We start from the raw sequence: 58316 nt of genomic DNA, 5'->3' as shown, positions 1-58316 counted from the left end.
CTGGCCCAAGGTCAGTCTTGTATTTCTGAGTGGAGTTTGGAACCCACACCTCCCCCTGTTCTAGTTTTAGTGTCGTTCGTTTCCAACAGCCCTCTTTTCACTCAGTGGTGGAAAAAGCACCTTTCTCACAGATGGTGCTGGAAACCCACTTGGAAATTCCCCAGAAACTTCAGCTGAGTTATACAGGTACCTTTTGGACAGATTTGGAGATCTGCTGTGGATTCTTTCAGCGGGCCCTTTCTTCCTGCCACCAGGAGTAGAAACAAACTGTCCAGTGAGGCCCTGGGCTTATTCATCTCCATTAAAGCATGGCCTAACCCTCCTTCCCACACCCCCTGTGCAGCACCCAGCTCTTCCGGTTACCATGGAGAAGTGTTGTGTGAGCTTCACAAAAGCTCTGTCTCCTCGGCTGGCCAAGGGCGGCGGGTGGGGGGTCAGGCTGCTTCCTGAGGTGCAGCTGTGACGGAGGGGGGCATCGGGTCTCAGCGGACTGGATGGAGCCCAGTCATCCTGCATTTCTCCACAGACACAGCTGGGCACAGCCAAGGGCAGAGGAGGCAATGGGAAACCATTGAGCTGGGGATCAGAAGCCAGTGGCAAAGCCCGCATGGCTGCTGGCTGCAGTTTGAAGAATCGAAGCTCCTTCTTGTCCTGGAGCTGGTAATCCCTTCCGTGAAGGCTCGTCTTCTGAGATGTTTTGAAAGAGCAGCCAAGTCCCAGGTTGCTCCCATGTAGATTCTCACATTTGAAGAAGAAGAGTTTGGATTTATATCCCCCCTTTCTCTCCTGCAGGAGACTCAAAGGGGCTTACAATCTCCTTTCCCTTCCCCCCCCCCCCACAACAAACACCCTGTGAGGTGGATGGGACTGAGAGAGCTCCGAGAAGCTGTGACTAGCCCAAGGTCACCCAGCTGGCGTGTGTGGGAGTGCACAGGCTAATCTGAATTCCCCAGATAAGCCTCCACAGCTCAGGCGGCAGAGCTGGGAATCAAACCCAGTTCCTCCAGATTAGATACACGAACTCTTAACCTCCTACGCCACTGCTGCTCCTTTGGCTTTAAAATAAGGTTGCCGGCCTCCGGATAGGGCCTGGAGATCCCCTGGAATTAAGAACATAAGAAAATAAGCAAGAGCCTGCTGGATCAGACCAGAGTCCATCCAGTCCAGCACTCTGTTACTTGCAATGGCCCACCAGATGCCTTTGGGAGCTCACATTTAGGATGTGAAAGCAATGGCCTTCTGCTGCTGCTCCCGCTCCCGAGCACCTGGTCTGCTAAGGCATTTGCAACCTCAGTTCGAGAATCCAGATTGGTAGCCATAGATCAACTTCTCCTCCATATATCTGTCCAAGCCCCTTTCCAAGCGATCCAGGTTAGTGGCCATCACCACCTCCTGTGGCAGCATATTCCAAACACCGATTATGGTCAAAAGGGGTACAAGGTAAATGTTTATTAGGGCCCTTTCCCCACTTACCTTAAGCCCTGCGCTACTCTCCTCAAGTACAGGGGCAGCGACAACACAGCCGCCCTGACGCTGCCGCTCTCGCGCGCCCTCAGCGTGCGGCATCCCTGGCGCTCCTCGAAACGGCGCCTTCTGATGACACTGCGCAGAGCGTGGGGTCGTGGGGACGCCTGGGGGCGCGCCAGAGATGCCGCATGCTGAGAGTAGCGCGCAGCAAAGGGCAGCAAAGGTAAGTGGGGAAATGCCCTCTGAAGTACGTTTAGGACAGGAAAGAGGGAAAGAGAGCCTGCTGCTAGCTAGGAAGAGTCTCTGCAGCTGAGTTCCAAGAAGAAGCGGAATCGTGGGGCCTGAGAGTACTTGGTGCAGGGTCAGGGCCGGGAGGTGTCACACAATGGCTGCTTCCCGGCACCATGAATCATGGCAGTCTCCCGCTACAGTGCTGATTTGCTGGCTTTGAACCGTCCTTGGAGCTGCTCAATCCATCGGCAGGGTAGGCTGTCCCTCTTTCAACTCTTGGTTTTTCTCTCCTGAAACTCAAGAGGTGCACCCCGTCTGGCAGCAAACTGGAAAATAAATAGCAAACCCTGGAGCCGTCAGGGGAAGTCGGCGCTGTAGGCCACCCTCTCCAGAAACAGACCATGTCCTAGGATTGCTTCCACGAAACCAGAAATATCATTTGGGACTGGCAGGGAACAGTGGCAGCACAGTATTCTCTGGTGGCCTGGGGTGAGAGTTTGGCTCGCTTCCATTCAAAATTAATGTTTCTGGGAGGCTCTCCAGCACTAACTGCTTATTATCCCAGCAACCCCATCCTTCTGCATAGTGTAATCAGCCTGAGGTGATAAAACTCAGGGCGTGGAAGGTAGGAGGGTTTGCTTTGGTGAGCAGAGGCAAATTTGGATTAGGATGACAGCCAAATAAAAGCTATTTGACTTTATGGCTGGCTGTGAAGGGACCTTTCCCCCCCACTGAATTGGGCTCTTAGGCTGCCTTGGCTGGCAAACAGACATGGATATCAGTGCATACCTGAAGAAAATGGTGCCTGGGGCAAGCACTGAAATTGTGCCCCTGCCCCCACCCCCCAACAGTGTTCCATCCCCCCTCCAAAGTGCATCCCACCCGCTACCTTTCCAAGAAGCAGCAGGGTGGGGCTTTCCATGCTTTGATTCCAGGATTTTCAAGCGCGCCGCTCATTTTCTGTCTCCAACACAGCTGTGTGTTGTCCCCTCCACTGCATGCCTGCTGCCAAAGCAATTATCCTTCGCAGCTTTATTGCTGTTGATTGGCTCATCGCCTTCACCAGGTGCAGTATCGCCTCTAAGCCCCACGTCCCCATCACCACTGGCACTGCTGTGTAGTTGCGCTTTGGCTGGCAGGCAGCCGGACTCCCCTCAGCTCTATGATTGTGTGACTTCCATCACTGCACAATGTGATGCCGCTGTTGCTGTGTGCGATTTTTGACCACACCTCCTCTAGCGTCCAATTCATGGTGTAGAACCGGATCGACAACAATCCCTTCCGTTACGAAGAACGATGACCAATTGGAAAAGTTTATGGAAGCATCCAGTGCGTTTGTGAGACCCTGAGGTTCAAGGGTGGAGCTTGGAGTAAAATTGGAGCCTCTGGGGGCAGAGGTAAAACTTGGCATTTTTTGTATTGTCAAAGGCTTTCACAGCCGGATTCAACTGGTTCTGGTGGGTTTTCCAGGCTGTGTGGCCGTGGTCTGGTGGATCTTGTTCCTAATAATGTGATACACCTCTGAAGATGCCAGCCACAGATGCCGGCAAAACGTTGACACTTGTTGGTTTTTTAAAAGAGAACTCAAGCCTCTTTTACTAGCCCACCTCCATTTTGGGCCCAAAAAAGAATTTCTAAGAGACACTCTATTTGGTAGTACCAATCCCAGGCTCTTTAGCCTGCACGGCTTCTAAAGAAATTGCGATGATCCATGATTCCAACCGGACATTGAATACCCTGGTGCCAGATACCAGTTTCTTGGACTACCGGACTTACGAAGCGGTATGCGCTGTCGGTTTTGACAAAGGTTCGGATTGTCCCAATCACATCTAATCACGGATAGTGCGTTTCCCAGTTGTTTGGTTGATTCTTTAAAAGAATTGTTTGTCTTCATAAGGTTGCAAATGCATCTGTCACTCTGTAGTGAGAACCCTGCGTCTGGCAGAAGCTCGGCGAGACAGACCCGCAAGCCTTGAGCACAGAATAAGAGGCTATTATTCTTTTCACTGGGGCAAATGGAACCCTGTCGGTTTGTAACAGACCAAACATCACATGAATTACTTCTGGAGTTAAGATGAGGATGGCATTTGAACAGCAGAGGGCAGAGCTGAGGTGGATCCCAAAAGCCAGGAGCTGAGGGACCGGGTGGCGGAGTGGCAGCATTTCTCTGTGGTCTTGCATTGCCCAGCTGACTGGAAACTGGTGTTGCAGTTGGGAAGCTTGCAATCACCTTCCCTTTGCCTCCCTGCCACAGATGAGGTGAGTGGAGCTGAGAGAGTTTGGAGAGCAAGGCTTCATCTGGAAGAGCAGGGAAAACAAACCTGGTTCTGCAGATCAGAGTCCTCCGCTCTTCACCACCACACCATGCTGGCTCTTCAAAATTCAAATTAACTGAACTAAAATGGCACCCAAGTCCCCCTGGAGCAAATGGCTGCTTTGGAGGGTGGCTGCTATGGCATTATACTCCACCAGAGGCGGAGGGGCAGGGTGCGCGACGCACTGGGCCCATGCCCCTGTGGGGGCGTGGTGAGGGTGTTCCGGGGGGACGGTGGGGGTGTTCTGGGGGCGTTCCAGGGGCTGGACAGAGGCAGAGGATGCACCAGTGCACTGGGCGCTTTCCCCCCTTGCTACACCTCTGTACTCCACTGAGGCCCCTCCCCAAACCCTGCCTTCCTCAGGCTCTGCCCCCCAATTTCCAGGAATTTTCAACCCAGAGTTGGCAACTTTTACTGCCTCCCTGCTGCTGCTTCAGTGGAATTGCATCCTAAAGAACCCAGTGTCAAGTCCCCCTCTCCTGCAACAAGAGCCAGAGAGATCGTGGCATCACCACCCCCTGGTTCTTGCCACAGTCCGTCTCATGACTAACGCTTGCCAATTCATAACACGCTTCGCCGTGTTTTTTTCAGTCACAGTGGATTCTGAATGAAATTGCACCCTTTCAAGGAGGAGATAATGTTGCCCCCCTCCCACAGCAAGTTGGCGTTTCTTATAATAACCATCTCCGTCAGAGATGTGCCATCTCGTCGTTGCTCGATTTGAAGCTTTAAAAACGTTCCAGAAAAAAACAAATCTTGCAAGCAACCGAAGGGCCCACAGACACAGTTCTAACCACGGAAATTTTACCTATCCATGTCTGCCTTAGCATCCACCAACCCATGGGTTTGCAGCTCTGCTTGAAAAATATGATTTCTCTTTTCCCTTCTGCAAATTGAACTGACGAGCCTTCATTTTCATCTTTTTCAATTCCTTGGGTCAATTTCCCTCCCATTAGAATGAATACAGCTTTCACCATTCTCTGTCTAGCACATGATACATTCCCCTCATTCAGAAGAGGCTCCCAATGACTCTAGCGAGACAGTGGCGGACCCTGAGTCAAGGTCATCCAGTAAGCTCGATAGGAGATTGGTGTTTTGAACTCTTGGTCTCCCAAGCTCTGTTGTGACCCTGTGCCAGCACACGGCTCCGGCTCTTTGTATCTGTTATGCTTAGTGGCGCAGAGATGCTATGAAGGGAGGCATCAGCTTGGGAATTCCAGAGAAGGTGGACAGGATGCAAGAGCATACAATGAGTGTGTGCATTAAATGCTGTCGGTGGCTTTTGGCCTAGGGAGCCACTGTGAATTAATGACCTCCAGGACATACTGCCATTAGCAGCATGGCTCAGATTTTGCCAAATGAGGGCCATGGCATCAAATGAGGGGAGCAGCAGTGGCATAGTGGCTAAGAGCAGGTGTACTCTAATCTGGAGGAACCGGGTTTGATTCCCCGCTCTGCCGCTTGAGCTGTGGAGGCTTATCTGGGCAACCCAGATTAGCCTGTGCACTCCAACACACGCCAGCTGGGTGACCTTGAGCTAGTCACAGTTCTTCAGAGCTCTCTCAGCCCCACCTACCTAACAGGGTGTTTGTTGTGAGGGGGGAAGGGCAAGGAGATTGTAAGCCCCTTTGAGTCTCCTACAGGAGAGAAAGGGGGGATATAAATCCCAACTCTTCTTCTTGATTGAGGCCGAATCCCCACTGGGAAATTCAATCTAGATCAAACCAAGTTTGAAAAGAAACTGCACCTTTTCGTCGAGGTTTCAACCTCCCCACCACAGCATGTTTCCTGTGAAGGCACGTAGGCCTATCTCAGATTTGAGAAATGTAACAATCCCCACTACCACGCGATCGCCTTGGTGGGTGCCTCCTGATTGGCTGTCGTGCCGTGTTGGGGCGGGACCTTTTTTCTCCTGCCGCAAAAACGTGATCACATCATGTAGTCAGATCGTCATCAGGTCATCACGTCTACCCCCCACCTAAGTATCTGGTTGGTTATCGTTTTCTCGTGTTCTCGTGCTCTCGCAAGACCCACACCACGCGTTCTCGTTAGCGTTACCTAGTTTAAAAAATGATTTTTTAAAAATTTCCTGTTAGGATTGGGACAGAGTGCTTATCTCTGCCTAGGCAGTGTAAAGTTTGTAAATAGCTGAGCTGAGTCTCATTGGGGCTTTGCCTTTTTGCACCGTTTCGTTTTCATGGCATGTGGTAGTAGCGGTCCCAAAAAGGAGGGTGCCCTCCTGTGGCTGCCTTTCTGCATTTGAACGGGAGAGTCTTTAATAGAGCCAGGGTCAAGGGAGTGATCCTGGAAGGATGTCTGAGTGAGATGTTACATGGAGATCATCTTATGTTGTGGGAACAGTCTTGGTGCTAAACAAGGAATGTTTTGGGGTTGGAGCGGTGGCGCACTGCCCACAGGGACAGGTGGGGTCAAATGACCCTGGGCGCAATGGTGGGAGGCACAAAACCACCCCCTTCCTCCCCCGCGCTGACCTGGTTCAGAAGAGCTGGGTTGGCGCAGGGGAGGCGCCCAAAGGCAGAGCTGGCCTGCTGCCAGGAGCTGGCCTGCCACCCCAGCGCCGGTCCAAGCTGCCTCCTTCCCTCCCCAAGACCTTGGGACACTGCCGGCCTTCTGCCGCTGCAGTGACCATCCAAGCCGCCCCGAGCCCCGCCCCCCAAGCCCCACCCCCATGCCAAGTAAATGAATAAAGTTATGCCTGAACAAAGTGTTCAAATTTGGGGGGAAGATCCAAATGAAGGCTCCTGCTCTCCTGGCTTTCTACAAACTATGTAGGACTGAATTATTAAAGAGGGTTTTTCTATGCAGGGAATAGGGCAGTCTTGTACTAAATAATTCACGAGGTGACTTCGATAAATCATTGGCAACTGTGATCTATAGTATTGTGTTTCGCTTGCTGGATCTTAGGCCTTACTATGAAAAATTTCCAGCATTCGGTGTGCCGTGTTAAAGCTTATGCTTTGCTTCCGTTCTGTTTTTCAGTTCCTCAGTATGACCCTAGTGAATGTCCCACCCTGTTGATGGTATTGACTCATTCTGTGTAATCCTCCTCGAGTTCAAGTGAGAAAGATGGACTGTAAATGACACCATGTAAAGAAGTACAAAAGCTGCTTCCCCGCACCACTGACTGGGAGGAGGGAATCAGTAGCAGTCTAGGGGCCCCAAGCAAGCACCCCTTTCCAGAAGGTGCCAACTCTGTGCCCTCTTCAAGCATGCTGCAAACATCCCACTCATCCAGTGAATGTCGTAGCCCGGGAGGGCTTGAGGCAAAGCGCTCTCTAGGAGTCCTGATCCCCCTCCCCAAATTGTCACTTAAGCATACCAGACCGCCCCCAAACCAAAACTGTCATCCTAGCCAGCATCCTCCCCAACAGCAGAGGAAGCGATCGTATTGATTTGCAGCGGTGCTAAAAATAACTTTAAACGCGCTATCCAGAGCGGTGCAAAAAAAAAAAAAAAGCCCTATTGCTAGGAGACCATGGTTACTGGGAGGCAGACATTGCTAGGTGACACCGGTTGCCGTGGTGACAGCTGGGAGCCTGAGTCATCAGCAGGGCAGGCTATCTTGGACAGGTGCCGGCCAAACAGTGATTGGGCTCCTGCTGTGATGGCACCCTTGCTTCTGTCAGTGTTTGTTTCTGGCCAGATGGGAGCGCAGTGGAGGTTTTTGGCTCCCGAGGAATCCAGGTTTTTACTAAAAGAGGGCACGGTACTTGTTTTGTAAGCTGTGAAGAGCTCCAGTGCCTTGTGCATTTCGCCGCAGGGGGCATCACAAAGCCCAAGGAGAAACCAGGGCATCTGCGGTCTTGTTTTCACCCAAGTTCCATGGACCAGATCCCACCTTTTCAGACGCATGTGGCAGATCCTCTCTCAGCATGCTTCACATTTCACAACTTTGTGTGCACACATCTGCTAAGTGAGGAGGATAAAAGTAAGCTAGGATAAAATTGATGGCGCCCCATGGCTCTTAATTTAGATTCTTACCGGGGTGTGTGTGTGTGTGTGTGTGTGTGTGTGTGTTCCTGAACAACAGGGGTGATTGCGTGCTTCCTAGTGCAGAAACCTGATTGAAGCGTGAGCGGGATTTCAGCAGTCCAGCATTAAAAACCGCAGCATTCAAAACCCAGGTATCTGGCTCACCCCTCCAATGCAACCTAAGCTCTTTTTCAAGGAGAAATTGAGTCTTCAAAGACCGTGTCATCAGCTCCGGGAGATGTTAGAGTGCTTCCTGCGCTTGCATGACTTCATCCTGTCCACGTGCGGATGACTCCTCAGAGCAGCATTTAGGATATGAAGAGGCACAAACCTGGTGCATCTCGTAATACCCCAGTTTCCTATCTTCACTTTCCTGAACAAAGCAAGAGGGAACAGATCCCAGGACTGGCATAGCAAAGAAATGGACAGCTTCTCCTCCATTCCAACTTTCTCCTGATGGCTTATAGATAGCGCCGAGGTTCAATTTTGGTTGAATTGGGCGTAGCTAATGTGAAGACCTGATGGCTCCAAGTTGCAGCAAATGACCTAAGTCAGGAATACACTTCAAGGGAGGGCTCCAACCCATCATTCATTCACTGGATGTCTGGTGACTGAATCCTATTTCTTTGGACCAGCTGGAACTTGGATTGAGAGAAGTCCTTTCTAAATGTTGGTTCAACAGTGGAACCAATTACCAAAGAATGTGGTGGACTCTCTCCATACCAGAGATCTTCAGGCAGAGGTCGGCTAATCATCCCACGGGCATTCTCTATTTTGGACTTCTCGTGCTGAAGAACTTCCTGACAGTAAGGAAGTCAACAATGCATTGACCAAGAAGTTGGACTAGTTAACCTAGCTCTAGGGACAGCACAGAATCATGGCTTGTTTCAAGTGTGGTTGTTAAATCCTGACCCTAACTTGGAATCTAAGCAGGGTCAGCTCTGGTCAGTACTTGGGTGGGAGACCACCAGGGAACACCAAGCAACAGCAGACCACTTCTGAACATCTCTGGTCTTGAAGATCCTGCGGGGTTGCTAGACGCAGGCAGCAACTTAAGGGTCCTTTCCACCACCCTTCAATCCTGGCTTGTTTTGTCAGATGCTGGCTTCATTGTCATCACAGAATCGTAGCTGTTATACCAGAATGTGTTGCCTTGAGGGAGGCATCAGGAAACACGCATGAAGCTGCCTGATACAGAATCAGACCATGGGTTCCATCAAGGTCAGCAATGTCTACTCAGACTGGCAGCAGCTCTCCGGGATCTCAGGTGGAGGTCTTTCAACATCACTTACCACCTGGTCCTTCAACTGGAGGTGCCAGGGATTGAACCCGGAACCTTCTGCATGCGAAGCAGAGACTCTTCCATTGGGCCACAGACCCTCCCCAAAGCCAGGAAGAAGCCAGGAAGTTCACATTCACATCAAACCTTAGCTTGGCTTTCCTTCAAAGCCTAACCTGACTATCCAGATTCAGTGGTGGGATCTGCATTTAGACCATCATACGAAACCACGGTTCGCTTGCTTCATTCGTGGTCTTGGTGCTTAGAACCTGTGATACTAATTCTGAGTTCCTGAAGCTTGCTGTTAATCTCCTGGATTTTCTGTAGCCTTGAGCGAAAGTTTTGGATCAGACTTAACAACTACTGAATCTCCCCTCCCCTTGGCCAAAGGGATATCTCTTGCACATCTCAGTAAGCCGAGGCCAAACGTTGTGTAACTCTCCACTCTCTCGTTTATTTGCAAAGTGATTTCTGCCAAATGCCCCGGTCACTTGGACAAGCAAGCCATACAGCCGGCTTTTTAGCTGTTCTCCAATACTTGACAGTTAATCATTTTACAATCAGGCCGGGTTTCCTGAAAGAGACACGTGCAAGGCGGTGGGGGCTGGGGGGGAGAGAGAGTAGGGTACTCATGTAGCTCATTAACATTTCATGGCTCTGCCTCTTAGTGGTGATGCATCTTGTATGTACTAAAACATCCCCCTGGCAGATTCCATTGCCTGTGTGATGGGGCACTTGACTAGAGCCAGCGTGGTGTAGTGGTTAAGAGCAGGTGCACTCTAATCTGGAGAACCGGATTTAATTCCCCGCTCTGCCACTTGAGCTGTGGAGGCTTATTTGGTCAACCAGATTAGCTTGTGCACTTCAACACAGGCCATCTGGGTCACCTTGGGCTAGTCACAGTTCTTTTGAGCTCTCTCAGCCCACCTACCTCACAGGGTGTTTGTTGTGAGGGGGGAGGGCAAGGAGATTGTAAGCCCCTTTGAATCTCCTTACTGGAGAGAAAGGGGGGATATAAATCCAAACTCTTCTTCTACTCTTCTTCCTAGATATCCCAGTTCTAGGTGGAACACTGAGTGATGTTTATATGTGTCCCAAGTATGTTTCAACCAGGCCTGTTCCAAAACCCTGGGGCAAAAGATAAGAACTGAATTTTTTCTCAGGGTTTGCCCATATCTTGGCGTCCTGACCTGGACAGCCCCGGCTAGCCCTAACAAATCAGATCTCAGAAACTTAGCAGGGATGTCCCTGCTTAGTGCTTGGGTATCATGTTGGAGGAGAGTTTACAGAAACTGTGGGCCATCAAAAAGACAAATCGCTGGGTTCTAGATCAAATCAAGCCTGAACTCCCTCTAGAAGCTAAAATGACTGGAGCTATCGTACTTTGGTCGCGTCATGAGAGCAAGGATCATTGGAAAAGACAGTAGCATGAAAAGCTGAAGGCAGCAAGAAAACAGACAGACCCAATGTGAGATACATTGACTCAGTCAAGAAAGCCAAGGCCCCTCGCGTGTAAGGCGTGAGCAAGGCTGTTAAGGATTGGACATTTTGGACCACGTTAATTCATATCATAGCCATGAGTCACAGGTGATTTGATGGCACTTAACACACAGTGTGTGGATGGAGGACCACCAAGGAACTCTAGGTGGTTTGCCACTCTACCCAGAGGCAGGCAGTGGCAAACCACCTTTGAACACCTTGTGCCTTGAAAAACCCACAGGGTCGTAAGTCGGCACCACAAGATGGCATTTCCCACCACCACCGAGCCCACCCCTGGTGGTTTTGCACGATGTATCCGTGAACATTTTGAAATCAAAATCTCCAGACTGTCTTCAAGATGTTGGCCTTTCTGGGTATTTTAAGAGCTGCCCCCTGAAACTGCCCTGGCCTAAGAATGTCAACTAGTGTTACCGTGAATGAATATGAGACCAATCCATTCAGCTATTATGCCAATTATTTGAAGGCAGTCTTAATGCGCCGTTGCTTGGCAAGTGGCGTGTAGAGAGCTTTTTTTAGCTCAAAGAGCGACAAATGCATTTATAAAACCATACCTACATGTATAAATAGCTGGTGAATCAACACTTCAACTTCACTCCTGTCCTTCTGTAAGTTGCCTGCTTCCTGGATCACCTGCAAGTTGCCTGCTTCCTGGCTTCAAAGTTAAGTGGTAAGAGTAGGTGCCACAGACTAATTGATCGGAAGACTGATTATCTGAATGTGGACATGGGCGGGAGCTACAGGTTTGGAAGGAGTCATCATAACCTCATGCTAGCACAAACAAGAAAAGCACCCTTTCGCTGTGTAAAGAGACCAGACTTCAGACGGGGATCCAAGTAACCATAAACTGGCTTGATTCTTCATGGTCACACGTAACCAACTTGGTCCATGAATGTCGCACATGAAGCTGCCGTGTGTCAGGTCAAACCATTTGTGTGTTGGTCTTTGAAGGTCAGGATTGTCTACTCTGATAGGCAGCATCTTCTCTAGAGCCACAGGACGAAATATTTTGTGTCATGTGGTGTCGTGGTTAAGAGCAGGTGGCTTCTAATCTGGAGAACCGGGTTCAATTCCCTACTCCTCCAGCTGAGTGGCAGAGGCTTATCTGGTGAACCAGGTGTGTTTCCACGCTCCTACATTCCTGCTGGGGGATCTTGAACCAGTCACAGTTCTTTGGAGCTCTCTCAGCCCCACCTACCTCATGAGGTATCTGTTGTGGGGAGGGGAAGGGAAAGGAGCTTGTAAGCCACCTTGAGTCTCCTTACAGGAGAAAAAGGTGGGGTATAGGGGTATAAATCCAAACACCTCCTCCTTCTTACTTCTTCATGTGCAACCTGGTTCTTTAACTGGAAGGGCTGGGGATTGAACTGGGCACCTTCTGTACGCCCAGCCGATGCTCCTCTGCTGAGCCTCAGCCCTTCTGCTCATGAATGGGACATGATCTTCATCTTTGCTCTCAAGAAGGTTTGCCAATTCCCACTTGGGAAATACCTGGAGATTTGGAGGGGGGGAAAGAGCCTAAAAAGGGTGGGGTTTGGGAAGAGAGCAGTATCCCTAGTGAAATGGCTGCTTCGGAGGGTGGGCTGTGGTGTTGTACTCTGTTGAGGTCTCCCCCCGAAACCCCTCCTTCCCCAAGTTCCAACCCTAAATATCCAGGAATTCCTCAACCCAGAGTTTGCAACCCTGAGATAAAATAAAATGCCGTTTCTGGGCCATACCCATTCAGACTACAGATGCAAGCGACAGAACGCTCTTCTATGCAGAGACAAACATCTCTTCCATGTTGCCAGCTAGAAAGCTGAGCCCAGCCTTCTGGGTGGCCTGCTTGGTTTCTACATGCAGGGAATTGTCTTTTTTTCACGGAGGCGCAATTATCCCCTGGAGAGGACTGCACAGCGCGAGCTGAGCACTTCATTTCAGGGAGGCAGGAGCCCTGCTTTTGCATGTTTTTAGGAATCCGGCAGGGATCCACCTCCCCTCTCTGCACCGCCGTTGCTATGACACCCGCTCGCTTGAGCTGAAATACCCCTGCAGGGAGGGTGTGCAGCTCGTGAATTAAGGACAGGGGGAGGGAGATGCTGTGGCTTCCCATGTCAGGGGACACTGTCCTTAGAATGCGAGGCAGCCGGAATTGAAGGAAAAGCTTCTCCATCTGCCTCTGGGACCGGCCTGTTCTCCCGGGTGAGGCTGGGGATGGAGAAAAGCTGATGTAACCCAACATTGGACCTGAATGGATGCCTGTCTGCATCTCCTCCTCCTCCTCCTTGATTATTTAAAAGGCCGGTCAGGTTTCTCAAGCTGGCAGGCGTGCAAAATGCTGGGTGGGGGTGTGTGCCGAAGAGAAGAGAGAGCGCGAGAGACAGACTGCAGCTCTTAAAATAGCAACATCCCTCTCCGCCTGCTTTTCTTTGCCTCGCATATATACACACAGAGACACCTCCCTCGTTTCCTGCCTCTGTGACCATCCTTTCTCTTCTCTCGATGCTTTGCCCAGGTTCAAGATGGCTTCTGCTGCCCATTTTGTCACTCAAGGGCCAGGCCATGCATTCAGCATCAGGGTTCACGCTGTGATCTAGTTATGCGGAATCTCTCTCAAGCTCTCTCTTCCCCAGTGCCAATAAAATGCGACTTTCACCCGCTCTGAGATGATGGCTTTTTTGCTTTGGCAAAAGAGGGAGAGGAGGAGATAAAAGATGGTTTAGAGTTTATGGGGATTAGGGACATGTGACTACAGTAGAATACTGGCACCGTTGTGATGCTGTACAGTGGTTCTTTATTAATTTGTTTAAACAATTTCTTCGCTGACTTTTTGCACTGCAGCACTCAAGGTGACTGGTGCTTGTGTGAAGGGCTGTCAGATCACAGCCAACTTGTTTTGCCCCCAGCAAGGGTCTTTCAAGGCAAGTGAGAAGCAGAGGTGGTTTGCCATTGCCTTCGTCTACAGAGTCTTCCTTGGTGGTCTCCCATCCAAGTAGTGACCCTGCTTAGCTTCCACCTTATAGTGACCCTAGCAAGGGGCGTTCAAGGCAAGTAAGAAGCAGAGGTGGTTTGCCATTGCCTTCGTCTATAAAGTCTTCCTTGGTGGTCTCCCATCCAAGTAGTGACCCTGATTAGCTTCCACCTTATGGTGACCCTAGCAAGGGGCGTTCAAGGTAAGTGAGAAGCAGAGGTGGTTTGCCATTGCCTTCGCCTACAGAGTCTTCCTTGGTGGTCTCCCATCCAAGTAGTGACCCTGCTTAGCTTCCACCTTATGGTGACCCTAGCAAGGGGCGTTCAAGGCAAGTGAGAAGCAGAGGTGGTTTGCCATTGCCTTCGTCTACAGAGTCTTCCTTGGTGGTCTCCCATCCAAGTAGTGACCCTGCTTAGCTTCCACCTTATGGTGACCCTAGCAAGGGGCGTTCAAGGCAAGTGAGAAGCAGAGGTGGTTTGCCGTGGCCTTCCTCTGCAGAATCTTCCTTGGTGGTCTCCCTTCCAAGTACCGACCTGCTTAGCTTCTGAGATCTGTCGAGATCAGGCTGTATCATGCCAGCTTCCTCCCTAAGGCAGTTAACCATACAGACAAAATGTTATTAGAATACATTAAACACAATAAAGCAACAATGATAAAGTCCCACTGAAAAGTCAACAGTTTAAAAACTCCAATTACGAGTGCCAATAAAGAAAACCCTAAATCAATCCCATGGAGTCCGAAATTGTCTTCAGTTGCCTCCTGAAGAGGGACAATAAGGGGGCCTGCCACATCTCTCTGGGGATGTTCTTCCGTAACTGGGGGGCTGCGGCTGAAAAGTTAGAGTGTTGGTTAAGGATCTGGGATACTTGACTTCACATCCTGTCTTAGCCAAAAGAATGACACAGAATCATAGAATCAGGGAGTTGGAGGAGACCCCAAGGGCCATCCAGTCCAACCCTCTGCAATGCAGGAACACACCATCAAAGCACTCCTGACATATGTTCATCCAGCCTCTGTTTAAAAACCTCCAAAGAAGGAGACTCCACCACTCTGCACATAGGGCCAGACAGGTCTGTTCTGGAAGGCATTTAGATCCATTTGGCAAAGTGGGCATTATGTCCCACGGAAGTCCCTCCCTGACACTGCCCTCCCCAGACTTCATTCTTAAAATCTCCAGGAATTTTCCCAACCTGAAGCTGGCAACCCTACCTCTACCCTTTTTCTGCCAGCTGCCGTGCCCATTGATTGCACCCATCTTCCTGCCTATTGCCCTTTCTTCTTCCCCCTTCTGGGTTCCTACATGGCAGGGGGTTGGACTTGTTGACCCTTGTGGTCTATTCCAACTCTATGATTCCTCCACTCAAGCATCCTTCTTCCAACCACTGGCTTTCTTGCCAGCTTCCTCCCTCCACTGCTTGGGTGCTCTTTCCTGAGGGAAGGAGATAAGGAGCCATTCCAAAAAGGGATCCTCGACCTCATCCCTGCTGTTGGAAGCGCTGTGCTCTGTCACTGCAGGGCTCTGCCTTCCTGTTTCACTGCCATATGTAAATTGGATCCCAGGCACCGCTTGTCTCCCATTCTGCTACCAGATATCCACCGTCTGAAGCAGTTGCCATATAAAAATAGGAACAAACAATGTTTACAAATTGCAATTTGACAACCCAACAAGGGGGCAACATTTGACTTTTGTGGATGCTGTTGTGTGGGGACCACAGTCTCAGTTGTCTTGCTGAAGGCTTCCAGGACCAAATGCCAGTCGGATGGCTGACAGGTTCAAGATCTTTTCTGACGCCAGGAAGGGAAGCCACGTGGACCGAGATGTGGACTGAGCCCCGGCAAATACCTTGGAGGAAGACAAGTCCCAAAGGTGCACCCAAATCTCATGTAATAAGATTTCGGCTGGTCTGCTTTCTTCTTTTGTACCCTAACCTGATAGCTGTTCAGGAAAAAAAAACACCACAACTATATCCAGGATATTTATCTGCTGAAGTCAATGTGCATTTTTTTCCCTCCTGGGGCAAATCGCACTGTATTTAGAATACTTACCTTCTGGAACTGTATGCATTTTTTTTCACATAGGAGAACTCTGCTATATTCAGGATATTAATATATAACTATATTCAGCATGTGTGGTGAAGTGGTATATTTAATTTAATTGATTTGATTTATACCTACCACGCTCTCCTCAGCAGAAAACTCAGGGCAATTCACAGCATACGCAAATACAGCATTAGAACTTGAATTGATCATAAAACCTACGGATGCAAATGAATACAATAAAAAAACAGATATCTAATTAAAATGCAGCCAGTCATCAGCTTGGGACCAGGTCTGGACAGCAACCAGCTCCTCTTTTGGGGAAGAGGGACTAGTATCTGGGAGAACTGAGTTCGAATCTCTGCGCGTGCCATGAAAGCGCTCTAGGTGACCGTGAGCCAGTCGCACAATTCTCAGCTTAACCTACCTCCCAGGCGTGTTGTGGGGACAAAAACGTAGGAGAGGAGACTGATCAAGCCACTTTGAGTCCCCGCTGGGGGGAAAGGTGAGCTGCCAATAAAGTCAATAAACAAACGCATATTCATTTCAGCCCAAACTAGCGTTATCCCACCCTGGGGCTGCCGGGTGGGCAGAAGAGTCAGATGTGAGTCTTGGAACCTGTCCTAGAAGATGCTTGGCATGGCCCAATAGCCAGTGGTGGCGCTCTGGCACGGAGCACCTTAGGATCAGAATGTAAATTGGGCTGCGTCCAAGCTCAACGGGGTTGTTGATTGGGCTATAAAAAGCTTCCTGACAGCCCCTGTTATAAACTATACCCGCTAATCCTCAATCCATCATGCCTGGAGCTTCAGCGTTAACAGGCTTGCCCATTTGCCTGACGCTCCCATCCTGTTTGGTATCTATATTTTTAAAATACGTGCCACCTAGTCCATTTCAAGCCACCTCAGATTTTTTTTAAAAGGACCCCCTAGATCTAAAATAAAAATAAAAAGAGGCAGGCTGCCCAAGAAGAGACTGGCGAGTTCTCATGTTTATCCGCAAACGAATGATCGTAATCTCTTTTTAGGATCCTAGCCAGGTGGTTGGGGAGGTGGAGGGAGAGGCAGAGAGACTCAGCAGCCTGCAGTCATGCATTATTGATAATAATGGCCATGTCTCTTTAACGGGCTTTGCTCTATGACACTGGAGGGTGTGTGCATTTACATGCCAGCAAGCGTGTGTGTCTGTGTGTGTCTGTGTGAGTGTGTGTGTGTGTGTTGAGAGAGGCAGGCAGGCAGCTCTGCATCTTTCATTCCCAGCTCTCTCTGGATACCATCTCTGGCTTTTGCTGGGAGGGTGGGGTGGGGGGAAGAAGGGACTCTCTTCCCCCTTTGCTGCAAGTGTATCAGTTCCATTCCGGTGGATTTGTGCTGTGTTTGCGTGCGTGTGGAGGGGAAGAGCACAGTGGATTCTCTAGGAGCACGACAATCTGGGGGTAACCCCAGGGAAGAAGGTGTGCACTGGGCAAAGGAGGGGTGGGATTTTTCTGGATCCAGCGGCGATTTGACTTTTTCCTCAGGGAGGGGGGGTTGCCCTTCATCTGGAGGGCTCATTTTTTCCTCCCTCCCCCCGGGCATTCCGCCCTCTCCTGATGCCGTTTCTCACACGAAAGGGCCGGCTCCCTGTGGAAGGCATGGCATGAACTGAGGCGGCCGCGGCTGGAGGTAAGCACTCCGCATCCATGCGTAAATCCCCCCCCCCCCGTACCGCACAAAAGCCCTCGCCTTCCCCACCCACACCCTTCCCCTACCTCGCCGCCTGGCATTGATGTCTGCGGGACGCTTTCCCATCCAGAGGGTTTCCTTGCATCCGCACCAAGGGAGGGACCCGGCTCTGTAATTACATGCCTCCTTGGGGGAGATCAGAGCATCTCGGAGCTCCTGTTACATAAGGACAGCCGTCCTGTTCCTGACTAACAAGGCAGGGTGAATCCTGTCTCCATCTCTGTGCACAGCTGCTCTGTGGGGCTTTCCTTTCTCTTCCAGGATTGGGCTGGATTCAGCCTCTCTTCCCCCTGTTCTCCCCCCCCCCCCATCTCTCTCTCTGTCTTTCTTTGCTGCGTTGGATGGAAATTTGGGTGGCTGGCCACCAAGGCTCTCTGGCCAAGCGCTGGGCTTGTGATTCATTCTGTTTGGACCCAGGGCCCTGCAATGAGTGGATCTGGGGGGGATCTGTTGACAGACGGTTGATGACTGTTCTGTATCTCAGCTGGCCGAGAGACCCTTGAGATGTGCTAGCCCATTGGGCCTACGTGGACTAGTAGCCCAGAGATGAGGTAGGCTAGGATCAAGGTAAGTCCGGCCTTTGCTCCTGGGGGAAACGCTTTTCCATCTGTTTTGGGCCCTGTTTGTTGTTGTTGTTTGTTTCAGTTTCTGTCCTGCTGTACTGGGCAAATCTCTGGGTGATGTAGCGGCCATTTGTATGTGAATAGTGGGCCCACGCTTGCCTGGGAGTAAGCCCCTTTGAACGGGAAGAACCTTGCTAACGTGCACAGGGAATGGAATGCATCAATTGGATTTTGTGGGCCTGTCACTCTGGCATAAGGTTGCCACCATTTTAGTTCTCTTCCGAAACAAACCTGTCTTTCTACCTTTAATATAGCAATGAATTTGGGGTGCTGCTTGCTACATATCTGCATGTGAGGCAGATACTGTTAAAACCCAGGATCAGGACGTGGGAAGGGGAGGTGGACGACTCCCTGCAGGATAAAAGACTCCTGGGGATTTCTGCTTGGGACACCAAAATTGGACGGTATAGAGAGATGACAAAGCCACCGGATTTCAACAGGGTGCTATTTGGCTTGCATGTTTTTTGTGGGAGTAGAACGGATTGTTGTGTGTGAGGAGCAGAGAAGCGTTGTTTGGTATCTGGTTTGGTATTTGGAAGTGGGCTCTTGGGCCAGCCCTGAGTCAATTCACCTGTGACTACCTTACCTGAAGATCTTCCATTGACCACATAGTCCGCTGTTTGGTGCTGGGCTTCTGTCTGGCATGCTTGGATCTGAATTCCTTGGCCTCTCGTCCTGCAAGCATGGAAGCTAATGTAGTTTTTCAGCAGTCAACAGGGTTGCCAGCTTTCCCCCCAGCCTCTGCTCCTGTGCATTGGATAAGCAGGCTTGATTATCTCCATGAAAAGCTGCAATTGCACACTAGAACTTGTGTAAAATGTCTCAGCCCGTCACTCAAATTACTTTTATTGGCATTTCAGACATAAAAGAGATACACAAAATGTGTTGGCTATGGCTCCTTCCATCTAAAGGTTGGAATCAAAAAGAGGTTAAGTTTGTTTTAACAAGATGAGTTTGCAGAGAGGATCGAACTAATTCTTTGCATTTGGAGTTAATTTGAATCGTAGCTTCCGCTAAAAATCTTGCCAGTGTTTTCATTGTTTCTGAGTCGGTATCGCGCAAGAAGAATGTTTTAAGTATTTACAACCTGTGTGAAAGGTGTACGAGCAGGCCCGTTCAGGTTGCTTTCTGGCCAGTTGGCAACTTGGGTTGGTGAGAGGCTATCAGCATGTTGCCAGAGGCATGGTCTACTCTGTGGTATTTTATACCTCTTGAATCTGAGTGCTTGTGTTTATAATAGAAGATTGGAAGAGGTGAGATCAGCCACAAGAAGGTTCACACACAGCTGTGAATTTAACACTGCAGGTGAGACTGGCCTTGCCCATTTTGTCCTGTTGATCACTGAGGTCAAGAAATGCAACAGATTATGGAGGGATATATTATCCATTTCATCTGTTCTTGGAAAGAAGGTTCCAAAGATCACATGCCCTTGTAAACTAATCCCACTGCTCAGGGATCCTGTACCTCTTGATCCAGAGTTGAGGAAATTCCATGTGACAGGAAGATTCTGTGCATGCTCAGAGACTCTCTTACCTGTATTATTTGTTCCATGTTACGTCTGGTGTTAAAAATATGCACCAGGAATAGCTGCAGCCCCAGGTGCATGGATGCAAGCTTTTTGCAAAACTCTTCATCTGCCTTTTAGACTGTTGGGTGGATGTTAGGTCAATATAATATAGCATCTACCTACTAGGTAGGTGTCAGGTCAATATGATACAGCCTTTTAGAATCACTGGGGAGATATCTGGGGCTTAGTTCACACCAGCAACAGGTCTGGCGATATGGACAGTTCCATATCAGAGATTGCAGGAAGGGAGCATTTACAAGTTCCCTACCACCACCACCACCACCACCTCCAGTGTCTTAAAAAATGTGTTTATTCAAAAATGTTGGGATGAAGCTAGAATACGACCCCTTGATCTTCTAGTTCTGTATATGCAGGGAGTTATAATTATGGGAGGGAGAAGTGTTCATATATAGCCCAAGGAGTTTTGCCACCATCTGCATCACAATTTCTTGAGAGATTCTTACTGAAAAGTTTGGAAATAGAATCCTCTGCTGAAGGGCACTTGTCTGTGTGCTCCTTGCCGCTATGCTGTGGTTAGAGGGTTCGATTCAGATCCCAAAGACCTGAATTCAAATGCTGACCTAACAATTCAGCAGATAACATTGGAGCCAGGCAATCTCTGACGTCCCCAAATGAAAAATAGGCCCCTTTGCTGTTCTTTTTTGTTGTGAGACTTTTTCATTTGCCTCTTTTTATAGCTTGGTCCTCCCCGCCCCCGCCCCGGTTCATTTTTTAATTCTCCAACACAACATTAATTGCATCAATTTAATGGAGAAATACAGATACAAAGAACCAAATAGGGAAAGAAAGGCATGGGTCTTTGATTCAGACAAGCAGATCAAAATGCGGGTTGTCATTTTGAAATGTGGAAGGCATGATAGAGTCTCTAGACTTTGGTGTGCATGTACATACATGCAAACTCATGACCACTAGAGCCCGGTGCAACTGCGCAACAGGACATTTTCAGGCAGCTGCCACTGGCGTTGGTTTTAAAACACATCAGTAACCCAACAGAGCGCAATTTGGGTGCCTGTGTTTTGGTTTCAAAAGTCACCTGACAAAATTTTATGTCCACTTGGCTTTTAAATCGATGGAGCGTAAGCCAAGGGGGTCCCCAAAATACAGCCTGCAGGCCACATTCGGCCTGTGGCCATTTGCCCTCTCCTTGCCTCTCTCCCCATCTCTCCTATCTGCAATCGGTGGCAGAGAGAAGCCTGTTCACCGCTGGGTTGGACCTCTGAGGCGGAGCATGCAGTTTAAAGCTGGACTCAACCTGGCCAAGCTGAGCCAGTGTTGGACTGTCGGCTCTGCCTGACTGGGCCCAGTTTCAATCTGCTGACTCCACCTCCGAGGTCCACCTGACTTTAGGGGCGGAGCTTCAGAGGCAGAGGCAGCGGTATAAAGCGGGACCTGGCCAGGCCCAGTCTGCAGTTCAGCCCTCGACCCTTGGATATTTGTAAAATATGCCATGTGGCTCTTGCACTGAAAAGTTTGGAGTCTCCCAGTATAAGCTCTGGTAGAGTGAACGGATAGGGAATTTTGCAGATGGATTGTGGGCGTGAGGCTTCAGGCCGTGGCCCTGAATTCAGGGACCTTAATTTTAGCTGTGAAAAGTTGAGCGTGGCTGCCAGTCACCTCTTACAGAAACAAACCCTGTTCTTAGCAAGAACATAGCAGTGGCCTCCACGGAGCTTGCAAGATGTGGCAACGTACATCTTCATCCTGTCCTGCTACTCTCTCTTGCACAAAAAAGATCACGTCCATTAGAATTCTTCCCATTTCCCATAAGACGAGAATACGAGACCTTAATGGACGGTAGATTCAGGCCGGAGAAAAGGAAGTCCTCTTCACATGGTGCGTAATTAAGTTATGGGATTCACAGCTAGAAGATGGCCATTAGCTTTAGATCCCTTTAAAAGGGGATTAGGTTCATTGGCCGAGGGAAGGTTGCCATCTTCTTTCTGGCAGTGGGGGAATAAGGAGGAGGAGAAAGCAGATAATTTGCCTTCATTCCAACATATTTTCATCCAACCCAAGAAGCTTGGGGGGGTGGGGAGAAGGTGGCATAGTGTAGCCCAATCTTGTCAGATCTTGGAGGCTAAGCAGGGTTGGTACTTGATGAGGGACCACCAAGGAAGGCTTCACAAAGGAATGTAATGGCAAACCACCTCTGTTTCTCACTTGTCTTGAAAGCCTCTTGCTGGGATCGCCATATATTGATTGTGACTGGAAGTCGTTTACCAACATAACCGCACAGTCTCTCCTGCCTTGTAAAACCTTAAGCACCCAGGTAATAGTGGAATCCATGTTGAAGTAAGGTGGATTTTAGTTGACAAAAGAATGTGGGTTTGTGAAAGGTCTTCCAGAGAAACAAGGTGCTGACACCGTGAATTGGCAGGGTCAGCAAGACCTTTGGAGTGTTTCGCCTTGGTAAACCAGTCCTACCAGAAACACCACGTTCTGTAAATAAAATGAAGAAAAAAAACTGCCCTCCTTTCCAGAAGACAAGAGAATGCCTTTAACATATAAATCTCGCCTGTAAGCGGAATCTCTATACATGGATACAGGCCTATAGGGCCTGACACCTCACCTCATTTTTCTGCATTTCAAGGGGCTGTAAAAGGCATATAGTCCATATTTTCCTCTTCTGGCCAATTGACCATCTGACCATTCCCACTCAGTGGCAAGTAACTGGACAATTTGGATACCTTGGAGAGAATAATTTAGTATTTTTGGGTCTTGAGACACTATGACTTTTTAAAAAGTGTTAATTGATGGTGTTTGGGGGCATGAAGGCATGTTCTTTTCCTGGCCTGAAGTGAAACACATTTTGCAGCTGTTACTGCAAAAGATTTTGAGCAGTGTTTCATAGGATCCCAGCGGAAGTCGTATGTGACTGGCTTGCTACCTTCTGCTGCACGCAAAGCCCCTCCTGTTCGTATTGCCTAGTTGTCTGATAACTGAAACATTTCTTTTCCCTCCCCTGAATGCCTCTCAACTGAATAAGTGTTTAAGTCTGTGGACAGATATACCTGTGAACAGGGTGCAGGCGTGGAGCTTTTTATCTGCAGAGCGAGCCTTTCTTTCCCCACAATGCACCACATTCATTTCTCTACATTGTCGAAGGCTTTCACAGCCAGATTCAACTGGTTGTTGTGGGTTTTCCAGGCCATATGGCCGTGGCCCCAGTGCCACACAGACCATGACCACACAGCCCAGAAAACTCTCTACATACAGTTTGCATCCTCCCAAAGAGACTTGCCAAGTCCTGTTCTCATATGGAAGGGCTGTGACTCAGGGGTAAAACACCACCTTTGCATCCAGAAAGAGCTTGGTTTAATCCCTGCCTTCTCTAGTTTAGAGGTATCAGGCTATTGGTGATGAGAAGTGATGAGAAGAGACCCAAAAGACTGTTGCCTGCCAGAATAGATAGTGTGGGCCTCAATAGACTCTTGGCCTTATCAGTATCAGCTTCATATGTTCACGTTCAACATTTAAGATGTAGGTCGGGGTGGTGCAGTGGTTGGAACGTCAAGCTAAGATCTCAACTATCTGGGTTCGGATCCCCATGCTTGTTATGAGCCTTGCTGAGTGGCCTTGGGCTAGTCTAGCCTACTTTGCAGGGTTGTTGTACTTGGGAGAATGGGAGACTGCGAATCGAGGGCCATGGCTTCCTTGATTGAGTCATTCCAGCTCATGTTAGGTCTTCCTCTTTTCCTGCAGCCTTCGATTTTTCCTAGCATTATTGTCTTTTCCAGTGACTCTTGCCTTCTCATACCATAATTTAAAAAATATAATAGCAGTTTAATAATGTTGGTTTCTAGGGACAGTTTAGGCTTGATTTGATCTAGAGCCTGGCCATCTGTCTTTCGGGTCCACGGAATCCGTAAAACTCTCCTGCAACACCACATTTCAAACGAATCTACTTTCTTCCTGCCAACTTCCTTCACTGCCCAATTTTCACACCCATTCATAGCAATATACTCTGTAACGCACCCTGGGATGTATTTGACGGGCAGCATAGAAATGTATTAAAATAAAACGAATAATAGGGAATTCTGTGGTGTGAATTAACTTGATTTTGGTCGCCTGTGAAGCATCCTGGCACTGCAGAAACATTTCTAGCTCCTTCACGGCTGCCTTTCCCAAGTATGATCACTTCAGCTTGGTCATTTTTTGCTTCGAGGGAGAGTTCAGGCTTGACGAATGGCGGGAATCGATTCCTTTGAAAAGTATAATGCTTCAGTCGGCATCGGGGTGATGTGATATAACCAATCACAAGCGTTCAGATGCAGCAATAATTAAGTGATGTTGGAGTTTGTAACCAACTTTTTGTCTTGGGCTGTGTCCACATGACAAGGATTCCGCATTGTTCAGGAGCATTTGCTGTGAAAATAGAGTATCTACACACAGAGGTATCCTCCATACTTTCCTCAGTCACCTGCACACCATGCCGCTGGTTTGTCACTCTAGCATCCTTCAAATGAACAGTGTTTCTTTGGATTAGATTATCTCTGTATTTTCAACCTCAGTGCTCCTGACATCCAGTTTGCTATATTACTCAGTGTTGGATGAGGTCTGGGGAGACCTGCTTTCAATACCCCACTCTGTAGGGCCAGTTGCATTATCTCCACCTAACCTACCTTATAGGGTTGTTGTGGGGCTAAACTGAGGGAGAGGAGAGACCCACGTTGCCCATCCCCAAGCAACGAAGGAAGGGTGGGATAAAAACATACTCCATAAATAGCTGTAAACAGCTTGGGCTGAAAAGCTGAATTTTAAAAACTCAATAAACAGTTGTAATGGAGATCATTGAATGGCTTATAACAGCAGTCACAGGATGGAGTGGGGGGTGAAGTAGGCCTTCCTGCCCTCCAGCAGTCTCTGCCTGGGGCTTTGGAGAGCAGCTGCTAATTTAGACAAGACAGGCTGATGGGTTGATCCAAAATGGCAGCTTCGCTTCCCCACATGTGGTTTGCTCTTGGCCAAAAGCAGGCTGTGGTTAACCATGACTTTTCAAATGTGCCAAGGGGCCCCCGGGGGGAATCTTTGTGTTGAGAGCCAGGTATTCTTATGTCTTATATGGGCACTCTCACCCTCTCTGTCTCTCTCTTTCTCAGGGTGCAGGTTGTGTGTGCACGCCCTTTCTCAGAACAGGATAGAAACTAGACTTGCCTTTTGTGCTGCCCCCCAAAATCCAGCTCCGTGTCCCAGACAGATACTTACAGACCAATCAAGTCGCCTATTGTGTGAGGCTGATGAGCCGAATGGCGTCATACGCTTTGTGGGTGACACTTCCAATTACATCCTCATTCACATTTGAAAAGACAAATGATTCCTGACTTCCAGTGATCTTCTTCCTGCAAGAGGGAGGCAACTGTATAGTCGGGAGTCTGCCCCCTGGTCTCACACATACCAGGCCACTTATCCCAGCTCTTTAGGCCCCCCAGCTTTGTTTTCACTGTGGAAAGGAGATAAGCAACACTACTCTGCAATCTGTGGATCATTTGCCAATTATTATGTGTTCTGCTGGTGCCAGGATGAGGCCCATTGAAGTGGGGAACTCGTATAAGGCCCCCCACAATCAAATTCTGGCAAGTTGATAAAGACAAGAAAGTGCGGTGTAGTGGCTAGAGCAGGGGTCCCCAAGGTGGTACCAGTAGGGAAGATGTTGGGGGTGGGGTTTTGTAATCCCTTCCCCCATTATAGTTCCTTGAGGAACCCTCTCTCGTGCTTTCATATTGACAGTGGCCCAAATGGAATCACATACCTCAGTTGGCCTGGCAACATTCTTTGAATGAGTGGGAAAATATATTCACCTGTTTATTATCTTTAATATCTGTTTATTATCTTTTTCTGTTTATTAATATCTGTTTGTTATCTTTAGCTTTAAAAGGGACAGATTTATGGAGGAGAAGTCGATCTATGGCTACCAATCTTGATCCTCCTTGATCTGAGATTGCAAATGCCTTAGCAGACCAGGTGCTTGGGAGCAGCAGCAGCAGCAGCAGGCCATTGCTTTCACATTCTGCCTGTGAGCTCCCAAAGGCACCTGGTAGGCCACTGCAAGTAGCAGAGTGCTGGACTAGATGGACTCTGGTCTGATCCAGCAAACTCTTTCTTATGTTCTTCTGTTCTTATCCTGATGGGGTGCATGGCAGGGAAGGGATCACGGTTCACACAATGGGATCTTGAGTGTATAAGTCTGGCTACGCTTGAGGCAGGTTGAAGGACTTTTTGCGTTGTCTTGTGGGAAGCTCTGCAAGGACTCTACCACCCTTGGCTGCCCCGAAGAACTTATTTCAATTCAAGCCTTTTTCATACCGACTGTGACGCTCAAGGATCTCGAGACAGAATAGAAGGAAAAGCGAACTAAAAATACACCACCGTCAGCAAAATTCAGCCAATCAACGTTGATCAATGCAACAAACCCAGAAAACAATGTGAGCCGCAGCCGGCAGTCAACTGTCTAAAAATACAACACAACAGATGCAAATCAATACGAAAACCAAAATATTATAGAAACTTTGGCACAAGATGAAAGCAGAGCAGTCAGAGCAGAGTTGAGGAACAGAATAAAACAATAACAGCCAACTTAAGAAGAGGGGTCCTTCCATTGAAATTTAGATCATTTATTTTGCTTTATTTATACCCAGCCTTTCTCCCCAACGGAGAACCAAAGCAGCTCACATCTTCGTCTTCTCCACCATTATATCCTCACAACTTCCCTGTAAGAGATGGGTGAGGCTAGGAGTGGCCAACCTATGGTGCTCCAGATGTTCACAGACAGCAATTCCCATCAGCCGCTAGCAGCATGGCCAATTGGCCATTCTGGCAGAGGCTGACGGGAATTGCAGTCCGTGAATATCTGGAGCACCATAGGTTGGCCACCTCTGGGTTAGGCTAACAGAATGTGACTGGCTCAAGTTCACCCAAGCGAGCTTTCGTGACAGAGCCGGGATTGGAACCTGGGCCTCCCAGATCCTACTCTGACAATCTAACCACCACACTGGCTCTCAACACCTGCCTAAATACAACTGTGCCGAGCTAGCGTGTAAAATGTAATAGGGAGGATGGTCGAAGGCTTTCACTGCCGGGTTCAACCAGTTGTGGTGGGTTTTCTGGGCTGTGTGGTCTGGTAGATCTTGTTTCTAACGTTTTGCCTGCGTCTGTGAGGACACTGCATGACAAACTTTTCTCTGTGATACACCTCTGAAGATGCCAGCCTCAGATGCAGGCTAAACATTAGGTACAACGTCCACCAGACCACGGCCACACAGCCCGGAAAACCCACCACAACCAGGGAGGATGGTGTTCATTCAGTTCCCTTATAAGAGAGTAGGGTTGCCAATCTGATCCAGCACCCCTGCTTTTACATTATTACATCCCAAATCAGTTCAGGCTTTAAAGGTAAGCACTGGCACTTTGAATTGTACTTGGCAGTGAACTGGTGGCCAAAAATGGTCTTTTGTAACTAGTGGGAATCCTGTTGTGTTGACATTATACATTATGCGTCCAAACCATGTTCAGATTCACCCCTGCATGTTACACCATCCATTCCGGATGAAGTTAAAGCATGGGGCCATTCTGCACAGCCCAAATAAAACCTTTTCAGGAAGGGGGGAAAGTGTTTTGAGGTGGAGTTCTGCACAGTTCCCCCCCCCCCCCAAAAAATGTTTGGAAAACATTTCATTTGTGCTCAAATGAAATACCAGTGTGGTATAGTGGTTAAGAGCAGATGCACTCTAATCTGGAGAACCAGGTTTGATTCCCCGCTCTGCCACTTGAGCTGTGGAGGCTTATCTGGTGAACCAGATTAGCTTGTGCACTCCAATACATGCCCGCTGGGTGATCTTGGGCTAGTCACAGTTCTTTGGAGCTCTCTCAGCCCCAAGTACCTCACAGGGTGTTTGTTGTGGGTGGGGGGAGGGAAAGGAGATTGTAAGCCCCTTTGAGTCTCCTATAGGAGAGAAAGGGGGTTATAAATCCATACTACTACTACTACTCTTCCTCTTCTTCCTCTTCTTCCTCTTCTTCCTCTTCTTCTTCTTCTTCTTCTTCTTTCTTCTTCTTCTTCTTCTTCTTCTTCAAAACAGGTTATTCTGAAAACACTATACTGGGACTTTTTGTCCTGAAGCTGTTTTAAAAACATTTCCAACTTGCTGTGTGGAGATCAGGAAACAGTTTATTTTTCCCATCTGAATGTAAAGCTCTCACTTTTGTTTCCTCAGACGCTCCCATCCACCATTCTCTCCCACTTCAGTTTGATTCTTGTGCCACCCCTCCCCCATTTTTTTATCTTTCCCCCAGACATTTCCCCTGCTTGGCATCATGGCTGGGGCACCATTTCAGTAAGGCCCCAGAGAGCCACTGCCAATCTGCATAGACCAGGGGTCTGCATGGACTACAAATCCCATCAGCCCCTGACAGCACGGCCAATTGGCTATGCTGGCAGGGGCTGATGGGATTTGTAGTCCATGAACATCTGGAGAGCCGCAAGTTGCAGACTCCTGGCGTAGATAATACTGCCTATGGGTCTGATTCAGTGTAAGGCTTGCGTGAGAGAGGATGCTGGACTAGACAGGCCACTGCTCTGATCCAGTAGTGCTCTTCTTATGTCTGTCTTTGAAAACCAACTGGAAACTTCAGCTGGTCTGAAATGCAGCAGCTAGGTTGTTGTCATGGGCACAGGGATTGCATTGCCCCAGTGTTGGAAGATCTGCTTGCTATCTGGGCGCAGATCAGAGTGCTGGTTCTTAACATTCAAGGTCGATGGATAGTAGCTGGGGTACTTGACACGGTCTGAATCCAGTTACCAGCAGAGAGAGCAGCATGCATTCATCAGCATTCAGGAAGAATAAGCGGAGAGTTAATGGGCCTACCACTATTGTGTTGCTACAGATTTGGAGGGCCTCTGAGCTCAAGTTGCGAGTAGAAACCCTTCCAAATTACATAGAATGATCAATGAACCCTTTTTGTGTAGCGCATGTATTCTTTTTTTTCGAGAGAGAGATACATGCACTAGAGGAAAAACTGTGAACCATCTAACATTCTCTCCACACCACATCTCTTCCACTTTCCCTGAGGTCTACCTTCGTGACCCACGCTGAGATCCATTATCTGATTTCTATAGCCAGCTCGCTCAGATGGGGGCGAAAGCTATTCCAGGAAGGGGAGGGAATAACGGACAGGGCATGGAAACTTGTTTCCCCCTTTCTTCCCCTTGACAATCGTGGTATTTTCTTTGTTTAATTCAAAGCAAGATGGGCTCCCTGACGGTTTGGTTCTGCAGCAAAGGAAAGGAAGCTGGGATGTATTGATTTTGGCCTTTTGGACACCGAGTTCAGATTCTGGGAGCTAAAATGGAATGGCAGGATGAAATCCAATCTGATACTTTTCAAAATCTGCCCCCTCCCCCAATTCTTTGTATGCTTTTCAAGCATAATGCCAGCAGTAGAGACTGTACAGCTGAGATAACCCCAGTAATTGCTCTTGATGCTTTATTATTTATTTTAATCTCGTCCTGCTTTCATATTTTAATCTTGCCCTTTTCAATTTATCTTCACAACAAGTTTGTGAGGTAGGTTAGGCTCAGTAATAATGACTCGCCTCAGATCACCAGCTGAACAGTCTCAAGCAGAGTTATACTCTACTATAGGGGTGACCATCCTATGGTCCTCCAGATGTTCTTGGACTACAATTCCCGTCAGTCCCAATTGGCCATGCTGGCAGGGGCTGGTGGGGATTGTAGTCCAAGAACATCTGGAGCACCATAGGTTGGCCACCCCTGCTCTACTAAGACCATAGAAAGCAAGGAAGAAAAATAGTTTGGATTTATACCCCACTTTTCTCAGTTTTTAAAGAGTCTCAGAGTGGCTTGGAAACACCTTCCTTTCCTCTCCCCACAACAGACATTTTGTGAGGTTAGGTGGGGCTGAGAAAGTTCGGAGAGAACTGTGACTGGCCCCAGGTCACCCAGCAGGCTTCATGCAGAGGAGCGGAGAATCAAATCCAGTTCCCCAGACTGGAGTCTGCTCTTCATGTTCCTGAGTGGGGAATCAAACCCCATTCTCAGATTTTAAAAGATGTCCTTCAGGTTAGACATATGCTTTTAAAAAGCCCCCCCCCCATTGTCCTGTGTAATGCTTTGAACAGCCTCCAAAACGAACCTCGCCCTCCACGGAAGTGGGGCTCTGTGCTTTGCTTGTCACCGTCATATTAATGTGTGTGCATTAAAGGCACGAGGCATCTGTTCCCTTCTCAGAGTCTAAATCTCTATAGGGGAAGAAACTGTACCCTGGAGTCCAACAACTCTAGCAATAGAGGTGGGTTTAAAAAAGCAATCCTAAGGCAAAAGGGGCAAGCAAACAGTGATTTTTGTCTGGGGCTGGATTGCAGGCCAGGAGACAGGCCTGCAATTCAGGGACAGGGATGGCTGGAGCAAATTATGTAGGTACAATTCAAAGACAGCAACCCAGGTCGGTATAGCTTCAAGGCAGAACAGTGAAGTCCAGTAAGGGGAGGATTTATAAATATCAGGCAAATAAGGTTTTCCAGGGGAGTGGAATAAGAACATAAGAAAGAGCCTTTCTGGATCTGACCAGAGTCCATCTAGTCCAGCTCTCTGCTACTTTCAGTGGCTCACCAGATGCCTTTGGGAGCTCACAGGCAGGATGTGAAAGCAGTGGCCTTCTGCTACTGCTGCTGCTCCCGAGCACTTGGTCTGCTAAGGCATTTGCAGTCTTAGATCAAGGAGGATCAAGATTGGTAGCCATAGATCGACTTCTCCTCCATCAGTCTGTCCAAGCCCCTTTGAAAGCGATCCAGGTTAGCGGCCATCACCACCTCCTGTGGCAGCATATTCCAAACACCAATCCCGCGTTGCGTGAAGAAATGTTTCCTTTTATTAGTCCCAATTCTTCCCCCCAGCACTTTCAATGTATGCCCCCTGGTTCTAGTATTGTGAGAAAGAGAGAAAAATTTCTCTGTGTCAACATTTTCTACCTCATTGCATACTTTTATAGACTTCAATCGTATTCCCCCTCAGATGTCTCCTCTCCAAACTAAAGAGTCCAAAAAACTGCAGCCTCTCCTCATAAGGAAGGTGCTCCAATCCCTCAATCATCCTTGTTGCCCTTGGAGCACATTATGTAGGTGCAATTCAAAGAGAGCAACACGGATCAGTATAGCTTCAAGGCAGAGCAGCAAAGTCCAGTAAGGGGAGTACATTTATAAATATAAGGAAATAAGGTTTTCCAGGGGAGTGGAATGGATCTGGTAGGGAAGGGCTGCTTTGTGTCATCAGATCAGTGAAGCTGCACAGGGCTCAGGAGGATTGAGACTTTCAAGGGAGAGGAAGCGGTGGCTGCTTGTTCAGTTTGGAGCTCCTCTGTGTGTGCGTACAGTGCTGTCAAGTCACAGCTGACATATGGCGACCCCATAGGGTCTTCAAGGCAAGAGATGCTGAGCGTGGTTTGCCATTGCTTGCTCTCTGTGTCGCGACCCTGGTGCTCCTTGGGGGTCTCCCATCCAAATACTAACCAGGGCTGCCCAGCTTGGCTTCTGAGATCTGACAAGATCAGGCAGGCCTGGGCATCAAAGTCAGGGGCTTCCCTGCAGCAACATGCCCTCCTCCAGCATGGAGTGGTGGTTAAGAGCAGGTGCACTCTAATCTGGAGAACCGGGTTTGATTCCCAGTTCCGTTGCCTGAGCTGTGGAGGCTGATCTGGTGAACCAGATTAGCTTGTGCATTCCAACACACGCCCGCTGGGTGACCTTGGGCTAGTCACAGTTCTTCAGAGCTCTCTCAGCCCCACCTACCTCACAGGGTGTTAGTTGTGAGGGGGAAGGGGAAAGAGATTGTAAGGCCCTTTGAGTCTCCTCACAGGAGAGAAAGGGGGGATATAAATCCAAACTCTTCTTCTTCTTCTTCTTCTTCTTCTCCATGTCCCTACATAATCTGGAAGATCTTTCCCAACCTGAATATTATCATCTAGCCAATTGTGTCCCCACAGTTGTTGCTGGGGCACATTTTATAGCTGCGGCAGAACCTCAGTAGCATAAGTAGTGGACACAGCTAGGACTGAAGTGCCTAACCACCAGCAAAGCTCACGTAGCGCTAGGTTTGTTTGTTCATTTTGAGCGGAATGATTAAGCACAGACCAAAACCCCCCAGATAACTAACTTTTTTCCAAGGCTTAGTGTGGGCAGCAAGCCAGGCACAGCAGTCCCAATACTGCTTCTCATCGGCCATGTACCAGCAGCCTAACACATTCAGCCATGAAATATAGCTAACCGGCGGTGGAGGAGAAAATGCTGCACAGCTGGCGGGGCTGTTGATTAGAACAGCTTTGGGGAGGAGCAATTTGTCAGAGCAGCGAGAACTTAGAATTTCAGCAGTGGTTGCCTTAAAAGACACCCCCCCCCCCCCCCCCGCATGCAAGCACACACACACATACACACACACAGCGCCTTTCTTAACTTGCTCTCCAGGATATGTGAGTGAGGGCAGAGAACTGAGAGCTCCCCCACCCCTGATCACAGCAGTGCCTAGTAATTATAGTACTGTGAAACCCAGAGGTTCCAGTGGAAGTGGGGGTGGGCCCCAGATTGCAGATGCACACCATTACCCCCCACGCTCTGCCTTTCCAGGAATTTGCCGCATTCCCGCCCCCGTTAATTCCAAGCACCTGAGAAGGATCTTGCCATTGGAACAGATAATATATATTGATCTGCCTAAACAAACAACCGTGGGCAGAGGTCAACTGGAATGACATCAGCTTGCTCAGCTGTGAGCGCCATCTGTGTTGTGTGTGTTTTTAAACCCACAAAAGAATACCAGTAGGTGCATTATTTATCATAGGGTGGCTTTAACATTACCAGTGGCCTAGTGGGGTTCAACACCTAAAGCTTGCTGAAATCTTAACAGCACTGCTAATTAAACCCCTAGGCTGTGAGCCAAAGGGGTTGGCAAAGCTGTAAGCCTTCTGTTTTCTCTGCTGAATAGAGTTCTCTGTTCTAGCACTGGGCTTTCTTTTCTTCCTTTCCTTGAGAGCCGCTTGAAGTGCTTACCTTAGCAGAAATTGAGCCTGTGCTACGAACTTGACTGAGGTTAACTCCTTGGGTGGGTATACCAGGCTGTCTTCCTCCACCGGGCAGAGTAAAGGTACCGATCCGTTGCACGTTCAGTGATGTATACCCCAAGGGAAGATGACCATGAATGTCATACAGCCCCTCCTGAAAATGTTATGCGAGAGAAGATTGGTTTTAATTCACCAGACATAAATGCTAATTTGTATATAGAACAACCACGTGACCTGGATAGCCCAAGTTAGATTGCATCAGATCTCGGGAGTATTTAGTATGGGAGATCACCCAGGTTAGTATTTAGATGGGAGATCACCAAGGAAGTCTAGGGGTGCTTCATCTATATACTAGGGGTGCTTCATCTATATCTGACAACCTTTGGTCTCTCCACCAAGGATTAATGCAGAATGGCTGTGATGCTGTTAAGTGTTTTGAAAGAAGAATCCACCTTGCATGTGAATTTATGGTGTCAAGTCACAGCCGTCTTTGAGCAGCCCTATAGAGTTTTCTAAGCAAGAATCAAGCAGAGGTGGTTTTCCATTGCCTGCCTCTGCATAGCCACCCGGGTGTAGCCACTTCATTGGCATTCTCTCATCCAAGTACTGACCTTCCAAGAACTGATGAAATTGGGCAACCCCCTGTTTTTACTCTGTGGCACTTCTGAGGAAATAGGCTGCTTCTGGTAAACAGGTACCTGCGAGTCAGCCCTTTTGCATTTAACTCTGAGTAAACATGCATAGGATTGTGCAGTCAGTCTGCAGTGCTATTCATATTTACTTTGGAGTAAGCCGTGTTGAATTCAGTTGCATTTCCTTGAGAAGGAACATGCATAATATCAGTCACTTTAACAGCTTTAGTTTATCTTCAAATGGCTTTTAAACTGGGATCCACAGATATCAAAGGCAGCATTTCTTTTTTAAAATGTGCATAAAGGGGAGATGAGAAAGAGTTGGCTCCGAGCCTCTGTGCATTTTAAAAGAGAAAACTCTATTTGAAGCAGAACTGCATCTTTCAAAGCCAAACGAGTGTCCACATATGTTGAATATGAAAATATCTTAACAGGGAGTGTTTTTTTTTTTAATGTGTTGTTGCGTGAAGGGGAAGTGATAAAAAGGCAGGGCAAAGGCTAGGATGCTAAAGTACTCAGGGCCTGTCCGTTATAGGTGGCTTTTCAATTATAGGTAATGGAGGACAGGCACAGATCCACAAACTATAATGAAATTGTTCCCCACCCTTTCCAGTTATTTTTAAACTGAGCTGTTGATAATATCTGGGTTTTTTCAATTACAAAGGGTGGTGGTGGTTCTCCGTGTAAAATAAAAATAAGGCTTGGAATCCCCCAGGGTACTTTGAAAACCAGCAAGCCTTTTTTTCTGCTTGGAGGGGAAAAAAACATATATATCCTTCTGGTTCTTTAGATCTCCCCCATAGTCTGAACAATGCAGCGGATGAAGCTAAAACACCCCCAACTGCCTTCAATGCCTCTGCTGCTATCCAAGGTACTGAAGCCCCAGCCAACCATTGTCCATGGTGCTGAAACTAAGCACCGTTGCAAGCTGAAAGATGGTGAAAAATCACCAACAGTGTGTTTTGTTTTGCTTCTGGTTTTTTTGCAGGAGGACTATAACAATGCCAATAATAGCTGCTGAACACCGTAAATCTCACAGCAGAGGATTCCATAGGAATCCATCAAGGTTCCTTGCAAAATGAAATTTAAGAAGGTGCTGGTTTTAATAAGCTTCCTATCAAGAGCTCTGTCTAATCGAGAAATGACATTTTCCTCCTGTGCCTTTCTCCAAAAAGTACAGGGCAGCACACATACCTCTCCAAACCTCCATTTTGTGCTCACAATCCCCCTATGAGGTAGGCCTGGCCAAGACAGAATGACTGGCCCAAGTTCACTCACTTAAATGGGGGTTTGAACATCTCACCTCTCTCCACCTCTTTTCACATTCAGCCTGATGCAGAGTTCCAGGGAAGAGGCCGTGGTTCAGTGGTAGAGCATCTGCTTGGCGCATGGAAGGTCCCAGGTTCAATACTTGGCATCTCCAGTTAAATAGACCCAATAGTAGGTGATGTGAAAGACCCTGGAAAGGTGCTGCCAACCTGTGCAAAGTGACTGCGACAGAGCGGCTGCCAGCCTGAGCAATACTGACTCTGATGGTCTGAGAGCCAGTGTGATGTAGTGGTTAAGAGCAGGTGCACTCTAATCTGGAGAACCGGGTTTGATCCCCTGCTCTGCCACTTGAGCTGTGGAGGCTTATCTGGTGAACTAGATTAGTTTGTGCACTCCAACACATGCCAACTGGTCACAGTTCTTTGGAGCTCTCTCAGCCCCATCCACGTCACAGGTTGTTTGTTGGGGGGGCGGGAGGAAAGGAGATTGTAAGCCCCTTTGAGTCTCCTTACAGGAGAGAAAGGGGGGATATGCATCCAAACTACTACTACTACTACTACTACTCTTCCTCTTCCTCTTCCTCTTCTTCTTCTTCTGATTCAATATAAGGCAACTTCACGTGTTTTAGTTGGTTTTAATAAAAGACAATACGTGGCTTTTGCTTTCAAATGCCTAATGGATCTTTCCCAACAACATCCACGTGTGTGTTTTCATTCTAACGAAACCTTCCCTTCCTACCTTGCATTTGCCACTGTGGGAAAAATAACGTCATATTCAAACAGACTGTCAAGAAGTCAGTTTTATATCACCAGGCTGCTGTAAGCAGGGACTGTGAGACCATCCCTTTGCCAGGGACGCCTGCCAGCAGTGAGCTCAGGATGAGCGAATGCTTAGCTTCGCCTGTGCCAGTTTTGCAGAACGCAAAACGATCCCCGGGTGTATTTTGCTCCGCTTCCAGGCAGCCGTAGCTCTGAAAGGTGATCGGAGTTGTCACACACACACCACACACACACACACACACACACACACACAGCTGATGGCTCAGTTCCAGATCTCACTGGTGTCCCTCCCTGAGACTTGTGTCCATCAAGAAAAAAAGTCACATGGCAGAATTCATACTGTTGCAAAATGTACGCGACTGAATAACTGTGTTATCTAGCGGGCAGGTGGAGGCATGAACTTCGTGCTCTATATTGAATTTTTACCCATCAAGCAGAGGATCAGATTGCGTGGCTTATACAACCCTTTCAAAAGTCTGTGGTAGCGTTTATTCAGATACTTTACAATAGTGTAAAATCCTTTATATTCCTAGCAGATTTAAATCTGCAATTCCAGATTAGTTAGTATGAATGCAGGCAAGAATGATTCACAACACACAGCAGAACAGAGAACAAACCTTTGTTCAACTGGTTGTTGTGGGTTTTCCAGGCTGTGTGGCTGTAGTCTGGTAGATCTTGTTCCTAACGTTTCGCCTGCATCTGTGGCTGGCATCTTCAGTGGTGTATCACAAAGGGAAGTATGTAAATGGACACAGTGTAACAGATTTCTCTTTGTGATACACCTCTGAAGATGCCAGCCACAGAAGCAGGCAAAATGTTCAAGATCCACCAGACCACGGCCACACGGCCTGGAAAACCCACCACAACCAGTTGAATCCAGCCATGAAAGCCTTCAACAAAACCTTTGTTCAGTTTTTCCAAGCTGTGCAGCAAATTTCAATCCAGCTTTCAACTAAACAACTGTTAGCAGCTCCCACCCTATATAGTTGTTTGGACAGGAATATCTGCATTTTCCAATATCTGGGGGATTTTTGTGAGGTTTTTTTGTAAATTACCAAACTAATCACAAGCCGTGGGTCACAGCTGATCTGCTTACCGGGGGCCTTTTTGTCAAACTGGAATGTTTTTTTGTCGATGACATTTCTCTGCCACGAAGTCTCTTGCTTTGGAAGATCTGAACAGATGGGCTACTTTGCGAATACTCAAGGAGCCTTCTAAGCTTCAGCTTCTAGGAATAGAGCAATTGACTGACTCCTTCCTCTCCAGGAAGTGTTATTTACTGCATCACTGTAGCTCGGTTTCCCAGCTGGGACCAATGGCCAATGGCAGTTATATCCAAGTTAAACCTTTGCCTTCACTCAGTTTTGTCTTTCGTGGTCAAGCAAGCGCACATGACACATGTAACAACCCATTTCTTTTTCTTGCAAAACAAAAGGTGTTGTGTCAGTTATATTTGGTGCTCTCTCTCTCTCTCTCTCTCTCTCTCTCTCTCTCTCTCTCTCTCTCTCTCTCTCTCTCTCTCTCTCTGGTGCTGGAGATAATTTTTAAGAGGCAACGCAGTTGGGAGAATGCTGTAGGCATCTTTTGTCCCGACTTTATGTCTCCGTGGAATAACTCCAGTTTAAGAAGTACTGTCAGGCCTGGTTTTTGTGGAATAAATAAACATTTGTGATCCTACAAGTGTTTTATTGTCTGGTCAAGGGGATCTTGACCAGTATGTAGAAGTGCTTTCCCACTTACATCTTCCCCTTGGAAGAAGAACAGTAGTGTGGGAGAATCAGAGTTTTCTTACAGGAGAGAAAAGTGGGATATAAATCCAAACTCTTCTTCTTCTCCTACCATTCCTCTCGACAGACTTGCTGCTACCCAAAGCTTAAACGTCCTTTTCCCCGTCCTAAATCTCCTTCTGTTTGATACCAGTTTAACCGGAATGATATTTCCCTCCCCCTCAAAATCCTGGACTTTGTAGCTGAAGGGTGCAGAAATTGTCTGCTGGAGAGCCCAACTTCCTTTCCCAAGAACTACGATTCCCAGAGTTCAGCTGGGGCGAGAGAATGGAACCTGCTTAAACTCCCGTCACACTGATGTGCCCTTGGCTGGCCAGAGTCTCAGTCCCGCCATCCTCCAGGGAGCGTTTCCCATTTCCTCCCAGACAGCAGCAGCATCCTCAACAAACTGCTTGCTCTCGGGGCCGTGTCATCAGCCTTTTTGTGCTCACTGTGCCGTAATTATCTGTTTGGATTTGTGTTGCGTCCCTCTAATTTAGATGTCCTTTTGCGCCTGTGTGTTGCTGTTCGCTCCCCCTAATTGCTGCCAGGCGCTCGGCTGACAGCCTTTTATGCTTCCTTTCCTTCCCTCCCCCCTCGTTTCCCCTCATAGCTCATCTTCTCTCAAATAAATTTAGCAAGCATGAATGGGAAGGCAGATGGACTCCACTGACGCCTCCTGAATCTACTGATTCTTCACCGTGCACAGTCACAAGCAGGTGACTTTAAGACGTCCCACTCTTCCTTTCAATCTTCCTGATACATATATATATATATTCACATCACCAGTCCTCTGCCTCATCTCAGGTCTATTTGCATGCCTAGCAACCAACACACATCCTTAGAGGTTATTTCTAATGTGTGTGATCCAGGTATCAGATTTAGACACCTTCTTCTGGGTTGCCAGCTAACCATCTTAGCCAGCTCTCGTGCTGTTATTAGTATTATTATTATTTAATTTTGTTTGATATCACAGCTGCCAGTCCTTTCATCACAATTCAAACCTCACCCAGAGGTCTAGGATGCTGTAACATATCCATGTAGTATTTGTGCATTTTCCAGAAGGGCTGCCTTTCGAATCTGACAGATGTTGATTTTGCCAATTTGAAGATGTTTCAAGTACAGCTCTAGTGTTTTCAGAATTATTATTATTACTACTACTACTATATATATATATTAGTCACCCATCAACTTATGGGCTCAGGGTGGCTTACATCATTCAAAATTAAAATCGTAGTTCAATTTCAGTTTTAACATATTTAGAAGAAAAAGAGTTTATATCCCACCTTTCTGTCCTGTAAAGAGACTCAAGGTGGCTTACAAGCTCCTTTCCCTTCCTCTCCCCACAACAGACACCTTGTGAGGTAGGTGGGGCTGGGAGAGTTCAGACAGAACTGAGACTAGACCAGCAGGAATGTAGGAGTGCGGAAACACATCCGGTTCACCAGATATGCCTCTGCCACTCAGATTGAGGAGTGGGGAATCAAACCCGGTTCTCCAGATTAAAATCCACCTGCTCTTAACCACTGCACCACTCTGGCTATCTACTATTTAAAACAACTGAGCTCATGAAGTTCTAAAACATTCGATCCTCCCTGCAGATGGCAGCTGACATCTCCAGTGTGATAGTAGGGGAGGGAAACAGGGAAGAGTGAGGGACCTCAGCTGTTATGATGTCCATCTCGACCATAGGCCTGGTGGAACGGCTCCGTCTCCCAGGCCCGGCAGAACTGCCTCAAGCCCCGCAGGGCCCATCACCTTGTTGTCCGAACGTCAGCAGAAGGAGCTTAGTGCTCCACGGAGCTACACATTATCATCTGCAAGTGCCAAGCTGTTGTTAAAGGCAGGATTGAAAAGCAGGTGAGGTCACTGCAAGGATATGTGCATCAGGACCATGACTAAGGGGCAGAGTGTCTACATGACACGCAGGAGGCCCCAGATTTCATCCCTGGCATCTCCAGCTTAAAGGACTGGTGATGTGAAAGTCCTCTGCCTGAGACCCAGGAGAGTAGACAGTCCTGACCTTGATACACCTGTGGGGTGACTTGGTAGAAAGGTGGGGAAGACCTTTGTCTGTCTGAAATCCTGGAACTGTCTCCTGGCAGACCAGACAGGGCTGAACTGAATGGTACACAGTTGACCTGGTTTGGCAGCTATTCTCTCCCCCTCCCCCAGTGAATTCTGGGGGCTGTAGTTCTGTGAGGGGATGCTCTGGGATCTCTGTGATTCTCTCTCTGCCGCAGCCCATCCCAGGACTGCAGGATCAGTTTTCAGAGCCTGCACAGAAAACAGCATGGTACCACTCATTCCCTCTCCATGTAGGGAATCTGACGGCGTGCTCGCCACTGGAGGTGTGGGAGGATCTGAGCCCCTAATTGAAGCCTTTCCTTTTGGAAACGAAAACCTGAAAGCCTTTTTTCCACTTCGGCAGGGAAAGGATTTGTGCTAATCAGCCTGCTAAGCAACACGGGCACTAATGGGAATTGGCAGAGCCCCACAGCCTTCAACATCAAAGTGGGCCTGAAGCTCCCTTGTGTGGTGAGTCGTGAAGCGTCTTCAGGCCATATGCCCAAACTAAAGATGGAGGCAGCCACATTACAGAACCATCTGGTCCACCAAGAACCCTGAGCGGATAAGACCTTTCAGCGCTGTCACCTCAGACTGCAATCCAGAGGGAGGGGATATTCTCGATCACTTCCCCTCCCAAAGACGGGAAAACCCGCTTCTCTTTCCCTATAGCACTCAAGCACGTCAGGTTAAAAGTCTATTAATTGGCAAGCGTTCTGTTCTGCTGTTCTACTTAAAAAGCTCTGGGGCCAGCTAGCAACACAAGCAAAGTAATAACATAAAATAAAGAAAAAGATAGTGATTTAGGTTAAAATAGTAGAACTAGAACACAGGTGCCAAACTCGGAGCCCTCCAGATGTTATGGACTACAGTTCCCATCATCCCCTGCCAGCATGATGCTGGCAGGGGATGATGGGAACTGTAGTCCATAACATCTGGAGGGCTCCGAGTTTGAAACCTATGAACTAGAATAACAAGAAAGTCACACCAGTGGAGTATAACCCTCGATGGACTCTCCATTTATACAGCAATCCAGCGCACGATGGATTAAAGGCCGGGTGTCGCTCTTTTCCATAAGGTGCTCTTTTAATTAAGCCCACCTTTATCAAGAAGAGACTTTTTGATAGAGAGTTTCAATAGATGCTAGAGGAAGCTAATAAATCTTGTTCCACGATCTCCCTGGGAATACCTCTGGACAGGTTAACTGTAGCCCGGTACCTCTGTTAAGGCCTGGTGGCGTAGAGCAATCACCCTAGCTAGGTGTAATGCCCTACCTTCTTCCCTTAGCCTTGGTTCGCCGCCTTGGAATTCCACATAAAGACAGGAAATGCCCCTGTGGCCTGGGCTCTGTGGAAACAGTATCTCATATGCTGTTGAATTGTCCCTTTTATGAGATAGATAGGAAGAAGCACATCATCCCCTTCCTGGGTGGAAGTGAAGGCATTACTGATAACCAGAAGGTTATCTATCTTTTAAATAGCCACAGCTACGAGTTGTTGGAAGCGGTGGCTAAATTTTTTAATGGTGTTATTTTAACTCGTCTGAAGTTGTAGCTAAAGGCTGTTGTTACTTCGTGACGTTGGCGTTGAACTATTTATATGCCATTGAAGGTATTCAGTTCGATTTGATTCGAATTAAGCCCACCTGATAGATTTCTGGGTGCATAAAGCCAGGGAAAAAGAGGTCAGCCTTCCTTTGTCTTTCAGTAGGTTCATCATCATCGTATACATTTCTATGTGACTCTTGCCCCTATGGGCTCAGTGGGGCCTGATGATCTCCTGGAATTAGAGCTCCAGGGGATAGAGATCGGTTCCCCCCGGAGAAGATCGCTGCTTTGGAGGGCAGACTCTATGGCATTATACCCCACTGAGATCTCTCCCCCAAGATCCACCTCCAAAATCTCCAGGCATGTCCCAACCCAGAGTTGGCAACCCTAGCTTTCCATTTGTTTTTTAAAAATTCTCATTGGATGTGTGCAGAGGGGTGGGGAGACAGGATCTGAGCAGCTAGAAGCATTCAGAGGGCTCATGGGCAAGTGCTGTCGGGGAGGTTTCCCCATTAACATGCCAGACAGATAGAGGAAAAACTGACACATCCTGGCTCTGTTTACAATCCGTCCTCCCCTTCAGCCACCTGGCTTGGAAGTCCTTGCCACATTCCGTCTGCTTTTGGGTCAGGCAGATTCCGAGGACGGCCGTGGCTTTCCCCCAAGCTTGCCTCTGATGCACAAACCCACCTTCATCCCGTTGAGCATCCAGTATGCAAATGGAGCTGTGTAACAGGACAGGCACCAAGGTTCTCTCAGGCCTGATTGACACACGCAGGGGAGAATGAGATGGGAGAATGGTCTACAGTGATCCTAGGCGGAGGATCGCAGTTTGTTGTGAGGCAGCACAGTGTGATGGTTAAGTGACAAGGCATGGGTTCAAATTCTCCACGATCTGTTTCTTCCTTGGAGCATCGACTAGAAAAGCCCAGTCTTTTATCTTTTGTAAGACTCTCATCTTTTGTAAGACTCTCATCTTTTGTAAGCTCCCTGTTGGGGGAAAAAGTAGGATAATAAATCAATTCAGTTGAATTAACAGTTTGCAGGATCCTCTCCCTGGCTTGTACGGAGGCAGCTGATCCCTGGTAGTCCTTCCTGTGGACACCCAACTGCTTACTTGCTGCTCCCGTTCAAGGAACACGCTGGTCCATTCCTGCCTGCTTGTGGGTGGATGGAGTGGAGTGGAGGAGCTCTTGGTTTGTGTGTGTCTGTGTGGGGTTTCTCCGAGCCAGCTGGCCCTAGGCAGCCAGCTCTTCTGCATTGGCACGTGATGTCGTGCAGCAGCCAAGGAACCAGACAGCCCATTCCAGGCTCCGCTTTGACATGTCTGAGCCGGCGAGTCTCTTGAGATGCGAGTGCTGGGTTTACTCTCAAGGTCGGGTCAGCCTAGCCAAGGCTAATAGAATGTGACATTCGACTCGCCGGGGCCATTCGGGGCCTCTCCTTGGCATGGCTGGCTTGGAGGTTTGCCCGATAAGGCAGTCAATAATTAACAGGCATATGTATACAAAGGGACTTCGGTAACATACCCCGTCAGAGGCAGGAAGACAACCTATAGGGCTGGTCTCCTAGAATTACAACCGAGCGCCGCACTATGAATTAGTCACGTTGGAGGAAATGGCTGTTTTGGGAGATCATTTCTATGAGGTTATTCCCTTTGGAGGCCCGCCCCCCTCCCCAAACCCCAACTTCCCCAGACTTCGTCTTCAAATTTCCAGGAATTTCCCAACCCTAGCAGCCGGGTTGCCAACTTGTCAACCTGCCAGGGTCACTGTGCTTTGAACAGCAGCTTGGAAGTGCTGGCATTAGCAGGGGGCATGTTTGTATCGTGGAAAGCTGGTGGTTAAAAGCACAGGAGCAGGCCAGGAGCGGGGTTTGTTTTTTTCTGGTCATTTGGCAATGCCCTTCCTGCCAGCTGTGTTTTCCACACCCAAATCTTGGTCAGCGTGGATTGCTATATTGCTTCTATGCCTGATAGTTTTCGTTCGCTGCCCAAGTCTGTTTTTCTTATTATTAGAGCTAAATTCAAGTCTAGGGGCACGTTGGAGGACAACAAGATTTTGGGGCTATAACCTTTCGAGAGTCACCTTCCTCAGATACAAGTTATTGGGGTGCAGTCTTCAATTCTGGAAAGGGAGCAGCAGTGGCGTAGGAGGTGAAGAGCTCGTGTATCTAATCTGAAGGAACCGAGTTTCATTCCCAGCTCTGCCGCCTGGGCTGTGGAGGCTTATCTGGGGAGTTCAGTTTGGCCTGTACACTCCCACACACACCAGCTGGGTGACCTTGGGCTAGTCACAGCTTCTCGGAGCTCTCTCAGCCCCACCTACCTCACAGGGTGTTTGTTGGGAGGAAGGGCAAGGAGATTGTAAGCCCCTTTGAGTCTCCTGCAGGAGAGAAAGGGGGGATATAAATCCAAAACTCTTCTTCTCTTCTCTTACACACACACACACACACACACACACACACACACACACACACACACACACACACACACACACACACACATTGTTTTGGTCTCTGAGGTGTTGTTGGGCTTGACCACCTTTTTTATGCAACATGGTCTCTCTCATGAAAGGGTTTTTATTATTAGGAGTTCATTTTTAAAACGGTATTGCTGCCTTGAACAGCTTTGCTGCCGGCGTATTAAATTGCAACCGTCCCAAAGAAAGACAACTGGCCCGATATAAAACCATAAGTCAGCAGTCCTGATGAATCAAACCCGGCAGCAGATTCACAGGCTCACGTGCATTTGACTGGCCCCGTTTTTAGAATGGGTGCGAACAGGCTCTCTGTTACAAAAGGACTTTGGGACTGACCGAGTAACATTTCACCCTGTTTTACCAAAGGGGGGGAGGAGTCCTCCTGAGCAAGGCCCAGCACAAAGGAGTGGGACCTGTTCAAAACCTGAACGGCGCCGATGTTTAGAACTGAGAACGGATCAGAAATAGATGTTCCCCTGAGGAATAATCACACGGCGTCTGAAATAGAAGACGGGGCAGCGGGGAGAGTCGCCTGTCTCCACGGATGCCCTTGCCAGATGGGCACTCTGGTGCTGTAAATACATAACGGGTAAAGGGCGTAAATATTTATGATCGGGTTTATTTTTATTGACGTTCCACATTCAGGATTGTTGTGGGTCTGAGAGCACCGTTGGCCCTGGCTGACGCTCCCCGAATCCATTCTTCGATATGTAGGTGAAAATCGGGACTCATTGTTAAGGATCGCAACCCCAGGATTTCTGTATTGCTGGAGGCTAGATGGTATTTTCATTGACAATGGCCTGTTCTTGTAACAGCCATCCATTTAGATGCCCAGAAGGTGTTTGTTGTTTTGGGTTTAGGTCAGTGTTTCCCAGCCTGTGGGGCAGGATTCAAAAAGGGGGTCACAGACCCTCTGCAAGTGGGTCATTGCCCCAACCTCCCTGATAGCTACCCCTGCCCGATCCACTTCTCTCTTTTATATTTCGGAAGCCAAGATCAGTCCCTGGAAACAGTAATCAAGTCAAGTAGTATTTATTGTTTGAGCCATTGGCTATAACATCCAAAAATACATACAGTTAAAGAAACAGTATCTTCCATCAAGTGAAACACATTCTGATGGTGACCAGAATGAGTTTCTTAGAATCTTAGAGGGAGCAGTGGAGAAGGAGAGGGTGCAAAGATGTGTTTCTGCACTCCGCACTCCTAATTCCTGGTGGGTGACCTTGGGCTAGTCACAGTTCTCTCTGAACTCTTTCAGCTCCACCTACCTCACAGGGTGTCTGTTGAGCGGAGAGGAAGGGAAAGGAGCATGTAAGCCACCTTGAGTCTCCTTACAGGAGAGAAAGGTAGGGTATAAACCCAAACTCCTCCTCCTCCTCCTCCTCCTCCTCCTCCTCTTCTTCTTCTTCTTTGCAATGCCACTTGCTTGGGATTCATAGTAGAGGCAACTGTGCCGTTTGTTTCAATAGCATCTGGTTCGCCCCCCCCCCCCAAAAAAAAAGAGGAGAGAGGCAAGGTGACATGGTATAGCACTATCTTAGCAGATCTTGGGTGTTAAGCAGAGTTATCCCTTGGAAGGGAGACCTCCAAGGAAGACTTTGCAGAGGCAGGCAATGGAACACCATCTCTGAATTTCTCTGGCCTTGAAAACCCTACAGGGTCATTGTGAGTCAGCTGCAACTTGACGGCACTTTGCCTCACCAGCAGGACCATCTAAATAACAAAACAGCCAGGAGCCACATTTTAAATTCCCCAGAACTATTCTTTAGGACTAATGTTAAGTGCATTAAAATAATTGGGAGGGGGGGCAGGGGAAATAACTTAAATTGCAGATTGTAACACTTTGACGATGGAGCAGAGGAGTATGATGCAGTCTCAACTGGGTTAAGTCCTAGTTAGTTGCAAAAAAGGCCTGGGGTGCAACAACAAATGCTTTCCCTTTGGAAATGTAGAAGTCAGCATTTATTCAGCCCTGTTTCCAGCTCTAACAAGAACTTGTGGAACCCTGGATAAGACTGAGAGCGGAAGCATACAGGAGGGAAAACAGGACTGTCCTTACATTGGCCAAGAAGAGGCTTCATTTTAAAAAGTGAGCCTAGTACAGAGTCTAGAGAAGCCAGCCTAAGTAGAGTTTCTGGTTTTATTCATTTGTTTTACTTCATTTATACTGTAGCTTTCTCCCCAACGGGGACACAAAGTGAATGTCATTGTCCTCCTCTCTCTTCTCTTTTTTCCCCTCCCTCCTTTCTACTCTTTCCTGCCATCCCATCCTCAACTTTACTTATTGAAGTTATTTATACCTTACTTTTCTCCCCAGCGGGAATCCAAAGCAGCTTCCTTTATTCTCCTCTCCTCCATTATTTCTTTACAACAACCCTGTGAGGTGGGTCAGGCTGAGAGTGTGTGGCCTGCCCAAGGTCACCCAGCAAGCTTTTGGGTAAAGTGGGGAATTGAACCCAGGTCTCCCAGATCTTGGCTGGCACTCTAACTACTACAATGTGGTATGGTTAGAGTTCATGTCTCTCGGTGTGGTCAGAGTTCATGTCTCCCCTGTCAACAATGTCCTGTTGTTGGGGGGTAGAAGGTCAGATTCCTCTGGACTTAGGAGTCTCCTATTGGAGTCAGTATTCTCCAAAGTAGACATTACATACTAGGGCTTTGCAAACATTTCAAACGGGAAAAAAATAAACCTTGTGCACATCTGTTCTCTCACGATCACTGTCTGGGTATGCACGCGTGCTTGCGTATGTACACACACTTCCCAGGCGCTGTTATGCATAGCCAAAAGCTATTCTTAGCCAGTCACCACTGAACTCATTTCAAGCATTTGTCCTGTGCCAGCGTTCTGCCGGGTAATCAACAATTTGTAGCAGTTTCCTTTTTTAAAAACGTAAACCCTTCGGTGGAACATTCAGTCTCCTAACTGATCTGTTGGTACTTGGTTCCCGAAATATCCAACAATGTTTACTCTCTGGATAGGCCGTTGTTTTTTGTTTTTTTTCCGGGAGTCTATTCATACTGCGGCCAGAGTCGACTGCAATCTTGGTTTGTTTTCTTACTAGAATTCTAATGGTCCACCAGGATGTTTAAAATGTGCAAAGGCGAGCGTGCGTCTTTCAGGATTTCTGCATGAGAAGACAAGACTTCCTGGGAAAGACAGTGCTAAGAAAAGCTAAAGGCAGTAGGAAAAGAGGAAACTCGGATGGGTTGACTTGATCCAGGAAGCCATTGTCTTCAATTTGCAATCTTTTAGAAGGCTGTTAATGATAATAAGTTTTAGGGGTTAAGTTGGAAACTTCTTGACCTGCACACATGGCATGCCTCATCTCCTTTAGGGAATCCTGCAGAAGAGTCTTTGTTTAAGAATGGAACTGCCTTTCTGGATTGGGACAGGGTCTACCTAGTCCAGTGGTGGCGAACCTATGGCACAGGTGCCAGAGGTGGCACTCAGAGCCCTCTCTGTGGGCACTCGCGTACAGAGTTCATCATCTGGGAGGGGTGGAAAATCACCCCCCACACACACACACACATCTAGGCTGGCCTGGGCATGATCCTTTACCTGGGAGTAAGCTTGGTTGCTAGCAATGGGGCTTGCTTCTGAGTAAACCCTCCTAGGATTACGATTCCCCCATTTGAAGCATTGCACAGTTGCTTCACCAAGCTTATTCCTGAATAACACGTGCCTCTGTTTTTTCTAAACTAGAACCTCAGTATTCAGGTTAAATTGCCGTGTTGGCACTTTGCGATAAATAAGTGGGTTTTGGGTTGCAATTTGGGCACTCGGTCTCGAAAAGGTTCACCATCACTGACCTAGTCCAATGTTCTTTGCAAGAATGGCAGCATGTTCAAGACAGGCAAAGGACAATTAGTTGAGCTGTGGAACTCACTGCCACCAGATGCAGGCCCTATTCGTCAGCAATCTATGGCATGCCACCGTTGAAAGCAGGGTGCTAGGCCATTGATGGACTATTGATCCAGCATGGCTAATGTTACATTCTTGTGTAATTCCAGCAAACATCAGGAACTAAATGGTCCAATAGCAACAAGCCAGTGGCCCTTGGGTGGTCCACTTTCTGCCTTCTGCCCACCCCTGCCCCATAAGCACATGCTAGCAAAACCTTTTAAAGAGCACCCCCCAAGAAAAATAATCGCTCCAAAAGGTGAGCATTTCTTTCTCTGTGATATGCTGTCTCTGCCAATAAACGTGTGGAGGGGGCAGTCTCCTTTCCCAGCAGCCTCCCTCTCTTCTAAATGCACATCTCTGTGTTGAGGATTGGAGAGTTATAATCTGGAAAATGATTCTTCCTCTTCTGTTTATCTCACCGGCTTCCTGACAAATTACTGAATTAACTTTGCCTCCAACATTATGGCACAATTTGCACTATAATGATTATCGCTATGAAAAGGATCCCGGGGGGGTAGCTGCGTGAGTCTGTCGTAGCAAAAATAGACAGGAGCATGGCGTCACCTGGAAGAGGAACCAGTTTTAATCCTAGCATAAGCTGCGGTGGACTGGAGCTCCACTTTGGCAAACGCCTGTAGTGCCCCTCAATACATTTAGCATAAGCCTCTAGGGCCCACTTTCTCAATGCCTGTGGTGAGGGACCACCAGGCAGGCTTTCAGGTCTGAAGTGTACTTTGACAGTTGCCTGTGATGAGTTCTCATTAAGACTCACTACAAGCATTCCAAAGAGTAGTGCTGGATCCATGAAAGCTTAGGTCCATGAGAGTCAGCACGGTTAAGAGCAGGTGGATTCTAATCTGGAGAACTGGGTTTGATTCCCCACTCTTCCACCTGAGGGGCGGAGGCGTATCTGGTGAACCAGGCATGTTTCTGCAGTCCTCCATTCCTGCTGGGTGACCTTGGGCTAGTCCCTGTTCTCTCTGAACTATCTCAGCCCCACCTACCTCACAAGGTGTCTGTTGTGGAGAGAGGAAGGGAAAGGAGCTTGTAAGCCACCTTGAGTCTCCTTACAGGAGAGAAAGGAGAGGTATAAATCCAAACTCCTACTCCTGCTCCTGCTCCTGCTCCTGCTCCTGCTCCTCTTCTTCTTCTTCTTCTTCTTCTTCTTCTTCTTCTTCTTCTTCTTCTTCCTCCTCCTGCTCCTCCTCTTCTTCTTCTTCTTCTTCTTCTTCTTCTTCTTCTTCTTCTTCTTCTTCTTCTTCTTCTTCTTCTTCTTCTTCTTCTTCTTCTTCTTCTTCTTCTTCTTCTTCTTCTTCTTCTTCTTCTTCTTCTTCTTCTTCTTCTTCTTCTTCTTCTTCTCCAACCTAAGCTTCATTTGACTTCAGAGGAGCAATTATTGCCCTGTCAATTTAATCAGCATGTGACCCGTTAACTCTTCTCCCCATTCTCTCCCCCATAGCCCCAGACAGACCACGGATATCATGGCTGAAAGATCAAATGGTGGGGCCATTACCCCTACCGCTCAGACCTGGTGGCTCAGTTCTAAGGATGTCAGATGGAAATCTTAGGGTCATCAGCCACTCTGCTTTCTTGGATGCTTCTTTTCATTTGCCTGACTGCAGTACCAGTTGCCCACATAAACTGGAAATGGGAGGCGGTTGCCATTTTACTAAAGAAAATCTGAAGAATTCATCTCTACCAAATTAGATGGTGGTGAACACACACGTTCGCAGCATACGGCACAATGACTCCTTGTGCGCAAAAGGGCCTTCATTAGCTCTGTAATTCAATGTACCATCACCAGACCCCCCACCACTACCACCCCCTGGCATCTAGGTTGGGGGATGCTCAGAATCCAGCAACCTGTGCCGTGAGAAAAATGAGCTATAAATCTGGAAAACAGTTTTAGAGAAACCTTGGCTTGGATCTTTCTCCAGCTGACCGCTTTTCACTTAGCTTTTCAATAATTGAGGCGGTCTTGCTCACAAATTTCCCATCGCTTGTCCTATAGCCGATGAGTTTCAAAAGAGAAGATGAGATGCATTCGATTCCTAAATGCAGGGATAGGCCGTTGAAGGGGGGGGGACCACCCCGGGCGAATCGGATTCAGATGCATTTCCTATCAATTATGTAGCTCTGCAAACTGATCAAAAGTTTACTTCACTGGAAATACAAATTAAGCCTGTAGGGCTGAAAACCATAGATTGCATATAGCAGCGTATGCAAATCAACCCGAAAGACCTTGTCAGGGTATGCAAAGGAGCCCAAGCTCTGAATAAATATCCTTTCTAGTCAGCCTTCTTTCTGGCTCATAAGCAGCATCTTCAGAGTTTCATTCCAACTGTAAAATCTGGAGAGGCATATGGGAAACTCTGCCCTTTTCAACAGAATGATGACTCCAGACTTCTGTCAATCATCTGACAACTGCGAGAGGGTGTTTGTGTTTGCGTTTGTGTGTGTGCGTGTGTTGTTGTTTTTCTGAGCTGGAACAGCGTGGAGATCTTGGGATTTCAGAAGTATTGTCCTCAAAGTGCCCCAGCTGCTCCTAACTTGCATCCGTGCTTGTTCTCGGGGGTGAGAGCACCATGGGGAACCAGAGACGGTGACTGACTGTCACGCAAACACTACAGGGAGGCTTACGTTTGTATTGCTTGTCACATTACGACTGAAGGTGGCAGGTTTATACCGGCAGCCCTAAGGGTATTTGACTGCAAGGTGATTCAACAACTTTTCTATCGGGTTCCCCTATGGATCGATATCTGGCATATTTCATTGGAGTAAATACAATTCAGATTCCTCTACAAACTATTTGGGGTCCCCCACTGTGTACCTCGTGCCACTGTGTGCCACTGTGTACCTTGAGGCAGGACAACATCTTTTGGAAACAAGGGCATGTTGGATTACTGTTCAATTTTGGATCTGGCTGTGTTTTTTTCCATGACTCAAACAGTCTTATCTATCTGGCCCTTCCTGAACTTTAGCTGACTTATGGTGACCCAGCAGGTTTTCCAGGCAACAGACATTCAGAAATGGGTTGCCATTGCTTGCCTCCATTCCACCCACACACACACACACACTCCGCATGGGCAATGGGAGCAGTGGTGGGATTCAGCCGGTTTGCACCACTTCAGCAGAACCGGTTGTTAAAATGGTGCTTGTAAACAACCAGTTGTTAAATTATTTGAATCCCACCACTGAGTGGGAGTGCTTGTAAACAGACAAGACAAGGACGGGCAACCAGGTGGGAGGCATGCAGATGGGTAGGAGGGAAGGATGGCAGGAAGAAGCAGAGTTTGGATTTATACCTCCCTTTCTCTCCTGTGAGGAGACTCAAACTATTTTCCTTTCCTCTCCCCATAACAGACACCTTGTGAGGTAGATGTGGCTGACAGAGCTCTGACCCTAACCCTAACCATGACTGGCCCAAGGTCACCCAGCAGAGATGTAGAAATGCGGAAACAAACCTGATTCACCAGATAAATCTCTGCTGGAGTGGGGAATCGAGCCCGGTTCTTCAGATTAGAGCACACCTGCTCTTAACCACTACACGTTGCTGGCATCAGGAGAGCCTGATGTTGGGCAGAGGAGGACGGGGGCTCTGGAAACTCTCCTGCTCCTCAAAATTGGGAACTGGCCCTGCCTAATACTCTTTTCCCTTATATTTCAGAGTAACGTTGGAAGATGTCGAACCAGACTAACGGTGAGACTAAACCCCCATGCTTACCCCGGAACGGACTAGTGAAGATCCCGGCCCAGGCCAATGGACTCGGCTCCGCCAGCATCACCAAAGGGACGCCTGCGATGAAAAACCGCTTGTGCCAGCCTTCTTCTGTGCCTGCCATCATCAGTCCAGCCTTAGCCAATCACAGTGACTTGCCCATCCCCAGCCTGGCTTCGCCGTTATCCTTGGCCATGCTATCTGGGGTGCCATCACCTTCTGGAGCTGCTGTGGTGGGACTCCACTCCAGTGAGATCTCCCCAACCAACGGAGAAGTCTCTTCCCTAGAGGGGCTCCCCAATTCTCCCACTGAGAGGCAGCTGGCCGTGGATGAGAAAATCCTCAACCGTCTCTTTTGGTACTTTTCCGCCTGCGAGAAGTGTGTCCTGGCCCAGGTGTGTAAAGCGTGGAGGAGGGTCTTGTACCAGCCCAAGTTCTGGGTGGGCCTGACGCCGGTGCTTCACACCAAAGAGCTCTACAACATCCTGCCCAGTGGAGATAAAGAGTTCGTCAACCTCCAAGGGTTCGCCATCAGGGGCTTTGACGGCTTCTGCCTGGTCGGAGTCTCTGACCTGGACATTTGCGAATTCATCGATAACTATCCTTTGTCTAAGAAAGGGGTGAAGTCCATGAGCCTTAAGAGATCGACCATCACAGACGCAGGCCTTGAGGTAGGTCTCTGGCCCCCAAGCTGAAAACTGTAGTAGTCTTAAATGTTTCAGGTCAGGCTGCTGCGCTTCCTTTTGGGGCAGGGAGTCACCTGTTGCTGCTTCAGGTGACAGCAGGAATTACTTCCTAGAAGTACAAATGGTCGCTCTAGAAATCATCAGAAATGTTATGGTTTTACCCTAGTTTTTGGCAGTTCTTAGAGCAACCCTTTGTCACTTCTGGGGTAGCTCTGGGAATCACTAGAAACTCTGTGGCTTTACCACAGAGTTTTCGGAAAATTCCTAGAGCTGTCCACCAGTCGCCATGGCCCAACTAGCAACCCTAATCCCTGCGCATTTGTTCACTTTCTGCTTGTGTAATTCCCTCTTCCTGTACTGTGCAGTATGTTTTTCTTGCTTCGCTCTTCATTTAATCTTGTATTTATTTTCAGATATCTCCCTGGCCTCCATGCTCCTCTCAGACCATGGGGCCATCTAGTCAAGGATCCCATTTCCAACAGGGAACAGTCAGATGTCACAGAGGAACCCGCAAGCAAGGCATAGAGCCCAGAGCCACTCCCTGATGTGACCTTCCTCCCCCAGCACTGGTGTTCAGAGGCTAACTGCTTTTGGACATGGAGGTTCCCTTAAGTCATCCTTTTTAATATCAGTGGAGGGACCTTTCCTCGTCATGAATTTGTCCAATCCCCATCGGTGGGGGCAATAACTATGTCCACTAGCAGTAAATTATGCAATTGAATTGAACACACATAGATATATGAATCTGCCAGATACTGAATAAGAGTATTGGTCTCTTAGGGCCTGGAGGCAGCTCTCCAGGATCTTAGGTCAAAATCTGTCACCTCACTTACAACATGATCCTTTTCACAGTAGAACTGAATCTGGGAGCCTTTGGCATGCCGATCAGACGCTCCACAGTCATCGCCGGTCTCGAATCTATTATCCATTGGCTTCATCTGTTGCCCCTGAATTCCAGCATGATGGGGAGCGGAGAGAGAAAAACATCGCTTTGATCTAGCAGGGCTCCTCTTGTATTCCTGCACATTCCGTTTGGACACAACACAAAAATAATTTTGAAGAATGTGCTGATTGTAACAGAGGGAGAAAAAACGGGCACGCCTGAAATATACCCACCCGAGCAGATGGCTGGCTATGATATAAAAAGCCAGCAGTGCAGTATTTTTATTTCTTATTTTTATTTAAATCTCACTCATCCCCCCCAAGGAGCTCAGAGTCACATATGTTGGTTGATTGATTAATAGATTGACTGGTTTCAAATCACCACTCTGCCATGAAAGCTCACGCTCACACACACCCATGAAGCTGGCTTCCACTGAATCGGATCCTTGGTCCCTCAAAGACAGTACTATCTGCTCAGGGCAGAGAGGAGGAGGAGGGGGGGGGAGGAAGGAGGAGGAGGGAGGAAGGAGGAGGAGGAGGAGGAGGAGGAGGAGAAATTTGGATTTATATCCCACTTTCTCCTGTAAGGAGACTCAAGGTGGCTTATAAGCTCCTTTCCCTTCCTCTCCCAACAACAGACACCTTGTGAGGCAGGTGGGGCTGAGAGAGTTCCCAAGAACTGTGACTAGCCCGAGGTCACCCAGCTGGCATGTAGGAGTGCGGAAACACATTTGGTTCGCCAGATAAGCCTCTGCCACTCAGGTGGCAGAGCGGGGAATCAAACCCGGTTCTCCAGATTAGAATCCACCTGCTCTTAACCACTGCAGCACACTGGCAGGATATAAGAACCAACCCTTCTTCCAGCTGGGCAAGCTTCGGTTAGCCATTCGCTGTCAGCCCCACCCACCCCCACAAGGTTGTTGTGAGAATAAAACAGGGAATGGAGAACTTGCACCTTGAGCTGCTTGGAGGAAGAACAACGTCCTCCACTGACAGATAAAACATTCTGGTTGTACTCCTGCTGGCTTTTGTTTTTAGAGGATGTACCTAGAGTTGTAGTCTGTGTCGTTACCCAGTATCTGGTCTGTCTTTGCAGGTGATGCTAGAACAGATGCAGGGTGTGATGCGGCTGGAACTGTCCGGGTGCAACGACTTCACCGAGGCGGGGCTGTGGTCCAGCCTGAATGCCCGCATCACATCCCTGAGCGTCAGCGACTGCATCAACGTGGCCGACGACGCTATCGCCGCCATCTCCCAGCTGCTGCCCAACCTGACCGAGCTGAACCTGCAGGCCTACCACGTGACGGACACAGCCCTGGCCTACTTCACCGCCAAGCAGGGCTACACGACCCACACGCTCCGCCTCAACTCCTGCTGGGAGATCACAAACCACGGGGTGGTCAACATGGTGCACAGCCTCCCCAACCTGAGCGCCCTCAGCCTCTCTGGCTGCTCCAAGGTGACGGACGACGGGGTGGAGCTGGTGGCAGAGAACCTCCGCAAACTCCGCAGCCTGGATCTGTCGTGGTGCCCTCGGATCACGGACATGGCACTGGAGTATATTGCCTGCGACCTGCACAAATTGGAGGAACTGGTGCTTGACAGGTAAGGGCACGCAGAATGCAGGGAGGTCCTGTAAGATCACGCACGAAACTGCCTTACACTGATTCAGATCATTGGTCTGCCAAGTTCAGGATAGATGGGCAGCAGCTCTCCAGGGTCTCAGAAGGAGATATTTCATATCACCTACTTCCTGGTCCTTTTAACTGGAGATGCTGGGGACTGAACTCTGGACCTTCTGTGTGCAAATCAGATACTCTGCCACAGAGCCACAGCCCCACTCCAGTCCTGTGGGGCTCTGGTTAATTTCTAACACAGTAGTCGTCCATCACAGGCTTAACTACTCACAGTGAGAATTGTTCCTTTTTTTGTTTACCTGCCAGTACAAGACAAATAGGAACTGGAGATTTTCTTTCCATGCCTGTCAAGCCTGGGTCGATCACTAGAGCATGGGGTAGTGGTTAAGAGGGGTGGACTTTGATCTGGAGAACTGGGTTTGATTCCCCACTCCTCCACATGAGCATGAGCAGCAGACTTTCATCTGGTGAACCAGATTTATTTCCCCACTCCTTCACTCCTCCTGGGTGACTTGGGCCTGGTCACAGGTTTTCACAACTCTCTCAGTTCCACCTGCCTCACAAGGTGTCTGTTATGGGGAGAGGAAGGGAAAGGAACTTGTAAGCCGACACCTTACAGGTGAGAAAGGCAGGTATAAATCCAAACTCTTCTTCTTCTAGAGTAGGGGTAGGGAACCTGCGGCTCTCCAGATGTTCAGGAACTACAATTCCCATCAGCCTCTGTCACATGACCAATTGGCCATGCTGGTAGGGGCTGATGGGAATTGTAGTTCAATTTATCATGCAACACTGACCAAGATTCTATTCTAGAAATAAAAGAGGTGAAGCAGAATCAGTGAGGGGAGTGAACTAAGCAATAATTGTGTTGTTCTGTTGCACAGTGTGTGTGTGTTTGTGTGTGTGTGTGTGTGTGAGAGAGAGAGAGAGAGAGAGAGAGAGAGAGAGAGAGAGAGAGAGAGCCCTGTTGGAGGGATTACTTCTTGTGCGTGGCTGGGCACCATCTGGAGGCATCCTATGGTTTTCCTTAGACTAAGAATCCCACAGCCAATGATGCTTCCGTAATCCAGTGCTGCCCCCTTGCGAGTTGTGCTGTCAGCCACAGGGAATCAGTCTCAGGCTGAAAGATACCTGCAACATTTCTGGTTCCAGCTTCTAACTTCAGGTGTCGTCGTTCCTCCCCACAGCTGAATTTTGTGGGGTTTCATGTGCCTCTCTGTAGATTTCAAGTAGAAGCTTTTTGTGCTCAGTGCCGATTGGCCAGCACCCGGATTGCCCCAAGGAAGCCTCCCTACCCAACACCCAAAGTCTTTCACTTAAAAGATTCTTCTCCTTTTAAAAAATCTGATGGTGTGATTTTGTACCTGGAATCCCCCGGCCTCTTCTGATTCAATCTCCAATTAAAAGCTCCTTCCTGAAAGCCAACAGAGTCTCTAGATTCTAGAGTCTAGAACCTTGCTGTTCCTTTCTGATCCCTGTTTGTACCAATGTCTCTTTGGCAAGGATCATGCTGGAGACCTTTAAAGGCTCATTGTTTGCCCTCCCCTTGTTCACTATGCTTTCCGTCTCACCTGTGTGATTTTCCACCTCCTTCACAGGTGCGTACGAATCACCGATACCGGACTCAGCTACCTGTCCACAATGTCCTCCTTAAGGAATTTATATCTCCGCTGGTGCTGTCAGGTAGGTGATGAAGATAAGGAGATGCCGGGGATTGAACTCTGGACGTTCTGTGTACAAATCAGACCGTGCTTCTCAGGGACGGACCATATCCTGTAGAGAGGTCTGTCGGTGGCTACTAGCCACAGTGGCTGGAGGGAACTTGCACATTCCCAGGCAGGCCATCTTTGACTCTCAGTGCCAGGAGTCAACATCAGGGAAGGCCTCAGCATAATTTACTAGCAACGTGTTGAAAATTATCCATTTATTTCAACTTTATCCATTTATTTCAACTTTTCAGGTTCAGGATTTTGGCCTGAAGCATCTGCTGGGAATGAGAAGTTTACGTCTTCTGTCTCTTGCTGGTGAGAGATGAATTTAGGGAAACTTCTTCATGGGATGGGATTGAAAGAGAGTAGGCCTCAGTGGGAATAACAGGACCGCATTGATGAGAAGGGGACAGGTGAACATTAGAGGGAAGGGGATAGGTGAATGTCAGAACCCATGAACCAGCCAGAGGAGTGGATCTGTCGGGTTCCTTTATTGAGCCGGAAATTAATTCTGGTTTATTTGTGTTGTCCGGAAAAAGCCAAACAGAACTTCTAAAATTAATTCCAGAGTGGGCGAATGTGCTCCCTGCCACAGTGTTTCGTTTGCTTTGTTCAATGGCATCTTTCTCTGTTACCAAACATCATATGCACATTGATAAACACTGCAAAAAAAGGCAGGCCGACATGCAATGATAAAACACTGCAGTCATACGTATGATTTTACCAGATTGCTTTTTTGCAGTGGTTTATCGTTATGTGTGTGATTGCAACAATGTGAGCACCGAAGCACATTGGTACTAGACCACACAAGAAGAATGTCTGAGATTACATGCCCTTGTTGCGGGTTTTTTAACGTTACAGTTTTTCTCATAACCTGAGATCCTTTTAGATGGAGATAGCTGGGGGCATTCACACAGAAAACATGTGCTGTACCATTGAGCCAAACCACTTCCCCTGAACGTAACGCTGAACGTTACCCAGAGGAGCAGCAGTGGTGTAGTGGTTAAGAGCAGGTGTATTCTAATCTGGAGGGAACCCGGGTTTGATTCCCTGCTCTGCCGCTTGAGCTGTGGAATCTTATTTGGGGTATTCAGGTTCGCCTGTACACTCCAACACACGCCAGCTGGGTGACCTTGGGCTAGTTATAGTTCTTTTGGGCTCGCTCAGTCCCACCTACCTCACAGGGTGTTTGTTGTGGCGGGGGGAGGGAAAGGAGTTTGTAAGCCCCTTTGAGTCTCCTGCAGGAGAAAGGGAGGATATAAATCCAACTCTTCTTCTACCCTATGATTGTTCAATTTGCACTCCTCTATGTTTCCATGGTTTTTTACAAATTGCCTTTGGTTTCTCCAGGTTGTCCTCTGCTGACCACCACTGGACTTTCTGGCCTTGTTCAACTTCAAGACCTGGAGGAACTGGAGCTCACCAATTGTCCTGGGGCCACCCCTGAGCTCTTCAAGTATTTTTCCCAACATCTGCCGCGTTGCATGGTGATTGAATAAGCAGCTCCTCGGAAGAATTTGACCAACTCCTGGAGCCAGGTCCTCCAATCCCAACCCAGCACTGACCAACCAATCAGAGTCATGGTTTTATTTATTCATTTAATATATATAAATATATATATATATATAGAATTATTATTATTATTTTCCGGGAGAGATGCTGTGACTTTAAACAGACACTCACACAAAGACAGGCAAACACAGTGCATACCGAACAACAAGAGAAGAGTGTGATCTTTTTTTGAACGAAAAAAAAAAACAGCGCCGCGGAGGTTTTTTCCTTCGGTGAGCGTCTCTCGCGTTCACCTCAATCTGTCGCATAGCAGTGAAAACTTGGAAGAATCCCTTCTCGAGTTTGTAAAATCCCTATGCCTTCATCATCTCCCGTCTTCCTCATAGTGAACTGTCCTGAAATCTTTAATTTTTGAAAAAATAAAACGAAAAAAAAAAAACCACGTACAAAGAACCAAAACCAAATGGGGAAAAAAATGTACGGAAAAAAAGAGCAAGGAATTGTAATGGTGGATTGGAGATTTGTTGGGGCGTGGTGTTGCCACTCAGTGCTGGTTCAAAACGGTTTCCGTCCGGGCGTTTCTCACGCCGTGTTTGCCCACCCAGTCAGGATGGGTCGTGAGGCAAGAATAAGGGTTCAGGGCCCGCTTAAAGGCCTTCCCAGGTATGGATTCTGAGCGGTCAGGTTTGGAGTTGGGAAGGGCGAGCGTCGTTCACTTTGGAGACACAAAGTTGAAGAAAAGGAACGTCCTTTGAAACAGGACATTCCTGGAAGGAGGACAGAGCATCTAATGCACCGGGTTCACGTTTGGAGTCCAAGAACGGGACGCTACGGTGAAGTGCTCATAAAAGGGGAGGAGCAACATAGAAGCAAACCGACCAATGCTGTGAAAGATAAAACCTCGGAGCTTGTTCCTGAGCCTGTTTAGAGGTCAAGACCGTGGCGGCCCCCAAAGGCAAAGCGGATG

The 58316-nt window shown here is 48.2% G+C and overlaps 1 protein-coding gene and 1 long non-coding RNA gene across 3 annotated transcripts; one reads left to right on the top strand and one right to left on the bottom strand.

The window, feature by feature from the left end:
• Window positions 1–14191: 14191 nt before the first annotated feature.
• LOC125431710 lies at window positions 14192–17753 on the bottom strand. Its single transcript, XR_007244335.1, has 3 exons — window positions 17520–17753; window positions 15908–15987; window positions 14192–14319 (listed from the first exon to the last, which is right to left on the bottom strand). It is a non-coding gene; the product is annotated as an uncharacterized LOC125431710 (long non-coding RNA).
• Window positions 16952–57815, top strand: FBXL16 (F-box and leucine rich repeat protein 16). 2 transcript variants are annotated; one of them, XM_048494753.1, is made up of 6 exons: window positions 16952–17433; window positions 50876–51597; window positions 53591–54099; window positions 55727–55811; window positions 56089–56152; window positions 57188–57815. In XM_048494753.1, the coding sequence occupies exons 2-6, from the start codon at window positions 50890–50892 to the stop codon at window positions 57334–57336; spliced, it is 1515 nt and encodes a 504-aa protein (XP_048350710.1). In that variant the 5' UTR covers window positions 16952–17433; window positions 50876–50889; the 3' UTR covers window positions 57337–57815. The 2 variants fall into 2 exon arrangements, with proteins under 2 accessions (XP_048350710.1, XP_048350711.1); XM_048494754.1 differs by lacking the exon at window positions 16952–17433 and adding an exon at window positions 17694–18060.
• Window positions 57816–58316: the final 501 nt, after the last annotated feature.

The sequence above is a fragment of the Sphaerodactylus townsendi genome, linkage group LG04 (genome assembly GCF_021028975.2).
Source record: "Sphaerodactylus townsendi isolate TG3544 linkage group LG04, MPM_Stown_v2.3, whole genome shotgun sequence".
Classification (NCBI taxonomy): domain Eukaryota; kingdom Metazoa; phylum Chordata; class Lepidosauria; order Squamata; family Sphaerodactylidae; genus Sphaerodactylus; species Sphaerodactylus townsendi.
Note: the sequence above shows the minus strand (reverse complement) of the source record. Positions and strands in the feature narration are given on the sequence as shown.

What these genes read in the sequence shown, in the direction of transcription:
- FBXL16 (XM_048494753.1), top strand. Translation starts at nt 50,890, where the DNA reads ATGTCGAACCAGACTAACGGTGAGACTAAACCCCCATGCTTACCCCGG. An exon ending in GAGGAACTGGTGCTTGACAG is followed by an intron (nt 54,100 to 55,726) that starts GTAAGGGCACGC and finishes CCTCCTTCACAG; the next exon opens with GTGCGTACGAATCACCGATA. An exon ending in ACGTCTTCTGTCTCTTGCTG is followed by an intron (nt 56,153 to 57,187) that starts GTGAGAGATGAA and finishes TGGTTTCTCCAG; the next exon opens with GTTGTCCTCTGCTGACCACC.